At 43.8% G+C, this 68,032-nt stretch overlaps 1 protein-coding gene across 1 annotated transcript; it reads left to right on the top strand.

Annotated features, from left to right (window-relative positions):
• Positions 1 to 42,930: 42,930 nt before the first annotated feature.
• Positions 42,931 to 61,908, top strand: LOC124605848 (probable small nuclear ribonucleoprotein G). The gene is made up of 4 exons (XM_047137782.1): positions 42,931 to 43,099; positions 43,390 to 43,412; positions 43,528 to 43,652; positions 61,224 to 61,908. The coding sequence occupies exons 1-4, from the start codon at positions 43,068 to 43,070 to the stop codon at positions 61,272 to 61,274; spliced, it is 231 nt and encodes a 76-aa protein (XP_046993738.1). The 5' UTR covers positions 42,931 to 43,067; the 3' UTR covers positions 61,275 to 61,908.
• Positions 61,909 to 68,032: the final 6,124 nt, after the last annotated feature.

Raw genomic sequence — 68,032 nt, 5'->3', positions numbered from 1 at the left:
GGTAGCAAATTAAGAAATGGAACTGGAATAAGTCAAGACCCACAGTTTTTCGATAATCTTAAAGTTACCGCAATGAAACGACTGACTGAAACAGAGGAAATACGAATGGATATCTTTCAGAGAAAAAGTGGTGAATGCAGCAGAGTATGTGAATGGGAAAAAGGTACAGTAGAAATCGGTAGATAAAACATGATATATTAAATTTAATTGACAAGAGGGAATCATATAAAAATGCAGCAAATAAAGTAGGCCATGGGAAATAGAAATGTCTGAACATGACGTTGACAGAAAGTCCAAAATCGCAACGCGATTTTGCACTTGGAAAACATGGGAGAATGAAAATGAAAAAGAAGAAAGAAAATTTTGCTCAAAGGAGAAGCAACCGTCAAGAGCTCATTTGGCAAGCCAGAACTAAGCAAATAAGAGAAGGCTAGAAAGTGGAAGCAATATGTAGCAATGAGAGGGGGAGGGCTTATACAAACATAAGCACAATGTTAGATTCTTGTGAAATGTCTGAACATGCAAGGCAATGCTGATCCTACCAATTAGCTAAGTAGACAGACTGAAGAACTGCAAAACTGTGTTTATAGCTTTTGCATGTTTAGAGAAAGGTTTTGACAATCTTAATTAAAACATTCTTTGAAGCTCTGGGGATGTCATCGATAAAACACAGGGACACAAGATTATCTACAACTTGTACAGAAACCAAACTACATTTCTAAGACTTCAGTGACTTGAAAGGGAAGCAGTAATTGAGAATGCAGAAAGAGAAAGGAGATAAAATGAAGACTGTCGATAGCAAGGAAAGCGTTCTGAAAAAGAAAATTTGTTCACATCGAATATAAATTCTAATGGTTGGGTACTATTTTACAAAGGTATTTGTGTGGTGTGTGGCCTTGTATGTAAGTGAAACGTGGGCGATGAACAGTTCTGACAAGAAGACAATGGACGCTTTCAAAACGTGGTGATAAATAAGAATGCTTAAGATTAGATACGAGGATCGTGTAACTAAAGAACAGGTACGGAATTAAATAGAGGATGAAGAGGAAATTACGGCACAACTTGACTACAAGAGGGGGTAGTTAACAGGACATATTATGAGGCGATAGAGAATCGTCAGTTTGATAATGGAGGCTAAATGGTAGAGTGAGACCAAGGCTTACCAACGGTAAACAGATCAGAATGGATGTAGAATGCAGTATTTATGTAGCAATGAAGAGGGCTGCAGAGGATAGACTACTGTGGAACACTGTATCAACACACAGACGAATTGTATTTCTTCTTAATGCAGTCCAACAGCAAATAACATCACTTTTCATTAGGTAGGTCAGTTGCGTATTTATTGCCAAAATATTTGTTTAATTTAGCCTCTGACACACGTATTTGTGATGTATTTGTGTATAAATCTCTATTAGTCTCTGCAAACAGCCTTATGTTAGGGAAGAGTTACAACTTGAATGCAGTTTTCTTATGGTGACTGTCAGCAAATGATGAAGTTTAATTACTATTATGGCCACTCTGCCATATGTAGCATTTTCCATAAGACATGTATTCCTTCATGAAACAACAACCAATGACTGGTTACGTATTATCCATGGCTTTCGAATGCACTGGCAGTTCTCAAACTGTGTAGAAGTCATCAGTGGCAAATGTATTGTAATGCACTTTTATATATGTTGCCATACGTTTTTTTGTGCAGTGGAGGCTTTTCTGCTGACTTCAGATATCATGTGACCATTCTCAGGCATATTAAAGGATGCACGAACGTCGTATGAAACTATTTTTAATCACCGTTTTTGTCGGGGGAAAGCAGGCTAAACAAAAAATAAATAAAGTATTTTGGCAACCAAAAATGGAATCGGTAATTCGATTATAATGCCTAAAGTGGTCACTGTGAAAGCAATTATTATGACTGGTTCTTCATAACTACTTGCAAGACTGTGATCAGTGAAACTTTAGGGATACTGAAAATGATTCACATAATATTGTACACTCCTGGAAATTGAAATAAGAACACCGTGAATTCATTGTCCCAGGAAGGGGAAACTTTATTGACACATTCCTGGGGTCAGACACATCACATGATCACACTGACAGAACCACAGGCACATAGACACAGGCAACAGAGCATGCACAATGTCGGCACTAGTACAGTGTAAATCCACCTTTCGCAGCAATGCAGGCTGCTATTCTCCCATGGAGACGATCGTAGAAATGCTGGATGTAGTCCTGTGGAACGGCTTGCCATGCCATTTCCACCTGGCGCCTCAGTTGGACCAGCGTTCGTGCTGGACGTGCAGACCGCGTGAGACGACGCTTCATCCAGTCCCAAACATGCTCAATGGGGGACAGATCCGGAGATCTTGCTGGCCAGGGTAGTTGACTTACACCTTCTAGAGCACGTTGGGAGGGACGGGATACATGCGGACGTGCATTGTCCTGTTGGAACAGCAAGTTCCCTTGCCGGTCTAGGAATGGTAGAACGATGGGTTCGATGACGGTTTGGATGTACCGTGCACTATTCAGTGTCCCCTCGACGATCACCAGTGGCGTACGGCCAGTGTAGGAGATCGCTCCCCACACCATGATGCCGGGTGTTGGCCCTGTGTGCCTCGGTCGTATGCAGTCCTGATTGTGGCGCTCACCTGCACGGCGCCAAACACGCATACGACCATCATTGGCACCAAGGCAGAAGCGACTCTCATCGCTGAAGACGACACGTATCCATTCGTCCCTCCATTCACGCCTGTCGCGACACCACTGGAGGCGGGCTGCACGATGTTGGGGCGTGAGCGGAAGACGGCCTAACGGTGTGCGGGACCGCAGCCCAGCTTCATGGAGACGGTTGCGAATGGTCCTCGCCGATACCCCAGGAGCAACAGTGTCCCTAATTTGCTGGGAAGTGGCGGTGCGGTCCCCTACGGCACTGCGTAGGATCCTACGGTCTTGGCGTGCATCCGTGCGTCGCTGCGGTCCGGTCCCAGGTCGACGGGCACGTGCACCTTCCGCCGACCACTGGCGACAACATCGATGTACTGTGGAGACCTCACGCCCCACGTGTTGAGCAATTCGGCGGTACGTCCACCCGGCCTCCCGCATGCCCACTATACGCCCTCGCTCAAAGTCCGTCAACTGCACATACGGTTCACGTCCACGCTGTCGCGGCATGCTACCAGTGTTAAAGACTGCGATGGAGCTCCGTATGCCACGGCAAACTGGCTGACACTGACGGCGGCGGTGCACAAATGCTGCGCAGCTAGCGCCATTCGACGGCCAACACCGCGGTTCCTGGTGTGTCCGCTGTGCCGTGCGTGTGATCATTGCTTGTACAGCCCTCTCGCAGTGTCCGGAGCAAGCATGGTGGGTCTGACACACCTGTGTCAATGTGTTCTTTTTTCCATTTCCAGGAGTGTATTTGGTGCTTTATGCCAAGGTGTTCGACACAAAGATTCGATCATGGGTGTAAAATCTTTCCGTAAAAGTAATTGACTTATCAAAGACTATACATCTGACTGTAAAGACTGTTTTAGCGATGCTGGAGGGAGTAATTGGCAATCAAGTGCTATTACATGTAATTATAAAGTATTCTAAACGTTCAACCTCCAGCATGTGACCAGGTGAGGGGAAACGCAGATGTCCGCCGAAAACTCGATTAACTGTAAGTAATCAGTTATTCATGTAAAAAATATGTGAACTGTTTTATAATCTGCAAGTATCACATATCAAAACAAAACTGAATCATTCCAGATTTCACCGAAGATGCCTTAAAGTAAAAGGCGAAACGCGTCTTGAACAAATAAAACGTTTGTTACTTACCAAAGGAAATAATCAATAGCTGTAGATACTTAGCAAATTACATCTTATGACATACCAACAAATTAGTTTCGGTTTAACTTCTCATTCCACATGCTATTAAAAGCCCTTTAAAAAAATTCATCTATCCATTTTGAAAAAAACTGTAGTTACTTTCATATTTCAGTAGATAAATAGATTTTGGATATTTGTCATACGACGAAATACATGACTTTTTACAAGTTATCGTTCGCAAAAAAACACGTTTCGATTTCTTGAACCGTTTACGAAATTTGCGGTTGATACAAACACGTGGTTTACGACGAGGAGGATGAAGTATTGGTCGCATCGCGAGCTACCCGCGTGCGGTCGCCGCACAGCCCGTCCGCCAACATATCATTCAGTATCTCGAGAACGGTGATAGCTATCGTTCTGCTCTCAGCTTTAAAAGCAATTTCGATATGTTGCTTGACTTTCATACGCAATAATGTATTACCTAAAATGTACTGTACGCAAAGTCCACGCAATGCGTTTTTACCTCTGCAGACTCATTAAAATTTCGTCTAATGGTTTAGGTAAATGCGATCAGCAAGTAACCACGAAGAGTAACGAAAAGAAATTCGGTCCTTCATCGAGAGAATATATCAGGCTGTAACATGCACAAAAATCAAATTTTTGTACCGAATAGTTTCCTTGAAATCGGATGATAAGTATTTCATAGCTGCCGCCACGTCCGCGCCAGTGGTTCGGCGAAAGTTCGTTGTGGCCTGGGGTTCCGTACCTGACGTCACACTCAGCGCGTTCTGTGATTGGCGGCGCGGACCTGGAGCGCGGCAGCGGAAGCTGTTCGACATGGTCAAACCGCGACGCAGAGCCCGCCGCGCCGCGCCACGGACGGCGTTTCCTTAGCAACCACGCCGCTGCCGCGCGGTTTTTACGCGCGGGAGTCCTAGTGGGAACCGGATGTGACGGCGTCAGCGCGCAATGGAAGCAGACCACCAGCAGACAGCAGACGACGCGAGGGTGGAGCCGGTGCATAAGAACCACACAAAGAGGATGGCGCTATCAGGACAGCGCGGGGATCACAGCGAAGAGGCAGTACGTCGGAGAAGTCGTCGAAAGCTAAGAAACCGAATTCTATACCAACTGTTAAACAGCGTTTTAACTTTAGAAAAGAGAATGGGTGAGCAGGATAAAAGTAGCATAGCAGATGATGTGATGATAATGTTTGGTTTGTGGGGCGCTCAACTGCGCAGTTATCAACGCCCGTACAAATTCCCAAACTTTGCTCAGTCCAATCTCGCCGTTTTCATGAATGATGATGAAATGATGAGGACAACACAAACACCCAGTCATCTCGAGGCAGGTAAAAATCCATGACCCCGCCGGGAAGTAGCATAGCAGGGAAAGCTAAGGGTGATACTGAGGAGGTTGATAAAATGGGTCATATAATAAGGGAATTAGACAGTGCAGAGGTGTTTAGCCCAGACCTGCATTCAATGAGGATTTTACTGGAGTTGATAGCCAAGTAGAGACCGAACAGACAAAAGATGTGTCACTAAACTTGAGTGATTCAATCTCTGAAGGGGTTGAGGCTACTCAAGTCAGATCAGAATCAGTAGTAGACCAGATGATTTCGGCAGTACCAGGGGGAGAGAAAAATGTATTCTTGCTGTCACTTCTTACAACCTTGATACAATTTCGGGAAGAAATCAGTAAAGATATTAAACAAGGTAATGAACAAGTAAGCTCCAGTATTGCATTGGAAGTGTCGAATTGGCGTGAAGAGGTGAAGAAAGACATCGTTGAGTAGTTCACCCAGTGTACATTGCAATTGGAGCAGCAGTAGACATTAAACTACAGCAAGTGGTATATAAAGTGGGTACTGAGCTGGACCAAGTAAAGCAGGAATGTGTTAAAGGGAACAAGGAGGGTTTAGATAAAGTAACCAAAGCATTGAATGAGCATGCTACTGCATATCACAACTTCACAATGGAGATGCAACTTAAACAGAGGGATTTTGAAACGAAAATAAATAATGATGCAGGTAATATAAGTGGTAAAATAAAATATGAACAATATGCTAGTTTTAAATTGCATGTTAAGGAGAGAATTCAGACGTCGGCCGCTAGTCGAGCAACGTGTGACTCGTTTAAGAAACATCAAGAGGTTCATAATCAGCAGATGGACGCTAGAATGTTGCAAAATGAGCAAGCAAATGCTAAACTGACCACAAGGGCAGGCCAGGGTTCGTCAAGCAATTCAGCAGAAGCAGCGTTTATTCAGTGTCGTAAGTTTAATACCTTTGAAACCCTTAATCCTAAGGTATTCCTCAAGGAATTTCATGGGGTAATGCTAGAGTACTGGGCGGAACGAGAGTGAATTTCGTATGTAGTGGGGCACTTAAGGGGTGATGCCTTTCAGTGGGCTAACGAGGTGGCTATGGACTGCAAAGATTTCACAGATTTTAAGGAAAGGCTTTTAGAAGAATATTGGTCTGGAGAAATTCAGCAACAATTGTTAGTGGATTTTTGGGGAGGCAGGAAGTACCAAGCAGAGTATGGCACTATGAAACAGTTTTGTGATTGGTGGTGGCGCCGCATAAAGCATGTAGGTGGAGGTATGGCTGTCGAGTTGTTTGCCGCTGGCATAGAGCGGATGTTGACTTTTTATGTTAGGAAGGAACTGGTAGCAGCACCACGGGACAACAACGAAAAATATGTGAGTTTCTTAGAGAGACTCGAGCGTTTAAATTTGCGCGACGGTAATCAGCCGCAGCGGCCTGTGATGCGAGAAGATGTACAGCCGGTATGATTTGTTAGGAGAGGTGTTCGTGGCCAGAATGCGAGAAACAGGCGTAGGGAAGAGAGAAGAGAGAGTTTAAACTAAATAGCGTCTCAGTGATGGGCCGACTGCAGGCAACTCACATGAAGGGGCCATATCGAAACAGGTGATCACGTCCGAGACGGCGGGAGGAGAAAGTGAAAGGCACGTGCAAGGGAGCCGTAACAGATTGCCTTGACGTTCGTCAAGGTGCACTCGAGGGGAAAGAGTCAGCTGGTGCTGGCAGGACACAGGTGACAGCGGATGCGCGCGCAGCGCATATTGAAGGAGAGAACAGGGAAGAACGGTAGTAGAGGTTTCCGCGAACAGGGAAGGCAATCGGCAGAGCCATAAGCGCGCCTGAGATAATGAAAACACCGCGTTAAGTGCAGGAGGCGGGCGAACTTATGGAATAGCTCGATTGTTTGAAGAGATGGCACTCAGACCTGAGGGCAAGAAAAATAGTAACATCTCGTTTATCAAAGAGTGTGGGAACTATCCAAGAGTAAATGTGGAATCTGGCAGTACAGCAAGGAATGTTAATGTTGCAATAGCGGAACCATTAGAGGAAGGTGCCAGCAGTGAAGAGCGAGAGAGCGACGTTGTTTTTGATGAGTTCATGTTTGATGGAGATAAGCAACATGGACAACCCTTAAGGCTAAACGACGGAGAAGTTGATCTCCTCGAATCTCGCGCTTAATGGGCAGAAGTTGAGCGTATGTGCGAACTATCGCTTCGCGCCAGGTTGCTTGAAGGTTCTTTGGGTTGGAAGGTAGGTAAATTTCAATCTGGAAATGATAGAGTTTTTCCAGAATTTGGACGACGAGAGATCACTGCCGATTTGTTAGCAGAGGAGGAATCCATTCCCATGGTCGCAGATAGTGAGCCTTTTGTCGAGGTGCAGGCTGGAGGAGTGGTAAGTCATGTGTTAGTAGCAAGCGGATAGGAAGTTTCCGGAATTTCGGAAGGGTATTTTGCGAGATTGCCAGAAAGAGAAGATATGGCAATGTGGCCAGCGTCCCCAGTGAAAATATTTGATGCTACTGGAAAGTTATCAAAGGCTATTCGACCGGAAGTAGTGGCGCCAGTGCAGTTAGTGGGAGTAATGATAGAACATTCCTTTCTTCTCTCTCCTGGGTTGAATGTAGAGTTACTAGTGGGCGTGGATTTCCTGAATGCGTTTAAAGGTGAACTAAAATTTGAAAAACTGGGAGTTGAGATTCCAAGTGGTAGGTAAAAAACTAGTAGTCCTATTTGTTAAGAGATAGGAAATATTTAATAGTTCTAAGGAGGCACAGTACATAGGAGAGGGAGGTGTTGCAGCAGAGGTGAAATTAGTAAAGGTACATAGCTTGAGTCGGGGGAAGGATGTGGTGGAGACGACTCAAGAGAAAATACGAGAGAGGGTGTCAGAGTTAGGGAGTTCGTCTGAAACACAGAAAAGGGAACTGACTGAAATTTTAAAACGGAATTGTGGAGTCTTTTCTGATTCACCAGGTGAGGTACAGAATTTCGAATATTAAGTCACATGAGGTCTATGCCCGCCAAGATTTATGTAACACAGTTTGCCCAAAGAAAAGCAGTGCAAGAAGAGATAGACCACATGTTGTCATGGGGGGGGGGGGGGGGGGGTAACTGAAAGAGCAAGTAGTGAATATATAAATCTGTTGTTTGTAGTACCCAAGAAGGATGGAAGTGTGCGACTGTCTTGGATGCGAGGAGACTGAGTGCAATTGTGGAACGAGAGACCGATAGGCCGATATCGATAGACGAACTTTTCCAGAAGTTCCATAGAGTAAAGTTTTTTTCATTCATGATACTGGAATATAAGGTTAGCACAACAATCTACGAAATCTACAGCATTCCCGCATAAAGGAATCTGTAATCAATTTTGCGTCTTGCCGTTTCGTCTTAACATTTCTGTGTGTGTCTTCGTAAGAGCCATGTACCAGGTGTTGGGACATGAGCTAATGGTTGGGACATGAGCTAATGGACCAGCTTATTGTGTATGTCGACGATATATTAATAGCCACAGAGACGTGGGAGCAGCATTGTGCATTATTGGAAAAAGTACTGATGGCCATGCAGAAAGGGCTATGATACTTAAGTTTAATAAGACAGATTAGCTGAAGGAAAAGGTTAAATTTCTGGAGCATATCATGTATCAAACAGGAATACAACCAGATGGGGGAAACTTAGGGCCATTGAAGAGTTTCCTCAGCCAAAGAATAAGAAAGATTTGATGGCTATGTACAGACTGTTTGGGTTCTATCGGCGTTTTGTGTCATCACAAGCATTTAATAACCCAGCATTGAATCAGCAATTGAAAAACAAGATGCCCTGGAAGTGGTCAGAGGAATGTGAGGTGGGTTTTCAGGAAATGAAGAAGCAACTATTAAGTAGCAAAATTCTGTATCATCCAGATGTCAGTAGACCTTTCTATCTGTCTTCTGATGCTTGTGGCTGTGGTATTCGAGTAGAAATATTTCAGGAGGGAGAACCCCGCCATCAATCCATCGCATTCGCTAGCATATCGTTTACGTCAGCTGAAAGGAACTACTGTGTTGCAGAACAGGAGGCCCTGGCTATATTGTATAGCTTTCAAAAGTTTGAGGGTTATTTGTTGGGTCATCACACAATGGTGCTTACTGGCCATCGGTCGTTAAGCTTTATGAACAGATGTCGTTGGCGTAATACTAGACTGGGATGTTGGGCTATGTATCTACAGCAGTTTGATATGGCAATTAGATACATTAAAGGATTATCCAGAACGCCGGTAGGGAGAACAGAGCTTGAGAAAAAGGGAAACTTGGATGGTCTGAGGGTGTTGATAATGAGAGGATCGAAGCACGAGGCCGTAATTAGGTGAGTGTATAAAGATATAAGAAGACAACAGAATCAGGACGAACATTTAAGATACGTTAAGCAAATTTTAGGATCAAAGCAACATTGCAAAGTGAAAATATTTTATAAAACTCATCAGGGGATGTTGTTTCCGAGGAGGAGAGAGGATCAGGAGGAGTAGGAACTCTGCTTTCCACGGCAATATGTGGATGAATTAATAGACCTAGTGCACGAAAGCTATGGCTATTACGGGGCACGAAAGTGCATTGAAGAGTTACAGGAAGTGGTAATATTTGAGAACATGTGGCGAAGGGTGCAGAGACGAGCCCAGGCTGGTGATCAGGGTCAGAAGGAGAGAGCAGTTAAGGTCGGAACACACACGTCCGGGCCGTGCGTCGGACGAGTGACGAGTTCCTGTAGGGGCCACACATGACCGGGGCACGTCCGTGTTTCTGTTGTTCCTTGCAGTGACTCGGACGTGGTGATCTGTGTTTCTGTTATGTGAAAGCTGTAAAACATGTTCACTAATTTTCGTAATAGTGAATTAGGACTTATAGCACTTGCTTTAGACGAAGAGGAAAAACAGCGAAGGCAAACAAGAAGAAGAAAATTATAGATCCACAGTGCCTGGAAAACAAGACCAGTACAGGGAGAGTTTCGAACATTATTTTCTCATCTCATAGATGATGAGACTAAGTTTCATGAATATTTTAGGGTGACCCATTACACCTTCTGTGGACTTTTAAAGAAACTAGAACCACGACACTTTCTGGAGAGTATCAGTTTAACCCAAAAAAAGACAGGCTGTTTTTTAAGGTAGGTTAAAGAAAAGTACACAGAATACAAATAAATAAGAAGTTTTAAAGACAGCATTTTTATTTTATTACTTTAGTAATTGAAAGATAAATACATAAGTTAGTAAATAATACAGTTAAATTTCTACTACCCTAAGAAAAACAAATGAGGACTATTCAGTGAATTAGTTTCTGAAGCTGATGAGGATGTAGGGGAACTTGGAGAATGATGGCTTTGGTTATTTATATACGAATTGTGGGAATCCCTTTGCAGATCCAAAAGCTGCTGTGTAGGTTCTGTTGACTCGTTTTCCACAGGTGAAGGATATGGTGTTGAAACAGATTTTGCTGAGGAATTGGAGGATGATGGAGTGAATTGATGGACTGATACGTCATTCATGAGTTGCTTCAGTTCAAAGTCTTGTACAATTGAAAAAATCCTACTTTTAGCTTGATGTAAAAGTATCGGATGCAACGATTTTAGGGCTGGTGCTGTACCAGCCAAAACAGCATCAACTGAGTTTTGTATTTCTCTCTGTTTTTCAGCTTTTCTTCTGCCAAAATGTAATCCATGAGCTGGCTTGATGCAGATTCTTGTGGTTTAACCTCACGCTAAAATTTTCGTTTCAGTGGTGGTTTCATAAACGTGTTCTTATTTGAAGTGACGGACGAATGAGGTGAGGACGTCTGGGAATGCCGAGTGCACTCTATCAAATTCTCTGTTTCACTACCCTGGGTTTTAATGATTGATTCTTCATCTGCAATGTCTTCTTGTGTAGAGTCTTTTTCGTTTTCAACAGGAGACTGCTCCTCTTGGGAATCTGTATTTGATTTTTGTTTATGCTCATTATTGTCTTGCGTGTAAGGAACATTGGAAACTGTTTCTCGTTCTACCATGTAAGGTAGCACGAACTTTAAGAGATCTTCATACTTATATTTATGAAGATGAACAGCAGGTTGTCCTGAAACAGTTTACCTTTTCTGCAGGGTCTTGCTTAGTTGGTCACGAACAGATGCCTTTTTTTTTTTTTTTTTTTTTTTTTGGCATTCCTCTATTCCACCTGTAGCAAATATATTTTTAATCGCGTATTTATATTACAAGGTTTAAAATGCTGCAAATATTTTATAGATTATACAGTCTTTCTCATCTTATACAGTTCAATTTTTTCAGGTTCCTTGCTACAGGAGATTCCTTTAAAACTATTTCCTTCAGCTACAGGTTGGGAAAATCCACAGTTGGAGCTATCGTCCATGACACCTCTAGAACAATTATCGATTTATTGTTACAAGAGGTGATGCCTGTGCCGAATGAAGAAAAATGGAATGCTATAGCTGAGGAGTTTTGGACAAAATGGCAGTTTCCAAACTGCATTGGATCTTTAGATGGAAACTATGTAACAATACAGGCTCCAAACAACTCAGGAAGTCTCTATTGGAAATACAAAAAAAAAAAAAAAACAACAACAACATATTCCATTGTGCTTCTTGCTCTGGTTGACCCATGTTATAATTTTATTGCAATAGACGTGGGAGCGTACGGAAAAAACTCTGATGGAGGCATTCTAGTAAATTCAAACCTAGGAAAGTCATTGGAAAACAATACGCTTAGCGTCCCATAGAGTAGGCGATGAAGCTTTTCCTCTCAAAACATACTTTATGCGACCATATCCTGGCAGGAACTTAACAAATGACAAGGCTATATTTTATTATCGTTTGAGTTGGGCAAGAAGAATATTCGAAAATGCATTCGGTATATTGCAACAGAAATTTCGAATATTTAGAAGAATCCTTAGAATGATTGTGATGGCTGGGTGTAAATGTACAACTTTATTCGAAAAATGGAAGGTTATAGGGTGCCCGAACAGTGGATGGATCAAAAGGAAACTGCTGAGGGATCTGGAAGATCATCAAATCTTTGAAACCTACCTCGAATTCATGGGAGATCAACAGATACTGCATTTGCTTACGAGAACAACTCGAAAAATTCCTGAATTCTCCACAAGGGACTGTGGAATGGAAAGAACATGTCACCTTGACGATATAACGATGACATAAACTAAACATCTGTTTGTAAAATAAAAAGTAAATAAATATCTTTCGGATATTGAAATAAAAAGTAAATAAATATCTTTCGGGTATTAAAATAAAAAGTAAATAGATATCTTTCGGGTATTAAAACTGGTATAGTTTTTATCTTACCTTTGGTTTGTAAATCTGTTGCAATTGTCTTCCAAACTACACTCCTGGAAATTGAAATAAGAACACCGTGAATTCATTGTCCCAGGAAGGGGAAACTTTATTGACACATTCCTGGGGTCAGATACATCACATGATCACACTGACAGAACCACAGGCACATAGACACAGGCAGCAGAGCATGCACAATGTCGGCACTAGTACAGTGTATATCCACCTTTCGCAGCAATGCAGGCAGCTATTCTCCCATGGAGACGATCGTAGAGATGCTGGATGTAGTCCTGTGGAACGGCTTGCCATGCCATTTCCACCTGACGCCTCAGTTGGACCAGCGTTCGTGCTGGACGTGCAGACTGCGTGCGACGACGCTTCATCCAGTCCCAAACATGCTCAATGGGGGACAGATCCGGAGATCTTGCTGGCCAGGGTAGTTGACTTACACCTTCTAGAGCACGTTGGGTGGCACGGGATACATGCGGACGTGCATTGTCCTGTTGGACCAGCAAGTTTCCTTGCCGGTCTAGGAATGGTAGAACGATGGGTTCGATGACGGTTTGGATGTACCGTGCACTACTCAATGTCCCCTCGACGATCACCAGTGGTGTACGGCCAGTGTAGGAGAGCGCTCCCCACACCATGATGCCGGGTGTTGGCCCTGTGTGCCTCGGTCGTATGCAGTCCTGATTGTGGCGCTCACCTGCACGGCGCCAAACACGCATACGACCATCATCGGCACCAAGGCAGAAGCGACTCTCATCGCTGAAGACGACACGTCTCCATTCGTCCCTCCATTCACGCCTGTCGCGACACCACTGGAGGCGGGCTGCACGATGTTGGGGCGCGAGCGGAAAACGGCCTAACGGTGTGCGGGACCGTAGCCCAGCTTCATGGAGACGGTTGCGAATGGTCCTCGCCGATACCCCAGGAGCAACAGTGTCCCTAATTTGCTGGGAAGTGGCGGTGCGGTCCCCTACGGCACTGCGTAGGATCCTACGGTCTTGGCCTGCATCCGTGCGTCGCTGCGGTCCGGTCCCAGGTCGACGGGCACGTGCACCTTCCGCCGACCACTGGCGACAACATCGATGTACTGTGGAGACCTCACGCCCCACGTGTTGAGCAATTCGGCGGTACGTCCACCCGGCCTCCCGCATGCCCACTATACGCCCTCGCTCAAAGTCCGTCAACTGCACATACGGTTCACGCCCACGCTGTCGCGGCATCCTACCAGTGTTAAAGACTGCGATGGAGCTCCGTATGCCACGGCAAACTGGCTGACACTGACGGCGGCGGTGCACAAATGCTGCGCAGCTAGCGCCATTCGACGGCCAACACCGCGGTTCCTGGTGTGTCCGCTGTGCCGTGCGTGTGATCATTGCTTGTACAGCCCTCTCGCAGTGTCCGGAGCAAGTATGGTGGGTCTGACACACCGGTGTCAATGTGTTCTTTTTTCCATTTCCAGGGGTGTATGTCTTTGTACTCGATATTCCTGTAGTTTTCACTTCCCTGACCATAAAGAACAGTAAACTTACGAACTTCTTCTATTAGTCGTTCCACATCCATGTTTTGTACACACAACAGTCTTGCGCAGTTGCACAACTCACAAGACAATTCTACGGTCAGGCCGTGTCCGTCACGTGAAAAATTAAACACGGCAAACGCCGCCCGGCCCGGCCCCGGCCCGTTGACGTTCCCCGTGCATGACCCGGTCAAGTGGGGCCCGCCACGCTACATTTGTTTTAATGACGTATTTCGTTGTCCGGGTGACGGCCGATACTCGGACGTGTCTCGGCGTGGACACGGTCCGGACATGTGTGTCCCGACCTTTATGGTTCCTAGTCAAGGTTTGCGACAGAATGTTCAAGTAAAAGGACCTCGAGAATTACTTGCAGTGGGCTTGTTTGGATCTCTCCCAGTATCCAGGGGTGGTTGTACCTACATTTTTGTAGTATTAGATGTGTTTGCGAAACATGTGAAGTTATACCCATTCCGGAGGGCGAATGCCAGGATATTGACTGAAAAGCTGGAGAAAGACTATTTTGTGCAGGTGGGGAAGCCAGCTGCTTTATTTCAGACAATGGTCCTCAGTTTACAGCCCACAAGTTTACAGGAATGTTGGAGCGACATGGACTGAGGCATGTAAAAATTTCGCCATACTTTCCTCAAGGGAATTCCAGTGAGCAGGTAATGAAGGAGTTGAACCGGTTACATAGGACTTAAGTGTCACAGGAGAAACACAACTTGGGCAAACTTTATTGTAAATTTTGAATAGATAATCAATAATGTATGGCATGAGGCAACAGGTTTAGCGCCATGTGAAATAATGCTTGGGCATAAACCAGCGAATATTATTGGGGGTGAAGCAGTTTTTACGGTGAGCAGAGTTCTAACTAAAGATGAAATAGAAAAGTTGGCCAGAGAAAGAATGCGTCAACGGGCAGCTGAAAAAAAGAAAAGACATGGTGCTAGGGCTCAGGCAACTGTGTTTAAACCAGGGGATATGGTATTAGCTAAGACCAAAGAGCGATCGAAAAAGGTGTCCCAAGAGATGAAGAAATTTCTGCTAGTGTATCATGGCCCATTTTTAGTGGCCTATCGGCTCGTCTATCTTGGTTCCAAACGAGTTTCTGGACTAAGGAATGTAATAGAATTGAAGAGGTATGTGAGTGGAGCGAGTGGTAATTAAGTGTAGGGAGAGACTTCACAGTTTGTGACTGTGTGCACCTCAGCAGTCGGAAGCAATTCTTCCTTTCTGTGCTTCAGTCTCTCCTACTAATCATTTGTCTATCAAAAATTCTTCACGGGGGTGTAAAAGGAGGGAGGACAATAGTCCGAGTGGAGAGAAGTAGTTGTGGAAACGCAAAGTAACAGAATTACGTGCGGTAAAGGGGTATTTAAAGTTCAAGAAAGTGTTTAATTTATTAGGAGGAAGGAATATGGAGTCTAGTACTATATGCGAGGCACTTCTGAAATATCAGACGAATTGAAAGTAGAGAGCAAAGATGAGGAATAATGATCAGAGCCCATGGAAAGCATTAACTCTTAAGGAAGCCTTACGTTTAAGTTTTTCTGTAGCTGTAGTTAAGGGAGCAAGATGCTAAGATGTAGTTATAAGATGTGAGAGGAGAGTACTGTAAGATGTGTGGAATGGACTGAGCAGCCATGAGCCATGAGCGCCAGATATACATTAGAATAGTCTTATACATATATTAGGTATATTAAAGTGATTCCAAAATTTAAGAGCACAAGAGAGTAGCGGATAGTGCGGTTCTGATAGACATACAAAAGTAATATGTCAGTGTGCATGTTGTGAATAAAGGGGTATTATATAAGATAAAGTAACAAATATAAGCAAACAGATAAAAAAGAGTAAGAGGTGGCATGAATGATGCTGAGGCCTCAGATCAGTAGGTTTGTAAGTTCACAGTTGGTGTGATAGACAACCAAATACAGTAATCAGAACCTGGAGTCGTGAAATGACGGTAATCCTAGTGCAAAGTTACTGTCTGTGTAGTATCTAATAAGAAAGTTATTGGTGTCTAGTGTTTAAGTGACAATAGCATTAAGTGGGATGGAAATTGATGTGTTGGGAGGAGAAATGAGAATCAGTAGTATTAAGCTTCATCATCGAAAAGGCAGATTGAAGGTGTACCTAATGAGAAAGAAAGAAGTGCAAGATTGAAATTGGTTAATCATAAAGGCATAATTTAAAGCACTACAGAGGTGACATATCTATGTGTATTGTTTATGAAAAAAACAAGCTTATTTTACACAAACAATGGAGGCTGAGTGAAACATGGCAATGTGCTGTGCACAAATGACCACACTTCAGATAAGCAATAGTTTTAAGCCTTTTTTAATTAAGCGAGTGCCGATTAGAAAACAGTGGGATGGCAGATGGCTGGATGGCCAGAGCGGATATAGTGTGCTGAAGGGTTATGATAAGAGCCGAGTTGGGCGCTGTAGGCCAGCACGGTGACTTGCGGGCACCCCTTGGTAATGGAGAAGGTGGACAGGTCCGACCAGAGGCTGCTGAAGAGTAAAAAAGTAGCTCGTTTGTAAAAACTTTAAATTAGAGCAGAGGGCCAGAGTAAAATTTGTTGAAGAGTGAAAATCAAAAGTGTATTTGCGCAGAAAGCAACAGGGAAAGTATAAAGTAAAATGTGTTATGTCTTAAGGGCAGAAATGGTGGCTGAGGTCACAAGCGGTTTAGTGGGGAGAAGGAGCGAACAGCTCGCCATTGTGAGGACTAGCGGTTAGGCCAGGGAGCAGTACGGATGGGAGGCAGTTGTGCTCCCGCAAGATTACCAACTAAGCTTTGCTAATCTGCTTAAGACTGTGGCAAAGTAACATTCACGTTGGTGGTGAAGTTATGTTGATTGTGAAGGGACGTTTATCTAAATATGTGACAATTCGTGAGGTATAGACGTCAATAGTTAACTGAGCGAAGCTTAGTGCTTGCAACAACACGACAGTCATTGAGCACGGTAAGTCAGCTGCTGTGGCCGCTCCTGCTGTTGCAAGATTCTGTTTTTGTTTTCTGATAATGATCATAATGGCTAATTGGTTATGATCATCCTTATTTTTATGTGGGATATCAAGTGTAAGTAAAGACTGAATTCCGTGGAATCAAGATCCTGGCCTTGTGCACTAAAAGATCCGCATGGCAGCTGAGTGATTTATATTAATACGATCACAATTGGGATTAGCCTGATTGAGACAAAATGCAATAGGTATCTGACAGTGGTCTTAAACCCACTTAGAGGGGCATATCCATCTGACCGCTATCTGCCTGGATTCTGGCATGCAAACTATGATTTTGCAACTTGTTTGTAATAATTGTGTCAGAGGATTTTGATGCTAATATAACTGCTTTGATCAGAGGTGCGTTGCATTGTTTAGTAGCACCAGAACTCCTCTGCAAACACTTATTACTACAGGGTTATTACAAATGATTGAAGCGATTTCACAGCTCTGCAATAACTTTATTATTTGAGATATCTTCACAATGCTTTGCACACACATACAAAAACTCAAAAAGTTTTTTTAGGCATTCGCAAATGTTCGATATGTGCCCCTTTAGTGATTCGGCAGATATCAAGCCGATAATCAAGTTCCTCCCACACTCGGCGCAGCATGTCCACATCAATGAGTTCGAAAGCATCGTTGATGCGAGCTCGCAGTTCTGGTACGTTTCTTGGTAGAGGAGGTTTAAACACTGAATCTTTCACATAGCCCCACAGAAAGAAATCGCATGGGGTTAAGTCGGGAGAGCGTGGAGGCCATGACATGAATTGTTGATCATGATCTCCACCACGACCGATCCATCGGTTTTCCAATCTCCTGTTTAAGAAATGCCGAACATCATGATGGAAGTGCGGTGGAGCACTATCCTGTTGAAAGATGAAGTCGGCGCTGTCGGTCTCCAGTTGTGGCATGAGCCAATTTTCCAGTATGTCCAGATACACGTGTCCTATAACGTTTTTTTCGCAGAAGAAAAAGGGGCCGTAAACTTTAAACCGTAAGATTGCACAAAACACGTTAACTTTTGGTGAATTGCGAATTTGCTGCACGAATGCGTGAGGATTCTCTACCGCGCAGATTCGCACATTGTGTCTGTTCACTTCACCATTAAGAAAAAATGTTGCTTCATCACTGAAAACAAGTTTCGCACTGAACGCATCCTCTTCCATGAGCTGTTGCAACCGCGCCGAAAATTCAAAGCGTTTGACTTTGTCATCGGGTGTCAGGGCTTGTAGCAATTGTAAACGGTAAGGCTTCTGCTTTAGCCTTTTCCGTAAGATTTTCCAAACCGTCGGCTGTGGTACGTTTAGCTGCCTGCTTGCTTTATTCGTCGACTTCCGCGGGCTACGCGTGAAACTTTCCCGCACGCGTTCAACCGTTTCTTCGCTCACTGCAGGCCGACCCGTTGATTTCCCCTTACAGAGGCATCCAGAAGCTTTAAACTGCGCATACCATCACCGAATTGAGTTAGCAGTTGGTGGATTTTTGTTGAACTTCGTCCTGAAGTGTCGTTGCACTGTTATGACTGACTGATGTGAGTGCATTTCAAGCACGACATACGCTTTCTCGGCTCCTGTCGCCATTTTGTCTCACTGCGCTCTCGGCTTCAGCCGAACAAAACTTTATGAGTTTTTCTACGTATCTGCAGTGTGTCGTGACCATATGTCAATGAATGGAGCTACAGTGAATTTATGAAATCGCTTCAATCATTTGTAATAGCCCTGTACATATTTAGGAAATCCAGAATCCACGGGGTGCCGAATAACGTACGAGCAGCTGAACTTGAAATATGGCATCCCGGCTGAGACACAGTTGAAATATGGCTTCCCGGCTAAGACACAAGTTGAAAATATGATCACTATTTTTTATTTACTTAAATTTGCCATATTTCGTGACAGTACCTTTTCCGTTAGACGTTTGCAAGGTGATATTAGTCTTGGCTTCAGTTGTCTAAGTATGATTCCACAATGCATCTATGTCAGCTGCAGAAGTGACGTGGTTCAACGTGTTTCTCTCATTTTGGTGTTTCAAATACAGTTTCTTCAAATGTAGTTTCTTCTTTTTAGTTAATACAAAAATAATAGTAACATAATTCAAAATTATTTATGACTGCGACCTTCACATTGTTCTTCCGTCAACACACACCAAGAGTTAGCTGCCGACTGACTATAGTCAAAGACGACTCCATCGTCAAAGATATTTTACACAATTCACAAGTTTCCATTTGTAATCAGTCTCCTTGCTATTCTTCGATACATTTTCTAATAGTAATCAAAATGCTTTTACTCTCAAAAACAGAAGTAAATTAACATATAATAAGACAAATTATAATAAATTCTGACAAAAATATAAGAAAACATTTACAATTCGGTATCGACAAATACGGTAAATAAAATAACATCTCCCAGATCCATTACAAACTGCAGGTATGGGCAGGTAAGATTACAGGTCGAGGATGTGCAGAGGTTGACTACGCTGCCACCATGCAGGTAAGTCACTCAGAGGACCTGCCACGCACCCCTGTAAATCTACCGTTTACTGTACCAGACAGTCCAAGGGGTTCAGTAAGTCATAAGTTAGGATTTGTCATTCCGCAGAGGGGATGTTACAAAGTAGTACATCGGCCTAGGGAATGTTACATACTGAAGACTGGTTCTGCACCATGTATAAAGTTTCATTACCAAATTAAGTAAAGGAATAGTTACATTTACAGCAGTAGTGGCCTCATAGAACCATGACTAAGAATATAAAGAAGCAGATCTATTCAGATAAGAACCTTACTTACAGATGCAACAATAGGTGACTAAACAGCAGCCAGTATTTCACATAAAAACTTAGATACTGCACTTATAGGAATGCAGCAAGCATACTGCAGTGCTTTTAAGAACATCTCCACTTCACAGGCACCTAAGAGCTAATTGTGATGTAAAGTAAGCTAGCGTAACATCTCAAACATGTGTACAGCAAATTTGTTTACAGCATGCACATTCACATAAATTTATCCAAAAGAGATTAAGACTCTAAAATGGCCCTTTTCGATATAGCAAGTTAGTCTGAGAAGGTGTCATACCCCAGAACTAAACTTGCCAGGCAATACACAAAATGTATGTGAAACAATTGATAGCTTCAACTCGACATTTTCTGAAGTTAGATGACTTTAATACCTGAAAGTTAACCTCACTTCATTAGTATTATATATGGAAAGTGCTTATTTTGGTATTATCAATATCAGTATGCATAAATCAAGCATCTGTTGTTACATCCCCAGATGATTAATTCACTGTATTCAATGAGATAGCAAATAAAGTTCAAAAATTTACAAATATTATTTTGCTGATATATCAATAATATTAATCCTAAGAAGGTTGAGGTGAATGTTTGGGTTGGTTACACCAAACAACACCATTTTAACAGTAGTTCATTTATTCACCTCTTTACACAAGCAAGGCTTACAAAGAACTGACATGGCGGAACTGCACAAAGATAATCTTAGCTTAGTTCAAAGGTGATACTCAGATCGATGCTGGTGTCGACCTCATCGGCGCCACATAGCCCCCCCCCCCACAGTAAGGAGTACTCTTGAGAGGCCAGGGGGGGATGACTATGGCGTCGGCAGGGGTGGTCCACGGGATCCAGACCACGATCAGCTCGACAGCATCATCGGGGAGCTGTGTGGGTAGATGTTGTGAAGGAAGGTTCGGCCACCGAACCTGGAAGTCGTTGAAGCGAGCCGGGCGTCATACTGGGCGTGATGGTCGTGCCTCGATAGGTAGGCCGGTGGTTTGTGGGTGGAACGGAGCGACGACGACAATGTGTCCGGTGGGTGTGGTGAACACAAAGCATGTCCAGGTCGAGATCGGGCGAGAGGGGAACACATTTCACCAGGTGGCAGGGAATGGCGGAGGTTGTGTCATGAGCACTGGATGAAGGGAAACATACAACGAACAGTGTATCATCGCGTAGTATTATTGAGATGTTGTGGATTGTGTCTGGGGGGGACAGGCACAAACACTCCAAGCGAGGGCACGTTCAAAATGGGGGGCATGAGAAACCTCGACAGGGCGAGGCAGGCGACAGTAGAGAGGTCAAAGGGACCGGCGAAGGGCCTGGCGGCGAGGGCGTGATCGTAGGTAAGCTCGACCAGGGAAGCATGTGGTCACTCGACGGAGTGCGTGAGACCGGAGTAGAGCGCGAGGTCGGAGGAGAGCTCAACGATTAGAGCTGGAAGTCACTCGACCGAGTGTGTGAGTCCGACGTGGAGGGAGTGGTCGGAGCGTCGTGAGCCACGACCGTGAGTGGCATGGTCGTGACCTGAAGGGGGGTAGAAGAAGGCTCGACATGAGCAGGCTTAAGCCTGTTGAGAGAGACTGTAACAGCTGGATCTTTCATCTGGATGTCATAGGTGTTGGCTGAGCGCCGGAGAACATGGAACGGGCCGGTATATGGAGGTTGGAGGGGAGAACGGACAATGTCATCTCGGAGCATGACGTACTCGCAATAGTCCAGAGATTTCGGGACGTGAACCTTACGGCGGGAATGGCTAGCGGGCAGAGGGATATGGAGGTTAATGAAGTGGCGTCTGACATGGTCCACAAAGGAAGGTAAGTCGGACTGACGGAGAGAAGCAGAAGGGCTCACAAGTTCGCCAGGCAGAACAATGTTCTGGCCGTATACGAACTCAGCTATTGTGCCTTTGAAGTCTTCCTTATAGATCGCACAAATGCCGAGTAGCACAAGGGGAAGGGCCTCCGTCCATAGAGAGTCGTGGCATCGAAGAGCCGCCTTGAAAGTGCGGTGCCAGCGCGCGACTAGCCCGTTACTTTGCGGGTGATATGCTGTGGTATGGACGCGCTGGATGCCGCAAATGTTACAAATCTCGTTGAACAGGGCTGACTCAAATTGTCTGCCCTGGTCAGTCGTGATGATAGCTGGACATCTGAATCACGATACCCATGACTCGACGAAAGCTCGAGCAACAGTTTCTGCCATAATATTTGGGAGGGGGACAGCCTCGACCCAACGAGTTGTTCGGTTGATACACGAGTGTACATAACGAAAGCCGTTTGAGGGGGGAAGAGGGCCGACAATGTCAATATGAATATGCTGGAAACACCCAGGAGGGATCGAAAAGGCGCTGTGGGGGGGGGGGGGTGAAGTATGCATGTGTACTTTGCAGCATTGGCAAGTGAAGCAGGAGCGTGCCCATTGCTGGCAGTCCTTGTTGACATTTCTCCACACAAAGCACTCTGCTACGAGGTGGGCGGACGCACTAACACCGGGGTGGGCTAAATTATCCAATGCGTTGAAGACAGCTCGACGGAGCATGGTTGGGATGAGGGGGCTTAACATGCCCGTACTGTCGTCGCACCAGATCCCACCAAAAATGCCAGGGAAGGTGGTGCGAATGAAGTGTAGTGAAGAGGTAGAGTCTGAAATCGGGTTTTGTGTTTCCTCGTCAGCGGGTTGGAGGTTAGGAAGTTCAGACAGATCTAACAGCGAATGGACGGTGTCAACTCATGAAAGGAAATCAGGAACTATATTGTCAGCACCCTTTATGTGTCTGAGATCGATGGTGAACCGAGATATGAAGTCCATGTATCTGAAGCGGAGGCAGGTCAGCTGGCGGGTTTGTAATTTCCGCAGCCAGGGGTTTGTGGTCCGTTAAAACATACAAAGGGCGTCCCTTAACATTAGTCTTAATATGCTTGATCGCTTTGTAGACTGCAAGCGACTTCCTGCCAAACGCGGAATATTTCCGTTGTCCATTGGTGAGCTTGCGTGAGAAGAACTGCAAAGGTGAAGTCTGGCCATCGATTGTCTGGCTAAGGACAGTACCGATGGCAGTATCACTCGCGTCTGTGGTGATGAAAAGCTGTGCATTGGGATGAGGACGCATGATGGTGCAGGCCTCGGCAAGAAGATTTTTGAGGGCAGTAAAAGAGTCAGTCATAGCAGGGTCCATGGAACGGGCCGAGATCCAGAAGTGTTGGTGCTTGCCAAGGTGTCTGTCAGTGGAGCATGAATCTCCACAGCCCGAGGTAGATGTCGGCGATAATAATTAACTGTCCCCAGAAAGCGCCGGAGCTCTTTGAATGACAAAGGTCTGGGTAGGTTTAGTATTGTTTGTACTTTCTCAGGGGGCAGTGAAAGGCCATCGGCAGAGACCTGAAAGCCAAGAAAAGTGACAGCGGGTTGATGTAGCTGCAATTTGTCCTGGTTGATCTCGATGCCTGCTGCCACGAGAGTGTTCATAACAATTTGCACATGTCGAATGTTGTCCTTCATGGAGGAGCTGAAGACAAGAATGTCATTAAGATATACAAAGCAGAATTTTAGGTCGAATAGCACTTCGTTGATGAAGCGTTGCCAGGTCTGGGTTGCATTTTTCGGACCAAAAGGCATGAATCGAAACTGAAAGTACCTGATAGGCTGGTGATTGCTGTCTTCTTGATGTCTTCAGGTGCCATAGGGATCTGGTGGTAGGCCCATTTGCAATCAATGACAGAGAATGTGGTCGCACCTGCGAGGGAGATGCTAAAGTCGGCAATGTTGGGTATGGGGTAGGTGCCCATAATTGTCCGTGCGTTTAGTCGACGGTAGTCTCCACATATGCACCAGGACCCATCTTTGTTGGGTGTCATATGTATGGGTGTAGACCAGCTACTGGCAGAGGGTTCAATGACGCCGGAGCTTAGTAGTTCAGAAATCTGATTTTTAAGGTCGGAGAGGCGCTCAGGACAAAGTCATAGTGGTTTACTGGAGATCAGGGAACCTGGCGTGAGACGATGCTTGTGAACCGTGCCGTTGGTGACGACAGAAATGTTGCCGGCGGCGCAGGAGGCGGTTTGTTTACAATGTGCGGCAGGTGGGGCAGGCGAGGCGTGGTCGTCGTGTTCGGAGCCACTCGGCGGATCCGACGGCAGCCGAGGTGGCAAAGTGTCCCAGGAGTCAACGTGACAAGATGGCCGCCGGCCCAAAGCAGTGGCACCATGGTCAGGTGAGCTCAGTAGAGCTCTTGAGCCGTTAGAGAGCCCATTGTCCGAACGCACGGCCTGTGGCAGCACGGTCGCAGGCGAAACACTTGGCGTGAGTGCACTGTTTGTGTTGTCATTAGCGGTCGTACGGCGGCGTGCAGGAGCCGAAGTTGCATAGTTTGAAGTGCTGTCTGCGAGGGGCCAGGTAATAGCCATCAGTTCGGGAACGCATGACGCTCGTCGTGCATGCAGAGTGGTGTTCGGCCAAGTGTCAAACGCTGCTGTGTTAGGAGGGTGTGACCCTGTGGAGCTGTCAGTACATGTTATGGCAGTCTTGATAGCGCAGTTGCGAGGGGTAGTGGGAGGTAAACACACAGAGGCTCGATTGCTGAGACTGCAAGTAGATTTGGCACACTTACTGACCTTACTTTGTCCTTGCTGGAGTGTCTGTAATGGCTTTGTTGCATTGGAGTGCTGGAGCTTAGTTTCGTGGAGCCAGAGGGAGAGTTCGAAGTTTTCCTCGCATAGGCGAGCGACGTTTTCAAGCTCGACAAGGCACTTGTGAATTGTTTCTTGTAACGTCGTCGACAGAGATGAGCATGTACGGATGAGATGAGCCTGGACCGATGTGTCATGGGGAGGTTTGCTCGACAGAGCACAGGGGAGGTGAGTCTTGTACGGATGATGAAACATGGTGTTTCACATTAGGTCCGGTGAAAGTTTTTGGTGTCGCAAGAAGTCAATGCTTAATATAGGTCCTTCAATTTCGCACCCTAGAAAAGTGCACTCGAGTTTGCAGTTTGTGGAGAGTGAGACAACGTGGGATGTTGAACCCGAGCATTGTAGTCTAGTTGAATTCACGGTTTACAGTGAAGTATGATGAGGGCGGATGTTCGACGATGCTAAGGACGTCGGCAGCAGCGAAACATCGGCGCCTGTGTCCACTAGGAAAAGGTATCCGAACGAAATGTCTTTAATGTAAAGTCGTCCACAATTATTCTGTCGCTCCTGGTCAGAATGGAGCACTGGGGGGGTGCCTGTCATGTTGTGAGCAGGAGGCGGCACCCGGACCTACCTGCGATTGGCGTTTGGGAAGTAGCAGGGTGGTCTGCAGTTCTGTGCCACCTCACCAAACCGTGTGTGGAAGTAACAGTATGGGTAGTGCGGTTGCATTTCCTGCAGAACGTTCGTTGCCAGTGGTGGTGGCCACGGGTTGGTGGCCACAGCAGGTACAGTTGCAGGAGGGGATGTGACAATGGTTGGAGCCGTTGACGTCCCAGTAGCTTGTTTACTGCTTCCCAGAGCGAGCAGAACGATCAGCACAGTGCGGCCCCAGCCACGTCCGGCTGCAGGACAATGAGCCTGAACCTGAGACTTGTAAGGTAGGCAGTTGCTGGTGAAACAGAGCAGTGATGCATCGTGTAGGATTGTCAGCAATTATCATTCTTTGCTCAACATGTTTGGGAGACCTCTGAGCCAGAGCAAAGCGAATGTGAGGAGAGCTGTGTCAGAGAGTAGATTGGCGCTGACCAGGGCACATAGCCGTCTCCAGAGCTGGGAAGGTTTGTTCAAATGGTTCAAATGGCTCTGAACACTATGGGACTTAACATCTATGGGCATCAGTCCCGTAGAACTTAGAACTACTTAAACCTAACTAACCTAAGGACATCACTCACATCCATGCCCGAGGCAGGATTCGAACCTGCGACCGTAGTAGTCGCGCGGCTCCGGACTGAGTGCCTAGAACCGCTAGACCACCACGGCTGGCGGAAGATTTGTTGTTGCCTAGTTGCTCGACATGGAGCACTTGACGTATTGCTGCCTCAGTTGAGCGTGCAAGCCGATGTAGAACTGTCTTTTTGGCTAGTGTGTACCGGGTGGATGAGTCTGGGGCGTCGACCAGGTCAGCAATCAAATCCTCCTGGTCGTGCAGGTGAGTGATGAGCCACAGAAACATGGTTGATTCGTCGAGTTTCTAATGGTTGAACACTTTGTCCACAATTTTTAATCAGGTTGTAACTCTGTCGGGATTAAATGGCGACAGCGCCGATAAGCGTTATAGAATGTTTGGAAGAACAGGTTGAGTTGAATTCTTCGGGACACTGCCTGAAACGAGCTGTTGTTGCTGTAGTATCCCAGGAGAGTGTACCTCCAGAGGATGTGGCAACAATGGCTGTTCGGGCGGCAGCGTGAAGGTGACACGTTGTGGTTGAGCGCGATCCGTCGCGACACGGAAGGCCGATGCGGGTGAGACTTCATAATGTGTTGATTGCAGTTGCAGAAGCTCATCATGTTGCGGGTGTGTTCGGATTGACGCATCGCAGAAGACCGACGTGGATGAGGCACCAAGATGTGAAGGGAACAGTAGCGGAAGCTTGTCTGGGGCCAGTGCGGGGGCGACAGGTGAGAAAAAGTTCGAAGTTTGAGAACGCATGTTAGTTCGTGGAAAGCTCGAAGTATGATCAGAGCCGGGGCCACCTGTGTTGCAGGGAGGCTTCGGAAGTGCGGGCTGTCCAGAAGCACAGGGTGGGAAATGATGTCGAACGTGGGATGGAATGTGTCAATGTTCACTGTTCATAGTCACTCCACTCAAAATGGTGTGCGGATAAGGTGAATGTCATGGCACAAAACACTGAGGCGTAGCAGTGGGACGGAGGTGGAGGTCAGGCACAGATAACAAGTTATTGTTCCTGTTGCAGGCTGAGGTATCGAAGTAGGAATGCATGTCCTGATGCTGAACTGAGGCAGGCGCACTCCTAATCTCACTTATTGTTACAGGCTCGAAAACGTCTGGCGAAATCGGCGCAATCGTCGAGTGAGAGGCATCGTGTACATCGCCCGCAACACGATGCATGTCGATCACAAAGTCCGGCGTTAGGCGCTGGGCCGAAGTCATTGTTCGAATGCTGTGTCGATGTAATACACGCAAAAGTAACTGACGCGGAGGTCGTGGACATAGTAAAACGGCGATAACGGAAGACATTACAACTCGTGTTCTCGAATGCGGTGAGTGTTCGGGTTGGTTACACCAAACAACACCATTTTAACAGTAGTTCATTTATTCACCTCTTTACACAAGCAGGGCTTACAAAGAACTGACATGGCGGAACTGCACAAAGATAATCTTAGCTTAGTTCAAAGATGATACTCAGATCGATGCTGGTGTCGACCTCATCGGCGCCACAGGGTAAAATGTTATGTTGTTGCTAAACCATTGTAAAATTTACTACTCCATATTTTAGTCAAAAGAAGTTTTAATTTATAGTTTATGCACTACTAAATTACAGTCAGAAGGTCTCTAATGGCACATCACATACAAAATAAGTACAAAATGTCCTGTTTCACACCCTATACCGAAAATATTGAGCAAGAAGTAAAGGAAAGGAAACAAAAATTTGGAGTAGGAATTAAAGTCCAGAGAGAAGAAATAAAAACTTTAATATTTGCAGATGACACTGTAAAGGACTTGGAAGAACAGTTGTACAGAACGGCGAGTGTCTCCAAAGGAAGATATAAGATGAACATCAACAAAACCAAAATGAGGATAAGGGAATGTATTCGAATTAAATCAGGTGGTGCTGAGGGATTAGATTGGGAATTGAGACACTTAAAGTAGTAGGTGAGTTGCGCTGTTTGGATAGCAAAATAACTTATGGTTCAAATGGCTCTGAGCACCATGGGACTGAGGTCATCAGTCTCCTAGAACTTAGAACTACATAAACCTAACTAACCTAAGAACTTCACACACATCCATGCCCGAGGCAGGATTCGAACCTGCGACCATAGACTGAAGTGCCTAGAACCGCTCTGCCAACCCGGCTGGCAAAATAACTTATGATAGTCGAAATAAAGATGATGTAAAATGTAGACTGGCGATGCCAAGAAAAGCGTTTCTGAAGAAGAGAAATTTGTTAACATCAAGTATAGATTTAAGTGTCAGGAAGTCTTTTCTGGAGGTATTTGTATGGAGTGTAGCCATTCACGGACGTGAAACGTGGACGATAAATAGTGTAGATATGAAGAGAATAGAAACTTTTGAAAAGTGGTAGTACAGGAGAATGCTGCAGATTAGATGGGTAGATCATATAACTAGTGAGGAGATACTGAACAGAAGTGGGCAGAACAGGAATTTGTGACACAAATTGGCTAGAAGATGGGATCGGTCAATAGGACACATTCTGAGGGAATGAGGGATCACCAATTTAGTATTGGAGGGAAGCATGGAGGGTAAAAATCGTAGAGGGAGATCACGATATGAATACAATAAGCAGATTAGGAAGGATGTAAGTTGCAGTAGTCATTCAGAGATGAAGAGGCTTGTACAGGATAGAGTAGCATGGAGGACTCCATCAAACCATTCTTTGGGCTGAAGACCACAACAATAACCGAAAATACTGGGTAAGTTGGAACTCCAAATGGATACCAGCTGCATTTGTGAACTTTATGAGGATTTAGTAACTTAGGGTTAATTTGATCCTAAAATAAAAATCTGAAATACGAAAAATGAAATAATACTTTGGGAAAATACTGTTGACCATGAACAAAAAACCAGCAAATATGGCACTCATTAATAGTACTCAAACTGAAGAAACAAAAAGTAAATTTTAAAAATGCTTATTCAACTTCGACATCATCTTCAAGGGGCAGTCGTAATCTTTTAATTACAAAACAAAAAAAAAACAAGGTGAAAAAATGAAACTTGATAATGGTGTTAGTTCTTCTCTGCATATTCACCTATTAATTGGACACATCTTTTATCAACGATGAATTACTAGATGGAGACATAGGCTGTAGAGATCTGCATTTTGGTTGTTCTGGAGACATTTAACCACAAAAATCAACTTCTTGCCATTCTAGATGCCCATCATGCAGTGGTTCCCAGAAGTGACCTAAAAATGAGGTCTTACTCGGTGCAACTGCGAAGATCTATAGCAGTCAGAACTTTCGATGGTCCATATTGGATTTCGTTGTATTTTGTTGTTTTCGTTTAGTAACTTGCATGTTATGACAGCATGAAATTTTAGAGCAACGGCGCATTGAAGATTTATCTCAAACGTTTCGCTTTTGGTACGATTTCTTATAATTAAATGTCATGATAATTAGATCGAAATCCTTAGCTGCCGACAGGTTTTGTTGATATACATCAAAGGGGACAGCTGAAAATGTATGCCCCGACTGGGACTCGAACCCGGGATCTCCTGCTTACATGGCAGACGTTCTATCCATCTCAGCCACTGAGGGCATAGAGAATAGTGCGACTGCAGGGACTTATCCCTTGCACGCTTCCCGTGAGACCCACATTCCCAACTGTCCACAACCTACATTCGTAGTGTTCCTAATAGATATTTGCTCATTCACTCATTACTTGGTGGCTCAGATGAATGGACCATCTACCATGTAAACAGGAGAACCCGGATTCGAGACCCGGTCGGGGTACACATTTTCCACTCTCCCCATTGATGTTTATCAACAACACCTGTCGGCGGCTAAGGGTTACGATTTAATTATCATTTCATTGTAGAGAAGCTGCACGGTCATCAACGGTATCTGTTCTTTCAGGAACAGATACCATCTTCATGTAATTAATTGTCACTTAATGACACATTAGCGGTAAAATCCTTTAGGAGATCCTCATGTGAATGAAAATGTTGTTGAAAGATGGTTATGTTCTTGGTAGTGTAGGGATTAGGGACTCAAGTTATGGAGTCAAAAGAAGGAGGTGCGCATCCCGCTGAATTCCAATATTTTTATACATCTTCGCATTTCTGAGACTTTCTTATTAATGCAGTAGAAGTAAGTTTTGCAATATGCAATATTAGTTGCATATAAAAGCGCTCTCACTCTAAAGAGTGAATTTCTGCAAGGCCGGATCGGCAGTCTGATAAAAAACTAAAGATTGGATTCCTGTGAGCAAAAAGAGTAGCAATGACGTTTGTATTCTTTATTGTTACAGATTAAATTGCTGAGATTGAAATGAACTGCTGCTTCTTGCTTCTCTCACATATTTGGCTGACTGAGTCCAAATATGTCGCGATTACCGATGTTATGTTTAGGCAGGAAGCTAAGTGTACACCTTAAATTGTTACGGCTGAAGCAAGCAGCAATAACATTTATATTTTTGTTTGTCACAAATATTTGGCTGCTTAATACGGCATTGTTTCCAAGGTTTTGCTACGGCGAGAATCTAACGGCAGAGCTTAAATTTCCACTTGTTTCAATAGCAGCAATGACATTTATATTCTTGGCTGTCACAAATATTTAGCTGTTTCTTCCGTATATGTCGCTATTTTCGAAGGTCCGTTCACACAGAAGACAGTGTCACACGCAATTTACAGGCGCGACTGCTATCGAGATCCGTGGTCTCATGGAGTACACGTCATTCTGACGAAACTACCGACTATGTTGAACGTAAAACTCGCCTCTTCCAACTGTGTTTTGGCAGATTGAGCTGGGTCATTGTTGTGGAACAAAAATACTCTTTTGGAAATCTTCTGTAGAGGATTTGTCTTGACAGCCTCTCACCAGCAGATTTCGATAGTACGTTATTGTGACGGTTTGTCCCTTATGAGGATAATCCGTTAGCTCTTAACCATCGGAGTCCCAAAAAATACTTATCATCACTTAGTCGAATGATGACTGGGTCTTCGTCTTTTTTGGCGTTAGTGACTCTACATGTTTCCACTACCTGCTTTGCACCATTGTGGCCAGGTCATAATGGTACAAGCAGCACTGGTTCATCGTGATTAGGTAGCTAAACGAGTCATTTGGATTGGCCTGACGTAGGTGTAACTTTTTTTTGCTGCTACTTCTGTTCAGTGGAGTTTTATGAATGGACATGAGCAGCCTCGGAACAGAGGGGCGGTGATTTTTGTCGTGTTTGGTACCGTTGGGCCTTCATAGCCTATTTGGGAGGAATTTAGTTTATTTCTTCTTTAATTTTAGTTTAGTTCCAATCTTCATGCTAGATCTCGAAAGCCAATCCACGACTGATTTTCACTTTTTCCACTATAACCTCGATTGTGATACGCTGGTCTTCGAGAAAGTATGCCTTTACCTTTCTTGCGATTCGCAGTTCTTTACACCGCACTTCGTTCTTTGTTATTGTCGACAATTTTAGAAGCGTCTGTGCCACTGAGTCATTGATAGTGCACTGTCAACTTACACTTCCGCCTACTGAGAATCGACTGCTCCAGCGTTGCTCCCCTTCAAACGCAGAAAATGAATTATTGCATGAGATTTCACTTAATCGAAGATCCCCTAGCGGTATGCTGTGGTACTGTGGCATGAGGATTCAATGTAAAACTGATTATATGTATCTTCAAACAAGCAAAAAATCGATTGTTTAACGTATTTTTTCAAAGTGATAGTTCAGATTTAATACTATCTCACATATAACATTATATTTGTTTACAAATTGTCGTATCTGATCATATTAAAGGATTTAATCAGTTATTTTCATATCTTCTGATTTTAAAAGTTGTAGAAGTGAATACTGTCAAACCGGATTCTTAGCACCACTTATGATGTGGCCCCATCATTGAAACCTCGAAATCGATAGTGGGAAAAGATCACTTAATTGCGAAAGATCATTTAGTTGCAGTCAACTTCTTTCTGCTAACTGACTGGCATTATGACAGTTTGATAAAACGAGTTTGAAAAGCTACATTACTGGATAAAGTGTAGCTTATACCAGCATTCAACGAGATGAATGTTTGAAACCTCGCAAAACAGTCTCAAACTGAGTGGTACAAGTAATTTTTACCATGCCATTTTGTGAAAAACTGACATATTGAGATTGTTACTGTACATAAAGTATAGGTTGAGTCTGTCAAAGAAAAAGACAACAACCAGCTATTATAGATTTTTTCTGTTTTTTGAGACATCAGTCTTCTGTGCCAACCTTTTCATCTCAGAGCAACAGTTACAACCTACATCCTCAATTATTTGTTACATGTACTTCAATCTCTGTCTTCCTCTACAGTTTTTACCCTTTACTGCTACCTCTAATATGGTGCAAGTTATTCCTGGTGTCTTACCATCAGTAAAGTGTGTCTCTCTGCTTCTCCTCATAACAGATCGCAAGACAGGACGAAAATTTTTGGAGAATACTGGTTCTGATCTATGTACATTCCCATGAGGCCTATCACACAAGTGTCGACTGCCGATATTGTTGCACCTCTCTGTGGTGAACAACTCATCCATCACGATTTATGGAAAGCAACACATGGAATTAGACCTGTGATCATGTCGTGAATTTGAAACATAACAACACAGTGCGTAATAAATTATGATGCAGTAAAACCGCTAGCTTAGGCAGGGAAGTTTTCTACTGTATAGAGCCACAGAACACGTTTGAAATAAGGGGTTTTGTCACTGGATGTTTTAAATGCAGAGTCGGGCAGTACAAATGGTCAAGTGCAGCCACGATGTATGCGAATTCAAGGGATAAATCTTCAAGATTTTTAGTACATGTACAGGTGCAGCATATGGTTGTAAATGAGCACAGTACATTGTCATCAAGAAGAAATAATAGTCAAGAAGAGTACTGTGGGTCCAAGCTCGTTACGTGGAGCGACGATAAAGAAGAGCCTGTTGCTGTATATTGTCAATGAGTAATGCCTTGCATTGCACAGCAGCAACTCATCAAAGTAAGATCCGAATAGTTTTATTTTTAGATTGTATGAGGCTAGCCAGCGTAGTAGTTTTTCTTAATTGAACAACAGTGTGTCTAGCACAGCATCTCTTATAAAGTCAATGAACTTTACCTCAATCATTTACCTTGTAGGGTCCTATCCTATACCGTTATCGACTCAGAGATACCACCAATGAACGAATAGTAACATTCTGAAAGTGATGAGCATATATAATTTTGGTAACTAAGATAAAGAAATGAAATTTAGAAAACTGAAAACTATCCTAAAGTGTTTTTTAATAGCAGTAAACTTCGTTTCTTGATGGGAAAACTAGGTAAAGAATAATGACTAACAGCAAAAGAGTAAAAGCATAATTTAAATGGCTATTGCCAAAATATTATTTCAGAATAATACAGTTATGTGTTTTGAAAGCATTGCAATTCCTGCTCATGTTTGTAGTGCAAAATAACTTATTCTTCACTAAACGTTTTCCGTAATAGAAAAGAAGTATTTATGAACATTTGCATTTCTGAGATGAGTAACAGTTAGCATTGCAGTGGGTAATGCAATGCTTTCCACTATGCGAACTCTTTTGCAAACAATTAACTTCTATGTCCATATTTTCTGTGCAAATTATTCTGTACGTTTTCTGGTTAACTTTAGGTCATGATGTTAACTGTTTTTTTACGTCTTATCTCGAGTCAGTATCTTTGGTTCCATTTACACCTGATTGCCATTGTAGTTCCTAATTACAATCTATTAACAATTAATAACTATACAGTAATTTTTGCTCACACACTGAGCTGACAATCTTTCTTAATTTACAATCTAAAACTATAACAGATTCAATCATACAATAACATATTCAGTTCATTTATTCCAAATTTCACTAACCATCTCTTATTTTTACCTTTTTTGTCAAAAGTTCTTTCAATCGATATTGTACTAGAGTAACGGCATGATAACGATGCGATTATAATTGTATCTGCAGTTATCTGGGCCTTCATTATCTGTCAGAACAGATGCCTTTCCTAAACCACAGGGAATATTAGGTGCACATGTTATTTAAGAATCCTAGTTAATAGGAAGTGTAGGTCCATTAAAAGTCTACATGGTACTTTACTGTACGAGATGTGATGGAGCCAACTATTGGGACCGACTTTTTAGTGTACTATCGCCTGCTGCCAGATGTGACCAACTCATTCCTCGTGTCAGCGTAACTGCACTTTTTACCAGCGGGTGTCGCTGTAGCGCGGTGGTGCATAACACCAAGATGATCCAATCAACAGGCAGTAGATATGCTGAGCTACTGGAGCAGTTCTCACGTATCACACGTCCTCCAGGAGTCCCACAAGAGGTACATCACAGCACCATGCATCGTATTAATACTACCAAGGGCCTACTAATTTCAAGCAGACCCAGTCGCCTTTCTCCAGATTCTTACGCCATTGCAATGACCGAATTTAATTCCACGTCGAAAGGAGACATTATTTATCTGTCTAGCAGCCCTTGGTCATCTCCTCTATATTTGTTCCCAAAGAAGAGCGGCACATGGCGCCAATCTGGGAATATCATGCCCTTAATGCCGGGACAATACTAGGGTGTTACTCCAAACCGCTCTTGACAGACTATAAATGTGCACCATGTGGTGCAACGGTGTTCAGTGTGTTACAGTGTACAAAAGGCTAACTCAAGTACTTCTAGCTGAAGAAAATCTACCGAAGACGGCTATCACTATGCCTCTTCAAAAGCCAGTTCATGATGTCTGGATTAAGAAGTGCTGCCCAGACATGATAAAGATTCATATATCGGTGCTACAAGGGTTGTAATGTTATTTTGCATATCTTGACGATCTTCTCTTTTGTCTGAAACAGTAGAGGTACATGAACAGCACTTACTTGAGGTTTTCAGACACCTAGACGAATACGGTGTCGCTTTGAGAGCTACAAATTGTGTTTTTGGGCAGACAGAGATCACCTTCTTGTGCCCCTCGTATCACCAGTGGGATCGCTACCATTGCCAGAAAAGTCAAAGCCAACTTAGGTATTCCATGGCCAGAGACCGCTTTAGAACTGTGGGGATTCTTAGGAATTCTCAGCTTTTATCAGTGCAATCTGCAGACCCATACCATTAACGCTGATATTTAGCCGGATTTTGCAACATATATCGTGTTCGAACATTATGAATTACCTTGAAGAGAACGGTCTATTGACACACAGCCAACACGGATTTGTAAAACAACCTTCTTGTACAAAAAAACAGCTCTTCATTGAGTGCTATCGAAAGGGATTTCAAATTCATTCCGTATTTCTAGATTTCCAAAAGGCTTTTGATTCCCTACTCGCATGTGGCTTGCAATCAAATTATGTGCTTATGGAATATCGCCTCATCCATGTGACTGGATTCGTGATTTTTTTTTGGCAAAGGGGTCACAGTTTGTACTAACTGACGAAAATTCACCAAGGAAAACAAAAGTGATTTCTGGCGTTCCGCAAGGTAGCGTTATAGGCCCTCTGCTTTTCCTTATCTATATAAACGATTTAGGAGACAATCTGAACAGCTGTTTTAGGTTGTTTGTAGATGATGCTGTCGTTTATCGCCTAACAAAGTCATCAGAAGATCAAAATAAATTGCAAAACGTTTTAGAAAAGACATATGTATGGCACGAAAATTTGTAACTGACGTTAAATAATGAAAAGTGTGAGGTTATACACATCACTGTTAAAAGAAATATGTTAAACGTCAGTTACATGATGAATCAGTCAAATCAAAAACAAATTCACCTAATTGCCTAGAAATTACGATTATGAATAATTGTAAAGAACACAAAGAAAATGTTGTGGTGATGGGAAACCAAAGACAGTGTTTTACTGGCAGAACACTTAGAAGATGCAACAGATCTACCAAAAAAACTGCCTACTCTACATTTGTCTGTCCTATTTTGGAGTACTATCAATGGATGTGTGATCCTTACCAGATAGGAGTAACGGATTACATCAAGTAAGTTCAAAGAAGGGTAGCACATTTTTTATTGTCAAGAAAGAGAGTGTCATGTAAATGATTCGGATTTTGGGTGGACATCATTAAAGCAAAGAGTTTCTCACTGCTGCAGGATCTTCTCAGGAAATTTCAATAACCAACTTTCTCTTCCAAATGCGAAAATATTTTGTTAATGTCAGCCTACACAGGGAGAAACGATTGTTGTAGTTGTGGTCTTCAGTCCTGAGACTGGTTTGATGCAGCTCTCCATGCTACTCTATCCTGCGCAAGCTTCTTCATATCCCAGTACCTACTGCAGCCTACGTCCTTCTGAATCACCTTAGTGTATTCATCTCTTGGTCTCCCTCTACCCTCCACGCTGTCCTCCAATACTAAGGTGGTGATCCCTCGATTTCTCAGAACATGTCCTACCAACCGACCCCTTCTTCTAATCAAGTTGTGCCACAAGCTCCTCTTCTCGCCAATTCTATTCAATACCTCATCATTAGTTATGTGATCTACCCATCTAATCTTCAGCATTCTTCTGTAGCACCACATTTCAAAAGCTTCTATTCTCTTCTTGTCTAAACTATTTATCGTCCACGTTTCACTTCCATACATGGCTACACTCCATACAAATACTTTTAAGAAGCGACTTCCTGACATTTAGATCTATACTCGATATTAACAAATTGTTCTTCTTCAGAAACGCTTTCCTTGCCATTGCCAGTCTACATTTTGTATCCTCTCTACTTCGACCATCATCAGTTATTTTGCTTCCCAAATAGCAAAACTCCTTTACTACTTTAAGTGTCTCATTTCCTAATCTAATTTCCTCAGCATCACCCGACTTAATTCGACTACATTCCATTATCCTCGTTTTGCTTTTGTTGATGTTCATCTTATATCCTCCCTTCAAGACACCATCCATTCCGTTCAACTGCTCTTCCAAGTCCCTTGCTGTCTCTGACAGAATTACAATGTCATCAGAGAACCTCAAAGTTTTCATTTCTTTTCCATGGATTTTAATAGCTACTCCGCACTTTTCTTTTGTTTCCTTTATTGCTTGCTCAATATACAGATTGAATAACATCGGGGATAGGCTACAACCCTGTCTCACTCCCTTCCCAACCACTGTTTCCCTTTCATACTCCTTGACTCTTATAACTGCCATCTGCTTTATGTACAAATTGTAACCAGCCTTTCGCTCCCTGTATTTTACCCCTGCCACCTTCAGAACCTGAAAGAGAGTATTCCAATCAACATTGTCAAAAGCTTCCTCTAAGTCTACAAATGCTAGAAACGTAGGTTTTCCTCTCCTTAATCCTTCTTCTAAGATAAGTCGTAGGGTCAGTATTGCCTCACGTGTTCCAACATTTCTACGGAATCCAAATTGATCTTCCCCAAGGTCGGCTTCTACCAGTTTTTCCATTCGTCTGTAAAGAATTCGCGTTAGTATTTTGCAGCTGTGACTTATTAAACCGATAGTTCGGTAATTTTCACATCTGTCAACACCTGCTTTCTTTGGGATTGGAATTATTATATTCTTCTTGAAGTCTGAGGGTATTTCGCCTGTCTCATACATTTTGCTCACCAGACGGTAGAGTTTTGTCAGGGCTGGCTCTCCCAAGGCTGTCAGTAGTTCAAACGGAATGTTGTCTACTCCAGGGGCCTTGTTTCGACTCAGGTCTTTCAGTGCTCTGTCAAACTCCTCACGCAGTATCATATCTCCCATTTCATCTTCATCTACATCCTCTTCCATTTCCACAATATTGTCCTCAAGTACATCGCCCTTGTATAGACCCTCTATATACTCCTTCTACCTTTCTGCCTTCCCTTCTTTGCTTAGAACTGGGTTTCCATCTGAGCTCTTGATATTCATACAAGTGGTTCTCTTTTCTCCAAAGGTCTCTTTAATTTTCCTGTAGGCAGTATCTATCTGAACCCTAGTGATATAAGCCTCTACAGCCTTACATTTGTCCTCTAGCCATTCCTGCTTAGCCATTTTGCACTTCCTGTTGATATCATTTTTGAGACGTTTGTATTCCTTTTTGCCTGCTTCATTTACTGCATTTTTATATTTTCTCCTTTCATCAATTAAATTCAATATTTCTTCTGTTACCCAAGGGTTTCTACTAGCCCTCGTCTTTTTACCTACTTGGTCCTCTGCTGCCTTCACTATTTCATCCCTCAAAGCTACTCATTCTTCTTCTACTGTATTTCTTTCCTCCATTTATGTCAATTGTTCCCTTATGCTCTCCCTGAAACTCTCTACAACCTCTGGTTCTTTCAGTTTATCCAGGTCCCATCTCCTTAAATTCCCACCTTTTTGCAGTTTCTTCAGTTTTAATCTACAGTTCATAACCAATAGATTGTGGTCAGAGTCCACATCTGCCCCTGGAAATGTCTTACAATTTAAAACCTGGTTCCTAAATTTCTGTCTTACCATTATGTAATCTATCTGATACCTTTTAGTATCTCCAGGGTTCTTCCCTGTATACAACCTTCTTTCATGATTCTTAAACCAAGTGTTAGCTATGATTAAGTTATGCCCTGCACAAAATTCTACCAGGCGGCTTCCTCTTTTATTTCTTAGCCCCAATCCATATTCACCTACTATGTTTCCTTCTCTCCCTTTTCCTACTCTCGAATTCCAGTCACCTATGACTATTAAATTTTCCTCTCCCTTCACTACCTGAATAATTTCTTTTATCTCATCATACATTTCATCAATTTCTTCATCATCTGCAGAGCTAGTTGGCATATAAACTTGTACTACTGTAGTAGGCGTGGGCTTTGTGTCTATCTTGGCCACAATAATGCGTTCACTATGCTGTTTGTAGTAGCTTACCCGTACTCCTATTTTTTTTATTCATTATAAAACCTGTTCCTGCATTACCCATATTTGATTTTGTATTTATAACCATGTATTCACCTGAGCAAAAGTCTTGTTCCTCCTGCCACTGAACTTCACTAATTCCCACTATATCCAACTTTAACCTATCCATTTCCCTTTTTAAATTTTCAAACCTACCTGCCCAATTAAGGGATCTGACATTCCATGCTCCGATCCATAGAACACCAGTTTTCTTTCTCCTGATAACGACATTCTCTTGAGTAGTCCCCGCCTGGAGAATCGAATGGGGGACTATTTTACCTCCGGAATATTTTACCCAAGAGGACGGACGCCATCATCATTCAATCATACAGTAAAGCTGCATGCCCTCAGGAAAAATTACCGCTGTAGTTTCCCCTTGCTTTCAGCCGTTCGCAGTACCAGAACAGCAAGGCCATTTTGGTTAGTGTTACAATGCCAGATCAGTCAATCATCCAGACTGTTGTCCCTGCAACTACTGAAAAGGCTGCTGCCCCTCTTCAGGAACCACACGTTTGTCTGGCCTCTCAACAGATACCCCTCCATTGTGGTTGCACCTATGGTACAGCTATCTGTATCGTTGAGGCACGCAAGACTCCCCTCCAACGGTAAGGTCCATGGTAGTTATCACATTAAAATAAGGGAAATCAGAGCTCGCATGGAAAGATACAAATGTTCGTTTTTTCCACACATTATTGTGAAGATGGTTTGATGAACCATCTGCCAGGCTCTTAAGTGTGATTTGCAGAGTATTTATGTAGATGTACAGGGTTATTACAAATGATTGAAGCAATTTCACAGCTCTACAATAACTTTATTATTTGAGATATTTTCACAATGCTTTGCACACACATACAAAAACTCAAAAAGTTTTTTTAGGCATTCACAAATGTTCGATATGTGCCCCTTTAGTGATTCGGCAGACATCAAGCTGATAATCAAGTTCCTCCCACACTCAGCGCAGCATGTCCCCATCAATGAGTTCGAAAGCATCATTGATTCGAGCTCGCAGTTCTGGCACGTTTCTTGGTAGAGGAGGTTTAAACACTGAATCTTTCACATAACCCCACAGAAAGAAATCGCATGGGGTTAAATCGGGAGAGCGTGGAGGCCATGACATGAATTGTTGATCATGATCTCCACTGCGACCGATCCATGGGTTTTCCAATCTCCTGTTTCAGAAATGCTTCTGCTTTAGCCTTTTCCGTAAGATTTTCCAAACCGTCGGCTGTGGTACGTTTAGCTCCCTGCTTGCTTTATTCGTCGGCTTCCACGGGCTACGCATGAAACTTGCCCGCACGTGTTCAACCGTTTCTTCGCTCACTGCAGGCTGACCCGTTGATTTCCCCTTACAGAGGCATCCAGAAGCTTTAAACTGCGCATACCATCGCCGAATGGAGTTAGCAGTTGGTGGATCTTTGTTGAACTTCGTCCTGAAGTGTCGTTGCACTGTTATGATTGACTGATGCCAGTGCATTTCAAGCACGACATACGCTTTCTCGGCTCCTGTCGCCATTTTGTCTCACTGCGCTCTCGAGCGCTCTGGCGGTAGAAACCTGAAGTGCGGCTTCAGCCGAACAAAACTTTATGAGTTTTTCTACGTATCTGTAGAGTGTCGTGACCATATGTCAATGAATGGAGCTACAGTGAATTTATGAAATCGCTTCAATCATTTGTAATAGCCCTGTAGATGTGACTGTACCTCATTCAGTAGATCTTCAGGAGCCTCTCACCACACCAATGCGTGGTCCGAAAGTTAAAGGAAAAACATCAATACAGTGGACAGACACAACGAATGTCATTTTCGAATCAGCTAAACTAAGCATAGCAAACGCAGCACTTGTTGCACATGAGGCATTAGGAGCACATCTCATGCTTGTAGTGGATGCCAGCCGATCTGCAATCGACAGCACATTACAACATGTACTTGTTGACTGGCATCCTCTCACATGGTACTCGCATAAACTCTCCCCAGCAAAGTAAAAATGGAGCGTGTACCACCACATATTGCTGTTTACGAGTCCTTAAAATATTTTTGTGCGGAATTGGAGGTGAGGGAATTTGCAATTTATACACACCATAAACCTCCCGTCTATGCCTTTTGTCAAAGAAATGACAAGTGCCTGCCAAGATAATATAATCATTTGGAGTTCATGCACAATTTTTTACTGATGTGTGACATGTATCAGGAATTGATAGCACAGATTACCTTTCCCATGTGAACTGTATCATGGAGGCATTAAACTTCATGCAGCTAGCCATGGTACAAGAATCTGACCAGGAGCTGCAGGGACTTCTAACACACACCGCATTGAGTCTTCAGCTGAGACTTATCAACATTCTGTAGACAAATTACGAAATATTTTGCGAGGTTTCAAACGGTGGAATTAGTCCATTTGTTCCTTCTGCGTTTCGTAAACTTTCTTTTGAAAGCTTACACAACCCATGTCACCCCAGTTTCAGGGCAACAAGTAAACTAATAACTAGACGTTTTATATGGCCAGAAATACAAGAAGAGTGTCAGACTTGGGCTCGCTCACGTCCACAACGCCAGGGCAGCAAGATTTCTCGCCATATCCATACCCAAGTGTGAGATTTTCAAGACTCATCAGCACGATTTACACATGTTTTCACTGATGTGATAGCACCATAATCCTCTTCATATGGATAAAGATAACTTTTCTCAGCGAATGGCCGTTTTATTCGATCACCAGAGGCCATCTCAGTGGACAACGTTTGTGCCAAGACACAGGCTACTGCCTTTGTGTCACATTGGGTATCCTGCTTTCGTTGTCCAGTTTATGTTACAACAGACCAAGGATTTCAGTTTGAGTCTGAACTATATGTTCAGTGATCAAATCTTGCGGTGTGGTGCACCACAAAACAACAAGCTGAAACCCTGCAGATAATGAATGGTATGACTGAACGCTGGTACTGGTTCAAAACAGCAGTAATTTGTCATGAGTCAAAATGGACATCTGTGTTACAATTAGTCTTACTCGGCCTACGTAGGACTCATTGCTGGCTGAGTTAGTACATGGAGAAACTCTATGGCTACCCGTTGAATTTGTCGAACCACGTGGAATCATGATAGATATCTCAAATGAGTCAGATTTTATTACTCAAGGGGACGAATTCCACTAATCCGCCCATTTCAAACATCGCTTCATGAAACCTCACAAACCTTGGTGCATCGAGGTGCAGTCCTGTGCACATATAATACTACACAGAGATAATGTGAAACCTGCACTGACGTTTCCGTACACTGGTCCGCACCATATCCTTTGCAGAAGTGGAAGAACATTGGACATTTTCATCAACGATAAACCTAACACTGTTGCAGTCGACAGAGTGAAGCCAACTTTCGCTTTCCAAGAAACGTCACAACAAAATGCTCAATGCAACCAGTCATGGTCTACGCCCAAAGTTCAACAACCTCCACCGGGACAATCGTTGGCTCAACCACAACGCCATACTCGTTCCAGGCGGCACATACATTTTCCGGCGTGATTCCAGAACGACGCTCCGCTTCCCCCGAGGGGCTGCTGTAACGACACGCAGCAGACCACAGCGATGTCAGATGGACAGCTCATTTGCTTGACGAATTGTCGACAGGATGCACGCATTGGCCACCAGGAGCATTTTAACCGGTTTCTCCTTGCTGCAGTGCGAAGTTCTGTGACTATTAATTCCTGTGTACTAATTCTCAATTAGTTACCGAACAAACTTGACGGTTTTCGCTTTATGTTAGCTAATTATGTAACGACTTCCCTGTGCGTTAGTGTAATTGTTCTACGTATGAAGTGCACGATTGTTCTAAATAAAACGCTGTCTCAAGATACTGCATTACATTTCATATTTGTTCCCACTGAGTTAGAACACAGCATACGTATTAAGTTCGTAAGTCTAGCAACAGACTGCGACAAGCTTGACATTCAAAGCCCTCAAGTTACATAGTGATCATAAAGCCAAAATATCTCCAATTGTACTCCAAAGTTTAGAACATTGACAGGCAATCGCACTTAAAAGTGTGTGAGATTTTATTATAAATAAAAAGTTAGTACCCTAGACTTCACGAGGGAGAAAGAAACACAAAACGAAAGAAATTCCAAATTGGTTTTACTTATTCGAAAGGGATTTTCGAATGTTACTTTTACCCCATCTTTATTAGAGTATTTGAACTTCACGGATGATTTAAACCTATATTAGTACCTAGTTTTTGCTTCGATAACTTTTCTGTAAGCGCTAGAGTTTAAAAGCTACATTACTACATATCCCCCTGCACGAATTCGTTAGGCTGATGACACCCTGAAAACTATGCCTCTAGAATTACGACTGAACATGTGGAAACGCTGGCCACCGGTAGCGTTGGTGGGGTGAACCACGGCCGCCTAATACAGGCCGTGGGTGAACGAATGTCTGTACAAGTTTTCGTTGCACGTGAAAGCGCTGTGAACCTCGGGGTAGGGGCATCTCAAAGAAGTTACGGTGGTTTATCTTCCATTTTTGTTTGATTCCCGCTAGTCGCTAGTTATTTCGTACTTTCGTAGTTACTCAGGTGTGGGAAGTACAAGAGTCTGGTGTTTACAGTTTGAGTGGTTAACTAACGTTCCATTAAAGAAAGTGTTCTTGCAATATGAGTAAAGCACATCCCCCAGAACTGAAGAAGTAAGTATTTGAAACTATTTTGTTAGAAGAAGCCGGTAAGGTAATGTGGGTATGTGATCCATTGAAGTGCATTCCTTCTCAACTTGAGACTCGGTTCAAGTTGATCAGGATATGAAGTTTTTCAATAACAAATACCCCCCAAAAAAAAATGTTGGAACTCCCGTTTGTAAGAATGAAATTAACCTTCCGTAACTGTTGTGAAATTTAAGTATCGAATAGTTTGTTTCTAGAACTAAGAATGGAAAAGTTTGTCAAAAATTTTAACATTTCAATACTTTCCCTCTCACCAGGTTCATGGACAAGAAGTTGTCGTGTAAGTATTACTTGAGTATAAGAGCTGTGCAATCAAAGCCAAAAGGCGTAAAAGCTTCTTAAGTTCTTTTCCATACAGAATCATTTTTAGATCTAATGTTAGTATTCTTGTACAGTAAAACTAAATGGCGGACGCCTTGTTACGGGTATTCTACGTGGATTTGACCCGTTCATGAATTTAGTCGTTGACGAGACTATTGAAGAATGTAAGGATGGAACGAAGAACAATATTGGCATGGTGGTAAGTGCAGTTGTAATTGTATAGTTAAGTGCATGTAAATGTTAGTTTTGATTTGTGTTTAGATATGCTTTACACTCGAGTATGATCTAATGCTGTAACACCACGTTCAGTCTCGCTTAAATCTTGATAACCTGCCATTGTAACAGCAGTTACTGGTCTAAAGATTTGTGCCAGATTCTTGTTTTCTAATATATAGTAGTAGTAGTAGTAAAGGGGACAGTTGAAAATGTGTGCTCCAACTGGGACTCGAACCCAGGATCTCCTGCTTACATGGCAGATACACTATCCATTTGAGCCACCGAGGGAACAGGATAGCGCGACTCCAGGGACTTATCCCTTGCTCGCTCCCCATGAGACCCACATTCCCAACTTAATGTCTACACACTACATCCGTAGTGCAACTGCACAATACACTAATCACTCGTGGCAGACAATCTTACTGAGTCCCCTAGGGGTTAGAGTAATACATGTGCATCCATGCAGGAGGAGGAGGTCAATGGCCAGTTACCCTTAACTATATGAAGATGGTATCTGTCCTTTCGGTCATGTCCGAAGGAACAGATACCATCAGTGACCATGCAGCACCCTAGAATGAAATAATTAAATCAAGAAAAAATTACTAAACTATTATTGTACTAAATTAAGACTACAATATTCCCATCTTTTCTAGGTGAAATTATGTAAGATTGCTCCAGTAGAAAATGTTTTCAGAGATGTTCTATTGCAGATGAATGTGATGTTTCCCTGACAGCTATGTCTGAGCTTACTAAATAAGAGCAGGTGCTACTATTATAATGCAGGAGTGCTGTATCTTTGCCATTAGGTCAAGTGTACTTACGTTCTAAACATATATATTTATTAAGACTATAACTACGTAAAATGTGACGAGTTGGACCATTTCATGTGTCTGGTTTGTATGACATGACATTACAACAAGCAAAGGAACTAAGAGACCGTTTCATGGACAGATACTTAATAATATGCAAGTTTTCAATTTTTTTTTTTTTTTTTTCAAGAAAATGTGAAACAAGTGTTTTCTTTATTTCAAACCAGGAGCTAGCCAAAGTTTGCAGTTGTGTTTGTGCATGTTTTTAATCTGCAAGAACTGTTCCTGAAACTAGATTAACGTGTTAAGTTCTTGGCACTTTCACCAACTCAGATTGGAGCCAAACACTTAAGCTATGATACCAGCTTGTGTTGTTTTTGATTTCTGTCAAAGTGAAGGGTTAACGCCAGGGGTTCATATGCATGCTAATTGCTATGTTGCTTGTGTGTAAGATTCCTTCTCGTAGCTAGGTATTGTTTTGAAAGTGAATGATGATGAAAGCGATGCAACAGTTAGATTTATGCATCCACATGGGCCATCATTCTCCTTTTACTGGTCTGAAAATGATGCTTGTAACATTCCATTCTCCCACATTTTGTCAAGTAGACATCAATACAATGACAAGGTGTACTTACGGTCTGTCATGTTTCTTGTAAATTTGTGGAAGTGAAATGGTCTTTACTTAAGAGTAAAATGAATGTGCAATGAGACACATTATGGATCAGTGTTAAGTAGTTTGTGGTTGTATTGTAAAAGTGAAAATCCAGTCTACAGCTGAGGCTGTCTGCTTGCAGTTATTAGGTTCTGGTGAACGACTTGGCTGAACAATGTGTATGAAGGGCTTGGAGCTACATAGTGACAAGCCACACTTTTGACATACATGATTTTTTGTGTATATACAAAGACGGGCAATGACAACTTACAGTGCACTCTCCTGAACATATTAACATTCTGCAGTGTGTCATTATTGTTCCCTAAGCATTTCATATTATAATTTAATTTTTAAATTTATCCTATTAAGACAAATTTTAGGTCTGATGAAACTCTTCTGTTTGCCGCTGTATGTCTGTTAGAAACAGAGGTTCTGCTTGTCACCTTTTCAGTCTTCTAAATGAAGTATTACATTCTGTCATTTCTCAATCTTCAGTTTTTTTCTGAAAGATTTGTGCCGTTTGTGAAATTGTGTGTGTGTGTGTGTGTGTGTGTGTGTGTGTGTGTGTGTGTGTGGAAAAAAAGAAAAAAAACCTGTTAAATTTCGGCAGGGAACATTGAAAAATTGAGTTTTTCTTCTTAAAAATCAATTAATTAGAAAAGCAGATATGTATTTGCTTTCCAATAATTTTTACCATATACTAAACCTCAGTTTATGACGAATGTTCACTGCACATTCCATAATTTTAGAATAATTTACATGGAAACTGTGGTCAGTTAGTTTTCAAATCAGTTGCGCAGCACATTTCATTACTATGAATATAATTGAGATTATTATAAAAATTGGCCAAAGTTCATTTCATGTATCAAACAAGTATACAAAGTTTTAACATGATGCCTCTATACATGGGTGCCCTGACCTGATTTGACATGGAGAGACCCATATGCAAATCTTTCAAAGTTACCACACATTAGTAACAATGGAGTGGAAATAAGTGTGATGCTGCTGCCACTTCAGTTTCAATATCCAGTGCCTCTGTGCTAGAAGTTCTGCATTGTCTACCCGATTTCAAGCTCTGATGTCGAAAACATCACTGCACTTTCTGTGTAAGTCATTGTGGTATTACATGTGGTTCAGGGAGATTTCGTTGCAGCTTCTCTGTAGTGCTGGAGAAAATCATTTACAAAGTTTTCTATTTTTCTGCCCCCTTCTTTGATTTGTATGTTATACCTCCCTGCCTTTTCCATTTTCGCATTTTGTGATATCCCACACTACTTTGCTTTTATTTTCTGCCCAGTGTATTTATTTATTTTTCAGCAAGGAATAATCTGCCATTTTGTATGTGTCCGTGATCTAGGAACTATGTATTAGTGTTGGGCTTTTGTAATGACCTGAGAAAATTGTATCAGGGATGATTGGGCTTTTGTAATGACCTGAGAAAATTGTATCAGGGAAGATTTCCGTATACCCACAGTTATCCATCCCTTTTTCCATGGCCGCTGCTGTTGCTGTGGCTATGTTTCAAAATCTCTTGAAAAAATTAAGCATTGTGCCGAATTTATGGAATTAAATATCTCCATTGTTTTCAATAAACATTTTGTACCAGCTTTGATTTACAAGTGCCCTAACAAAAGTAAGCATTTTAGTTTTCAAAAAGATCTTTTTGTTGGCCTGCAGTTCATGGATTTTACTAATGCTGTCTGTAGCTTTATTACCTAGTAGTAATGTTCAGATAGGCCTAGAAATTAATAAAACTCTCCCTGTCGAGACTTCCCTGGTCTAAAACTTGGCCTGAATTTTTCATACACTATATTGTATGTCATTTACGACGACAGCGGAGTTTAGGTTCGTTCTGCACATCTGACGTTACAAAACAGTCAGCCAATGAACAAGCAACGACGTTGCCAGAGCTCGACTGCAGTGCAGAGCACGGACAAGTGGCTTCAGTTTTAGAAACGCTCTGTCATAAATAAAGTAATTGAACAAAAGCAATGTCTTGATAGCAGACTATCTTTTATAGAAAGTTTAGAAGAAGCATTCCTTATACCAATTGCTTCATATTCTATTAATTAATTAAACCAGACAAGCAATAAGCCTCCTAATTCAAGCGATAGCGGTGTTTGTATCATTCTCACGAACTGCTTTTTCCCAATATAGCGCAGCAGTAATTGTTTATTTCCTATTGTACTTCGACAAATGTGAGTAATTCATAGTCATACCAACAGTGTTTGTCGGTATTTTGTGTGATATTTTAGAGTGCTGCAGGAATTCTGTTGAAGGACAAGCTGTGTTAGCGTAATGGTTAAGGTGTTTGACTGCTAAGTGAAAGGTTCTCAGTTCAGACCTTGTTCGGTGCTTAGTGTTTTCTTTATTTAAAAACAATTTCAAAGTGTCTTCATGAATTTTATTCGTTTGAATGTAATTTTTTGAAATTTCTAGTGCTTTGTCTCTTCATTATAATCATAAGGTTTCGGTTTTTCTAATTTTGTCCTCCAATATTTCTTTTCATAGCAATTAAAAACAATGAAAAGGCACACATACAATATTCATGTTGTCTGTTTTGTTTGTATATCTTCTCTTCCGCAGTCGCTGTTTTACTATTCATATTGAGATATATTCTTTTGCGACAGTATTAAAAGTATTATTTAGAGCAGAATGTTGGCTCGTACGTTGCTGAGCTACTTGATTGTCTGACGCAATTCTTTGCCTCGCTGCTTTGGCAACATCATCATATTCAATGTTTTCATTGACTGATCTATGTTTTGGCAAGTATTTGCTGTCCATTGTGACAAACAGAAATTGTTTGCGCACTGCGCCTCACTGACAATATATTTTAGTTTCTATGTTTTATTATGTCCACAATTCAGTTTTGTGTACTTCGCCAACTTTGTTTTAATCAGAACGTTTTAGAAAAAAGCGAAATGACTCTGGTATAAATAAAACTTTTATTACAGTCGCGAAAGACAGAATATTTCTCAATATTACATATGACACCTATCTGGTACTTAAATGAGATATTGTTATACAGTAAATTTTATATGAAATTTAGGTATCTTGTCCACATTACATTCTCAGCATTGTGGCAACTAAAATCAACCATACGGAAAGTATAGGCTATGGACTTTTACCTATGCAAGCTCTTCAAAATTTCGTGCAATGGTTTACTACATTTAATGCTGCAGAATAACTGTGTTGAACATCGGAACAAAATTGTTATTTATGGGGGGAAGGTATCAGTCAAGAAGATGTGTAAAAATCAAAGTTTTGGACCAAATAGTTTTTGTGAAATCGAATAAGTGTGTCAAAGCAGTCGGAACACCATGTCAGCACAGGTGAGCAGTGCAGTGATGACAGTCGCGCACGCGCGGAATGCAGGAAGCACGTCTCTGTAGCAGCGAAAGGGTTAATGCGGCCGTGGTGGCTTCGCTTCACAAACTGTGCGCTCCCCCCCTAAACGTAAGTTTGCGAACTATACTATACTATGGTGCTGCTTCTCTTGGTGTGTGAATCATTTGCAACTGGCAATGCAGCAATCTCCCGTGTCCGAGCGAGCATGCTTGAGCCGCCGAGATAAAAGAATTGAACTATAGTAGTAGTGTTCACCTTTTATGCCATAAGTGTGTACTTAAGTACTTTGAAGTTCAAGTTTTAACTCCTGTGTTAATATTCATGTCTGTGTATTATTATGTTGCTTTTGAGGGCTGGAAATTTTTCTAAGGCCTAAGTAGTGGAATAATCCCCCGTCCTTCCATCCTTTACGTAGTTTCCCATGGCAACTTTGTCATTCATTCTATATGATGACAGCACTTCTGCTGTATTCCAGTGTTGCTTACCATACTCTGTGTTGCATACCACTATGCTGTTCAAAAGTGTTAAGTTTCAAGGTGGAGTACTTTATTTCTAATAGGTTGCACATTGTGACCTAGAGTAGATAATGCAAGACACCTCTGGTGTGGTACATTCTATCTTTCACTCTCTAAAATGATTGATACACTTTAAGAAAGGGAGCTTGTTGCCAGTTTATTTATTTAGTTTATGGGTTACTAAATTTTAAAGGTATGGTGATATGAATCAGTAAACTGTAGATACACTGAGGTGGTGGGCTAGCAATAAGCACATGTACAGATGGCAGTAGTACTGCATACACAAGGTATAAAACAGCAGTGCATTGGTGGAGCTGTCATTTGTGCTAATGTGATTCATGTTGGAATGTTTCTGGCATGATTATAGCCCGGCAGGAATTTAGACTTTCAAAGCGGAATGGTAGTTGTAGCTAGGTGCATGTAGCATTCAATTTCAGAAATCACTAGGGAATTTAATATTCAGAGATCCACAGTTAAGAGTGTGCTGAGAATACCAGATTTCTGGCATTACCTCACCATGGACAGCAAAGTGGCTGATGGCATTCATTTAATGACAGAGCAGCAGCTTTTGTGTAGAGTTGTCAGTGTTAATAGACAAGAAACATTTCATGAAATAACAGCTGAAATAAAAGTGGGACATACAATGAACCTATCTGTTAGGGCAGTGTGGTGAAATGTGGCAGAAATGGGTTTTGGCTGTAACAGACAGATGCGAGAGTGCCTTTGCTAACAGCAAGACACTGCCTACAGCAGCTCTCCTGGGCTCGTGACGGTATCTGTTGAACCCTATATGTGTGGAAAACAGTGGCCTGGTCAGGTGAATCCTGGTTTCAGTTTGTAAGTGTGTGGCACTGGCCCTCTACAACGGCATGGTCACAAGTTGTCAACAAGGTGCTGTGCAAGATGGTGGTGGTTCCACAATGGTGTAGGCTGTTTTTACATGAAATACTCCTGCCCCCGCCCCAGGGGGGCTCGCCACTCTTTGGCGGGTTCATGCATGGCTACCTTGGGGCCCCTCCCCCTGCGGGTCAGGGGTAAGAATAGGCCCGAGGTATTCCTGCCTGTCGTAAGAGGCGACTAAAAGGAGTTTCAACCGTTTCGGCCTTCCATGTGATGGTTCCCCTTGGGGTTTGACCTCCATTTTTCAAACTTCTACAGAAGTACGAGCCTTTTGGGGAAGGACACCTTACGTGGTGTACCACTGGTCCTAAGTGCACTAAGACCTTGGCACTCAGCATTGCACCAGCATTGTAACCATACCCACTATTCCTCAAATTGGGCCTAAACGCCCGATGGGTTGTCCAAGTTACGCCCATAGTGCATCTCCATCTGCACCAGCGATCATAATGGCCTTTCCATGGCACCAGAAATCCAGCACGGTAGCCAGCCCGTTGTGGTGGGGTCGTCATGTACCCTCTAGGTTGTAGCCCCCTGACAACACAGGGATCGTACTGCCGATACCTGAGCTGCACCCTCCCCACGTCGGCCAAGGAGTAGATGCCCGTCTCCTTGGGGCATCAGGACTCCTGGCAATGGTCATCCTGCCAGGTGGCCCTTGCTGCGGCTGGGTGGCGCCCGTGGGGAGAGCCCCTGGTCGGAGTGGGTGGTATCGGGGCGGACGTTTCGCAGATGAAACGTCAACACGTATCAGGTCGCTCTGCGGCCGAGTCTTTCAAACGGAAAGGTACTGTCTCTAGTTCTGGTTCTCCTGCCCTTTCCCCCTTGGCCACTCCCTGGGAGGAGGGACAGGCCCGCTGGCTTGGAGCGAAGTACTTCCCCCGCTATTTGGTCTGTTCTCGAACCAATGGGGGACGTTCGCCACCTCCAAGCCCATGTTCTTTGTTCAGCACATTGAGGACATCTTCGGGGAAATCGAGGCTCTCAGTAAGATGCATTCGGGGTCCGTTCTTATCAAGACCACGTCCGCCACACAGTCGGCGGCGCTCCAGGCGTGCGACCGCTTAGGGGACATCCCAGTATCCATTGTCCCACATCTGGCACTAAATAGGACACAGGGGGTTATTTTTCATCGTGACCTCCTGCTGCAATCTGATGAGGAGCTCAGGGCCAACCTGGAGCGCTGAGGCGTGCATTTCGTCCGGCGAGTCCAGCGCGGCCCCAAAGACCGTCGCATCGACACCGGGGCCTTTATCCTCGCCTTCGAGGGGGACGTTCTCCCGGAGAAGGTAAAGGTGATGTGCTACCGGTGTGACGTGCGACCTTACGTCCCGCCTCCTATGCGCTGTTTTAGGTGTTTGCGCTTTGGGCACATGTCGTCACGGTGTGAGGCTGAGCCCCTTTGTGGCGATTGTGGACGTCCTCTTCGTGAGGAACATACATGCACCCCACCACCTCGGTGCATTAATTGTCCTGGCGTCCACTCGCCTAGATCCTCAGACTGCCCCGCATATCAGAAGGAGAAAAAGATACAAGAAATCAAAACTTTGGATCGGCTCTCTTATTCTGAGGCCAGGAAGAAGTATGACCGCCTCCAACCCGTGCCATTGACCACTTCGTTTGCCTCAGTTGTGTCCACTCCTTCTGCGATATCCTCACCCTTATCCTGTCCCCCCTCCGCCTCCTCTGCCCATCAGGGGGCTCTGCCTCCGCCTCCCAAATCCCTCCCTTCCAAATCCTCCTCCCCCGTGGCCCCCACCCCCTCTGCCCCAGGGGCCACCCTTCCTCCTCCTCCTCCCCCCATGCCACCTGAGAAGCGATCCTCTTCTCAGGCGTCCATCGGGGAAACGTTCCGGACCCCAGCTTCTGAGGTCCGGCGTTCCGAAACGGACCCCGCACGTGAGGACCTTCTTCGGGTCCAGCCCACCATCCCTGTGCCTCCTCGGCCTTCCAAGAAGGCCTCCAAGAAGAAGTCTCTATCCCCCTCTCCACCCCAGCGCGTTTCGTCTGACGCTCCATCCGTGAGTCGCTGCTCCCGGCCGTCCTCAGTTTCGCCGGGACGCTCTGCTGCCAGGCGCTCAGCTGGCCTTTCGTCGGCAAATGATGCTGCCCCTCCTACACAACCAGGGACAGCGGCCGCAGCTGGCGATGACTCGATGGAACAGGATCCGCCTCCTGCCGGTTGTAGCGTTGTTCCCTCGAAACCTGGCCCTCCGCGGCCGTCGAGGTGACCAGCTCTTCCCCCGTCTCGTTCCCCCTCTTTTTTGACTAGCGATGGCCTTGTTACATTGGAACATAAGAGGTATTCGATCTAATCGGGAGGAATTACAACTGCTCCTCCGCCTGCACTGTCCGCTCATCCTTGGTCTCCAGGAAACCAAGTTGCGCCCGACTGACCGTATTGCCTTTACCCAATATACCTCGGAGCGGTATGACCTCACCCCTGTGGACTGTATCCCAGCTCATGGTGGGGTCATGTTGCTCGTTCGGGACGATGTCTATTACCATCCCATCCCATTGACCACCCCACTCCAAGCAATAGCTGTCCGCATTACTCTTTCTGCTTTTACTTTTTCAGTTTGTACCATCTACACTCCACCGTCATCTGCTGTTAGTCGGGCTGACATGATGCATCTGATCGTTCAGCTTCCCCCGCCATTTTTATTGTTTGGCGACTTCAATGCCCATCAGCCCCTTTGGGGCTCTCCTGCATCCTGTCAAAGAGGCTCACTCTTGGCGGATGTCTTCAACCATCTCAATCTTGTCTGCCTCAATACCAGCACCCCGACTTTCCTCTCAGACTCTACTCATACCTACTCCCACTTGAACCTCTCGATCTGTTCTACCACTCTTGCCCGTCGGTTCGAGTGGTATGTCCTTTTTGACACCTATTCGAGCGACCACTTCCCCTGTGTCGTTTGTCTCCTGCACCACACCCCATCCCCACGTCCTTCAAGCTGGAACATACTGAAAGCTGACTGGAGACTTTACTCCTCCCTGGTGACCTTTCCGGACCACGATTTTCTCAGTTGTGACAGTCAGGTCGAATACCTCACGGCTATTATCATCAATGCTGCCGAACATTCCATTCCTCGTACTACCTTTCCGTCCCCTGGTGGAACGAGGCTTGTAGGGACGCTATCCGTGCTCGACGACGTGCTTTACGCACCTTTCGCCGCCATCCTACGTTGGCGAATTGTATTGAATACAAACGACTCCGAGCGCAATGCCATAGAGTCATCAAAGACAGCAAAAAAGCTTGTTGGGCCTCTTTCACCAGCTCCTTTAACAGTTTTACTCCCTCTTCCGTCGTTTGGGGTAGCCTGTGCCGGCTGTCGGGCTTTAAGGCCCACTCCTCGGTACCTGGCCTGACCTCAGGTAATGAGGTCCTTGTTGATCCTGTGGCTGTCTCCAACGCCTTTGGCCGCTTTTTCGCGGAGGTTGCAAGCTCCGCCCATTACCATCCTGCCTTCCTTCCCAGGAAAGAGGCAGAAGAGGCTCGGCGACCTTCCTTCCACTCGCTGAATCTGGAAACTTATAATGCCCCCTTTACTATGCGGGAACTCGAACGTGCGCTTACACTGTCCCGGTCCTCTGCTCCGGGGCCAGATGCCATTCACGTTCAGATGCTGGCACACCTTTCTCCGTCGGGCAAAAGCTTCCTTCTTCGTACCTACAATCGCGTTTGGACCGAAGGTCAAGTCCCCATGCGTTGGCGTGACGCCGTTGTTGTTCCTATACCCAAACCCGGGAAGGATAGACACCTTCCTTCTAGTTACCGCCTCATTTCTCTTACAAGCTGTGTCTGTAAGGTGATGGAGCGCATGGTTAATGCTCGGTTAGTCTGGATTCTTGAATCTCGATGGCTACTTACTAATGTCCAATGCGGCTTTCGTCGCCGCCGCTCCGCTGTTGACCACCGTGTGACCTTGTCGACATTCATCATGAACAACTTTTTGCGAAGGCGCCAAACGGTAGCCGTGTTCTTCGATTTGGAGAAGGCTTATGATACCTGTTGGAGAGGAGGTATCCTCCGCACTATGCACAGGTGGGGCCTACGCGGTTGCCTGCCCCTTTTTATTGATTCCTTTTTAACGGATCGAAAGTTTGGGGTACGTGTGGGTTCCGTATTGTCCGACGTCTTCCTCCAGGAGAACGGAGTGCCTCAGGGCTCCGTCTTGAGCGTAGCCCTTTTTGCCATCGCGATCAATCCAATTATGGATTGCATTCCACCTAATGTCTCGGGCTCTCTCTTTGTCGATGACTTCGCGATCTACTGCAGTGCCCAGAGAACGTGCCTCCTGGAGCGCTGCCTTCAGCGTTGTCTAGACAGCCTCTACTCATGGAGCGTGGCAAATGGCTTCCGGTTCTCTGAAGAGAAGACGGTATGTATCAACTTTTGGCGATATAAAGCGTTCCTTCCGCCATCCTTACATCTCGGTCCCGTTGTTCTCCCATTCGTGGACACAACTAAGTTTCTAGGGCTCACGTTGGACAGGAAACTGTGTTGGTCTCCACATGTCTCTTATTTGGCGGCCCGTTGTACATGTTCCCTTAATGTCCTCAGAGTTCTTAGCGGTTCAACTTGGGGAGCGGATCACACTGTCCTGCTTCGCTTGTATCGGTCCATAGTCAGATTGAAGCTGGATTATGGGAGCTTCGTCTACTCGTCCGCTCGGCCATCCCTCTTACGCCGGCTCAACTCCATCCACCATCGGGGGATACGTCTTGCGACCGGAGCCTTCTACACTAGTCCTGTCGAGAGCCTTCATGCTGAAGCTGCCGAGTTACCATTGACCTACCGGCGCGACGTACTGCTGTGTCGGTATGCCTGCCGGCTGTTGTCTATGCCCGACCACCCCTCTTACAAGTCCTTCTTCGCCGATTCTCTCGACCGTCAGTACGGGTTGTATGTGTCTGCCCTGCTGCCCCCCCGGAGTCCGCTTCCGTCGCCTGCTTCGACAATTGGATTTTGCCCTCCCTACCATCTTCAGAGAGGGTGAGAGCCCGACACCACCTTGGCTCCAGGCTCCGGTTCATATTTATCTCGACCTCAGCTCACTCCCGAAGGAGGGTACTCCGGCTGCAGTGTATTGCTCACGGTTTGTCGAACTTCGTGCTCGACTTGCCGGTCACACCTTTATTTACACCGATGGCTCCAAAACTGATGATGGTGTCGGCTGTGCCTTTGTCGTCGGGGCCGCCACCTTTAAATACCGGCTCCTCGACCAATGTTCCAGCTTTACGGCCGAGCTTTTTGCTCTCCATCAGGCCGTTCAGTATGCCCGCTGCCACCACCATTCATCGTATGTACTCTGCTCTGACTCACTCAGTGCTCTTCAGAGCCTTGGAGCTCCCTATCCGGTCCATCCCTTGATTCAACAGATACAGCAGTCCCTCCATTCTTTCGCTGATAATGGTGGTTCTGTCAGCTTTCTGTGGGTTCCCGGACATGTAGTAGTACCTGGGAATGAGACTGCGGATGCTGCAGCCAAGGCTGCAGTCCTCCTACCTCGGCCAGCCTCCTATTGCGTCCCGTCATCTGACGTTCGTGGGGATGTATGTAAGAGGCTTGTGTCGTTGTGGTGGGATGCTTGGTCATCCCTCCAAGGAAACAAGCTCCGGGCAGTAAAACCGCTCCCAACTGCTTGGACAACATCCTCCCGACCATCTCGGCGCGAGGAGGTCCTTCTGACCAGGTTGCGGATTGGGCATTGCCGGTTTAGCCACCGCTACCAGCTCTCCGGTGACCCAGCCCCGCAGTGCCCTTGTGGTCAGGCATTAACAGTGCGCCATGTTTTATTGTCGTGTCCCCGTTTTAGTCAATTTCGTGTTGTCCTGTCCCTGCCATCTACTTTACCGGATGTTTTAGCTGATGACACTCGAGCAGCTGCTCGTATTCTGCGTTTTATAACTTTAACTGGCTTGTCCAAAGACATTTAACCTTTTTACTTATTTTATCTGCATCTTTGTCAGGTCCTTCTGGTGTCCCCCCCATCCCCTTGAGTTTTACCAGATTCCATGTGCTCTACCAACAGTGACTGGGCGCTAATGACCTCAGCAGTTGAGCGCCCTTAAACCCAACCAAAAAAAAAAAAAAAACAAACCTTGGGGCCCCAGCCTTTGCAGCATTTTTCCCTTCTGTGCTGCATGTCTATCCTATTGCTATTCTTTTTCTCCTCCCTTGGGGAACGTGTCTGGGATGTTATTGGGAATGTTCTGCATTGTCTGTCACTGACGTAAGGACAGTCTCGTCTTTGTTTTTCGCTCCCTTTTCCTTTCTTTGTTTCCCTTCTCTCGTTCTTCCAGTTCGGCATATGAGGTTCCTCTTTTTCTTCCTCCTCCCTGTGCACCCCTGAAGGCCGGCCCATGCGTCTGACGCGTAAAAGGTGACTGGATAATGCGTAATTCCCAGCCCCAGGTCGACAGGTAGGGATCGCACATATGCCCTGGTACAGGCCAGGCCCAAGTAGGAGTGATTGCCTGAGCTACAACCTTCCCAAATTGCCAATTGGTCTCTCTGTCAGGTGTTTGGGAGGTGTGATCTGAGGTGTGAACAATCGCCTAAGGCAGTTGCGCTCCCTTGTGGAGGGAGTCCCCAGTTGGAAGGAGCGCGCCATTGGAGACACTGGCAATTATGGGGGATTTTCTCACAATGAGTCGATCATCTTCTCAATCAACATCTACGAAGTGTAATTGTAATAAGGCTAATGATTCGAAAACCCTTCCCACTGCACCAAAGTTCCTTGTGGTCTCACGTACTGAAGATGGTCAGTCATTTGCCATGGTAAATCTGTTTATTATACAGAAAGGTGTTGATGCAGTTGCTGGCCCTGTGAAATCCTGCTCTTGTTTACAGAATGGCACTTTGTTTTTGGAGACTGATTTTGATTCTTAAGCACAACAACTGCTTGCTGCCTCAATTCTCCACAGCTATCCTGTTCGTGTTGAGGCCCATAGAACTTTGAATTCTTCCCATGGTGTAATTCACACCAGGCTGCTCGACTGTCTAAACTGAGGTTGAAATCCAATCTTACCTCTCTGATCAGGGTGTCATTGCTGTCGATTGAGTAATGAAAAAGGTAGATTCCTCCTTCGTGCCCACCCGCACTCTTTTCCTCACTCTTGATAGTGGTGCTGCCGTCCAAGGTCAAAGCAGGCTATGAAGTTATCAGTCTGGCCGTACATTTCGAACCTGATGTGCTCCTACCAGTGTCATCGTTTCAACCACACTAGAACATCTTGACACCCAGCCAAATGTGTAATCTGTGGTAGGGATGCACACGAGGGTGCAGAATTGCTTGCTCCGGCTCCCTGTTTGTTGACGATTTTGCCATCTATCGCATTTCTCCATGGACCTGTCTCACTGAGCGGTGTCTTGATCGTCTTTACTCTTGGAGCATTGACAGTGGCTTTTGCTTTTCCACTGACAAAACTGTCTGTATGAGTTTCTGGCAACACAAGTGGTTTCATCCACCACCCTTACATTTGGGTCTGTTGCCCTTCCATTCGTTGAAACTACAAAAATCTACATCTACATCCATACTCCGCAAGCCACCTGACGGTGTGTGGCGGAGGGTACCTTGAGTACCTCTATCGGTTCTCCCTTCTATTCCAGTCTCGTATTGTTCGTGGAAAGAAGGATTGTCGGTATGCCTCTGTGTGGGCTTTAATCTCTCTGATTTTATCCTCATGGTCTCTTCGCGAGATATACGTAGGAGGGAGCAATATACTGCTAGACTCCTCGGTGAAGGTATGTTCTCGAAACTTTAACAAAAGCCCGTACCGAGCTACTGAGCGTCTCTCCTGCAGAGTCTTCCACTGGAGTTTATCTGTCATCTCTGTAATGCTTTCGCGATTACTAAATGATCCTGTAGCAAAGCGTACTGCTCTCCGTTGGATCTTCTCTATATCTTCTATCAACCCTATCTGGTACGGATCCCACACTGCTGAGCAGTATTCAAGCAGTGGGCGAACAAGCGTACTGTAACCTACTTCCTTTGTTTTCGGATTGCATTTCCTTAGGATTCTTCCAATGAATCTGTCTGGCATCTGCTTTACCGATGATCAACATTATATGATCATTCCATTTTAAATCACTCCTAATGCGTACTCCCAGATAATTTATGGTATTAACTGCTTCCAGTTGCTGACCTGTTATTTTGTAGCTAAATGATAAGGGATCTATCTTTCTGTGTATTCGCAGCACATTACACTTGTCTACATTGAGATTCAATTGCCATTCCCTGCACCATGTGTCAATTCGCTGCAGATCCTCCTGCATTTCAGTACAATTTTCCATTGTTACAACCTCTCGATACACCACAGCATCATCTGCAAAAAGCCTCAGTGAACTTCCGATGTCATCCACCAGGTCATTTATGTTTATTGTGAATAGCAACAGTCCTATGACACTCCCCTCCCCTGAAATCACTCTTCGGAAGACTTCTCTCCATTGAGAATGACATGCTCCGTCCTGTTATCTAGGAACTCCTCAATCCAATCACACAATTGGTCTGATAGTCCATATGCTCTTACTTTGTTCATCAAACGACTGTGGGGAACTGTATCGAACACCTTGCGGAAGTCAAGAAACACGGCATCTACCTGTGAACCTGTGTCTATGGCCCTCTGAGTCTTGTGGACGAATAGCGCAAGCTGGGTTTTCACATGACCGTCTTTTTCGAAACCCATGCTGATTCCTACAGAGTAGATTTCTAGTCTCCAGAAAAGTCGTTATACTCTAACACAATGTGTGTTCCAAAATTCTACAACTGATCGACGTTAGAGATATAGGTCTATAGTTCTGTACATATGTTCGACGTCGCTTCTTGAAAACGGGGATGACTTGTGCCCTTTTTCCAATCCTTTGGAACGCTACGCTCTTCTAGAGACCTATGGCACACCGCTGCAAGAAGGGGGGCAAGTTCCTTCGCGTACTCTGTGTAAAATCGAACTGGTATCCTATCAGGTCCAGAGGCCTTTCCTCTTTTGAGCGATTTTAATTGTTTCTCTATCCCTCTGTCGTCTATTTCGATATCTACCATTTTGTCATCTGTGCGACAATCTAGAGAAGGAACTACAGTGCGGTCTTCCTCTGTGAAAAAACTTTGGAAAAGACATTTAGTATTTCGGCCTTTAGTCTGTCATCCTCTATTTCAGTACCATTTTGGTCACAGAGTGTCTGGATATTTTGTTTTGATCCACCTACCGCTTTGACATAAGACCAAAATTTCTTAGGATTTTCTGTCAAGTCAGTACATAGAACTTTACTTTCGAATCATTGAACGCCTCTCGCATAGCCCTCCTCACACTACATTTCACTTCGCGTAATTTTTGTTTGTCTGCAAGGCTTTGGCTATGTTAATGTTTGCTGTGAAGTTCCCTTTGCTTCCGCAGCAGTTTTCTAACTCGGTTGTTGTACCTGGGGTCATCCTCAATAGGATATTCTTTGTCCCATATATCTTACCTGGCAGCCTGCTGTACGCAGTTCCTCAATATTCTACATGTCCTCATTGGTACTTCCTGGGGTTCCGATCGAACCACCCACCTTCATTTGTACCGATCCTTTGTCCATTCGAAACTCTACTGTAGATGCTTCATTGATGTGTCTGCACGCCCATGCCTCTTCGGCCGTCTCAACACTATCCACCAATGTGGCATCCATTTGGCCATGGGCGCCTTTTTACACCAGCCCGGTTGAGTGTCTGTATGCTGAAGCTGTTGAACTACTTTTGTCCTACTGCTGTGACTCTCTCCTCAGCAGGTACGCGTGCCGTTTGTCTGCCATGCGTGGCCAACCATCATATGCCTCCTTCTTTGATGATTCCTTTGATCTTCACTATGGGGCTTGCCCTTCTTTGTTACCTCCTGGAGTCCACTTTTGACACTTCCTATGGTTTCTTAACTTCACACTACCTGCACCTTTCCTGGTGGGTGGGAACCCTTGACCACCTTGGTTTCGTAAAGTGGCAAATGTTGACCTTGGCCTCCACTCGCTTCCTAAGGACACTACTCCACCCTCGGTCTATCGCCTTCGTTTTACTACCTTCGCATGGAACTATGCGATAGTACCTTTGTATACACTGATGGCTCTTGGACTGATCGCGGGGTCATGTGTGCCTCTGTCATTAGCCCCTGTGTCTTTAGATATCGGCTTCCGGCACACTCGTCAGTATTTACAACCGAGCTCTTAGCCTTGTATCAGACCACGGAGTACATCCAGCAACACAGCCTTCTCAGTTGTGTCCTCTGCTCAGACTCAATCAGTGCCCTTCAAAGTCTACGTGTGCTGTACACCATCCATTCTGTCCCTCAGTTCAATGGGTCCAGGAAAACTGTCAATTCCTCACTCTTGGTGGAGCAGTGTGATCTTTCTGTGGGTTCCAGGTCATGTCAGTCTGCCAGGAAACAAGGCTGCTGACGCTGCTGCCAAAGCTGCAATCCTTGTACCTCAGCCCACAAGTACCTATATTCCCTCCAGTGATCTCAGTGTTGCTGTCTGTCGGGAGGTGCTGTCCATTTGGCATTGCCAATGGTCCTCCCTTCATGGGAATAAGTGACGGCTTATTAAGCTTCTCCCAGCAGCTCGGATGACCTCATCTTGGCCCTTCCGCCAGGAGGAGGTTATTTTAACTCGGCTGTGTATTGGGCACTGCCTTTTTATCCATCATCATTCGGTAAGTGGCCCTTTGTACACATTGTACTCAAGTTTTAACTGGCTGCCCTTCCTGATGGAATTTCCAGTTTTTAACCTTTTATGTCCTTTTTTGGGTTTGCTGTCTTAGTTCTCAGCCATTGTAGCAAATGACACGCGGGCTATCAACCGCAGCTTACTTTTATCTGCCAAAGCAATATGGCGAAGGCCATTTGATTTTTAGTTTTGTACCTCTATTTCTGTATGGTGTCATATTTAGCCCTTTTTCCATGGTGCCTGTTTTTAGCTGTCTTCTTTTATGTCAATTGGGACTGACTTAGTCGTTTTTAACTCCTGTCATTTTTCATGAATTTGTGCAGATGCACTACTGTTACTGCCCTTCAGTTTTTTAATACAGATTGTGCACTGCCAGAGTTGTTAAATTTTAATGCTGTCATGTACTAAGACACCACACTAAAAATATTCATTTAATAATGAGTGCAATCCACATTTAAACTCATACCTTAAAGATTGTACTTATTTCATAGCTTGGAAGGCAACAGCAGAACCACTGTCAAACATATAAGGCAAATTAACTAGTAGGAAGTGTGTGTTTGATTTTCATGTAAGTGTACTTGTATCATATATTTTACTTCAGTTTTTTTCTGTGCAACACTGTTTTAAATTATTGTTCTAGGTTATTCGTGGTAACAGTATTGTGATGTTGGAGTCGCTGGATCGAATATGAAGCTGTCTGGATTTTGGACCAGGATGATTGCATTAGTGTTCTGGTGTAAATAGTGTACCTTTCCAACAACAAATTTACATTACTCTGTGCCGTCTTATTGTTTATTATTATATTCATTTTGTGGACATGTCATTATGACAGAAGTATCAACAGGTAGTCATTAATCCTACTTGTGAAGTATTGTGTGTAAACTATGCTCTGTTCAATGTCTGTGAAAAATGTGACTGAAGTGTTTAAGTGAAATGAAAAAGCAAAATGATAAAAGTAGCAGCTGTGAATTTTTCTAAAAGTTTAAAACCTCCAATGGTGCATCAGCATTGTATTATCCTTTTTCTGTATCCCTGCACATCACAGTAGACCATTCATGATGCAATGTTTTGGTTTATATTCATTGGAATGACCTGTCATCCTTACCAAGGATGGTCTTAAATAAACCCTGAAATATTAACAGCTCATTTCTGAGTGATTAAGAAGATTAAAAATATATTAATTTCAAAAAGCAAAGTGGTGTGAAATGTTTTGACAACATATACTAAAACGAAAAAGATTGTAGCTACTAATAGAAGCACTCATTTCTAATGTTTCTTGTAAATGTAAGTGAAAAATAATGTAATTAAATTTGCAAAAACTGGTATTAATGAATTTGTGTTCACTGCCATTTGTGAGAAATGTATTTGCTGAAAAGTTTAAATTGCTTCATATGTTAATTTTTCTCAAGTGTTCCACCATCACTGTTAATGTATCCCATTTCTTCTCTCTCCCTCTCTCCCTCTCCCCCCTCTCTCCCTCTCCCCCCTCTCTCCCTCTCCCCCCTCTCTCCCTCTCCCCCCTCTCTCCCTCTCCCCCCTCTCTCCCTCTCCCCCCTCTCTCCCTCTCCCCCCTCTCTCCCTCTCCCCCCTCTCTCCCTCTCCCCCCTCTCTCCCTCTCCCCCCTCTCTCCCTCTCCCCCCTCTCTCCCTCTCCCCCCTCTCTCCCTCTCCCCCCTCTCTCCCTCTCCCCCCTCTCTCCCTCTCCCCCCTCTCTCCCTCTCCCCCCTCTCTCCCTCTCCCCCTCTACCCCCTCTACCCCCCTCTCCCCCCCCTCTCCCCCCCCCCCCCCCCCCCCCCCCCCCCCCACACACACCATTCCAACCATACTGTTCACATATTCTGCTTCCTGTCACACACTAGACCATTCATCTCTTTGCAAGTAACTTACGAGAGCAAGCAGGTGACTATGCACTTCGTGGTAGTAGTAGTAGTAGGAGGAGGAGGAAAGAGTCCTTCATGTTACTGTTGAGTGGTTGATAGAAAATAATCTCTGGGGCTCTTGCTGCTCTCAGATTTCAAGGGCTTGTGGAGTTTGTGAGGGGCTCTATACTGCTGCCTTAACTTGAGTGAAAAGGTGCTAAATTATTTTTCGAACACGGTATGCATTTTGTGTGGAGAGTTGAACAATACGTAAAGGTAACCTTGGTTTGGACGAAGTTTTTACCTTGGTGTAAATCATTTAAAATGGCAAAAGACAAAAATGAAGCCCATGCCCTTTATTAGAATATTAATTCTATTTAGTTTAAAACTGAGACATGATTCATTTCAGAGGGCGCCACAAACTTTCTTACAGAAAACTCTTGTAGTATTTCTTATAAAGATTTGTTTGTAGATGCTTTGTTACATTTCATTTAAATGCAAAATGTATTTTGGAGAATCCAGTTGTGACAATTCTTCAACAAGATTTAATTTTATATAGATTGTAGGTGGGTACTCCCCTTACTTTTTCTGTCTCAGGGGTAGGAGAATGCAACAGCACCTGCTGTTAATCACATGGTTTTGCAGGTGAGCACTGATCCCACAGCCAACCCATAATGTGCATAAGAAATTGATAAAAGCCATTAAATAAAATGGAGGGAGTAAATGGAACTGAAGCTCAAATAATGTAGTCAACACAATAACAAATGTGATTTAAAAATGGAATACTCAAATATGATGGCCTTACAAAATTGTAGTGGGCACATTTGTTAAAAATAGTGAACTATTTGGTAGAGTTTCCAATACATTCAGCTAACCTAGTTGTAAAACAAAAGCCCAAATTCTGACCATAGTACAATGAAATTTCCTCAGCTATACTGCACTCCTATTTGTAACAGTTCATCACAGTATACAACCACTCATGCCAAGCCAATGCCCTTCACCCAAGAGATAATTCAATTTTAATCCCTGTGAATTTTCTAAGTTCTGAAATGGTGAAGGCACAGGTGCACCCGTCTCCCCTAACTCTCTTGTGCTTTTCATTTCCTGCCGTTTAATCCCTTCATTCAAAATCTTAAGCTCACTGTGCCGGGCCATATTACTGCCGCATGGCAGCCAACACCAGATAAAGTTTGCAAACTCTCATATCCCTAGTTAGAATTTAATTTAACTGTAAGTGTAATACAATTAGCACCAATCTCTCCTCCAGTACTCAGCATACATCTCATTACACCACATTCTACCAGAGATTTTTTGTGGCGAAATGTCACCATGTGAGAGGCATCAGGAACACAAGATATCAACTGAAAACCTAATTACTAAACAATTAAAACTCCAATACTTAATATTACTTGCACATGTACAACATTGCACCATAAATGAAATCTGATAATGTTTCAGAAATGCTCCTTAATAGGTGTGTCCCTGATTATTTAAAAAAATAACTTATTTCACACTCCTTGTATGAAATACTTGAGTACAATCACACATACAGGCATTTGCACGTACATCTTACTGGATGCACTGTGAGAAATGGTGACTGCCAGGTACCCATTTGGTTTGCAGTGAGGCTCAGTTGTCACAGGATAAATCCAGACTGTTCCCAGAACTCATTGCAGGATAGGATAGGATATGTTCTTGCTGTCAAAATAGGGCAAAAATGTAAATTAGCAATAACTTGGCAATGTAGGATTCCCTGATGTCAGACAACAGGTACCCTCCCCAGTGGAACCACATAAACAAAATGCTGAGCTCCCTAACTGAGACTAATACTGTCACATTGGTTCACTACATTGCCACATACATTGCGCAGTTTTCTCCCTCGAGCTGATTAGTGTCCCCACAAGAAGATGCCTACAAATGTTACCCACATATCTCAGAACTCAGCTCACTTGACACAATATTTATTAAGAGCTGAATGTTCAGAATTATGTTGCAACAGCAATATAACCCACCAAAAATGCACATCAGCGACGATAAATGCAACCTCACCTCTTAACACAGGGCTTCACAACATACATGCTCGCGGAGCAAGCTGTGAGCAGCAAGGCTCGAGCACGGAGCAGCACGAGCATGCTACCCCCACTACAGCACGAGCATGCTACCCCCCACTACCGGACCAGAGCGGAGAGTAGGGAGAGTCATGTGGGGTACACAACAGTTTCCACCAGTCGTAAATCTGCGGCCACCTGCAGGGATATCACTCACGAATTATTATTGTGACAAATGAAACAAATAAAGGAGAATGTACACGTGCCACTTAATTTTATTAGCTTAGTGTATGCCTCTACCATCTGTAGACACTGAAACTAAAGAATTCCACGACAATCCTATATTTTCAACACTTTCTTCAACTCTACATAAAATATCACCTCCGGTTGTAGTGTTCTTCATGGCTACTACATCGAATCTTTACAGATATTTGCAAGCTGGCTCTGGACGTCGTCTGCCATGTGCTGTATGCGAAGCATAATGGTCATGTTAGATAATGGCACAATCCGAAACTGTTCAACTTGAGATGGACACAAATCAAATGCTCCGCTGCAACTACCAAACATTCTTTTATTAAATCGCCATCAGTGAAGGGACGCAGGGATTTTGCTAAAAGCAAAGCAATTTTGTAACCCACTCTGAGAGCTGCCTCAGTTGATTTTTCTTCGTCGTCCAGATCTTCTTCGGATAGCTTCCTTTTAAGTTTAATAACTTCCTGTGCACGATCTGGTCAATCACATTTTCCACATCTGTAGTCTTTCGCGCGGTACGACATATAATGTCGCTGCAAATTAAATTTCGTAAAAGAATTCAGTGTTTTGTGACATACTAAACATTTTGCAACACCATCTTTTTTAGTAAAGAGATAAAATTCCTCCCAATGGGGGTTGAACTGCGAAAGCATGGTTGGGGTTACACAACGGTGACTTCACATGACCCACAAGAACAGAAAACATGCTTTTCTTGTTAATTACAGTATATAAATGTTCCCCAAAATGACTTAGTAATAGCAGAAGAAAATAACATTATTCAATAAAAACATCAATTCCAACCCCTGCACCGTTCTTTAAAGTTTAGGTTAGTGTGATAGCTGGTCAAAAATCTGTGCCTAAAAGTAAATCCTTTAACAATCCTAGAACAATTAAACATCTTACTTTAAATTCCTGTTTATCACACTTATGCTTCCTGTTGTACAGGTTTACAGAAGCCAAAAGTGCTCCTGTCTTTACCTCATTCATGTTAATTTCAATGATTGGTTGTGTTTTCCACTACCTCTCTTTCTAAATACCTCTACTCTAATAAATCCTTTCCGGTCTCCTCTATACTGCTTTCTACATCAATAGTATATACTTCCTCCCAGAAGAGTCTATAGATGTCATTATCACAAAAAATTTATTCAATAATTCTTTCATTCCTACTTCACGTTTGTGTAACACTAGTACCCTGAGTGTGTGGAATTTGTGATCCCACCAACATGGGCTAAACAATCTATTCATCACCACACGACCCCAAGTCATTCACACAAAAATCACTTTCATCTTTACACCAACAACCAGAATCTATACTGTCCAAAAGCATTGACTCGCCACCCTTCACACGCATGCGTGCACACACTCAGACACAACTTCCTGAACTACAGTAGTTAATAATTCTATATTTACCTCATATACATTATTTACGGGTTCTGCGCTGTGTAGCAATCCTTCATTAAATACCATCTTCTCTCCCATCACTTGTGATTTTTGAAGCTTATGAGCTGACATTCCTTCTGCAATGCCACATAATGGAAACTCTACATCTTTTAATTTTGTCTTCAGCTAATGCGCTTTCAGCTCAGTTGCTTTCAATGGCAGAAACAGTGAACGCGCCAACATTACCTTCATTGTTATCACTACCACATGCTATATCTTTAATTTTACCAGTGCACCTGATCTGTCACATATGTCCAACCTCCAATGCAGTTATATAAGGTTGGGTACTTACTCCTTCAAACAACTCTGCATACCACCACCCGAAACATCAAACAACCAATTAATTTTATAAACATACATTAAAATCAGTCTTCCTTTTCTCTGATTTTGTGATCACGTGTTTTCTCAACTGTCCCCAGAATTGGACTGCCACCTGGAACTGGGTCCATATAGTGTACACTTGTTCTGCTTGTGCCCTCCTGTTTTCCCTAACTCTATCTACCTGCTCATAGTATCTGTCTTCACTGTATTTTCAATGCATTTTGGAACCAAAGATTTAGCACACTGTCATTTTCTGTGTATTGTTGCCTCTTATGACCATTTCGCATGCTTCCCTGGTTATTATTCCTGTTGCCACTGTACTGCTGATTGCAATTATCTCTGAAAATTCATATGGCCTGTCCTCACACTAATTCATTGATGGATCTGACTAGTCCCAAACCAATAATCAGGCACGTTACTGTTATTACCATTATTTGGACCACATGTTTTGAAATGCAGTGCATCGTCTTAACTTTCCTATAAAATCATGCATTAACTGTCAAACTATGCAATTAAATCCCACTGCAGATTCTCTGGTTGTTGTCACAACAAAACTGAACTGTCTGTCAAGACATGTAAAAACTATTTCTATTCTTAAATACAAAATTTCATCATGGAGCCCTGACCGTTTCCAAATACAAGCCCATTTAAGAATTAATTTTGCAATTGAGTCCGAGTCGTATGATTGCAAAACATAAAACAACAAAATTCTTATTGTCAAAGTTGTCAGCATTCTGATTTGTCCATGACAAAGCAGTGCTGTGCCCATGCGCCAGTTTGCATACTTTGTTAGCTGGGTTGAATGTCCCTGCACCAAAATTAAGAGTATGTGCTGATAGGAAATCAGTGTTAACCATCAAACACTTGACAACACCTTGAAAATTTGCTGCTTGACCTGATATGATGTAATAAAGCACAACTTTCAGCTCTGAAATTTGTAGTGGTTGATGTGCAGCCTTACTTTAGATTTTCATTTTGAGGCTACTTTTGCAGTTTTTAATCTCATTATGACATTCTCCTACATCTTCAGTAATTGTCTCAATGGCTAACTTCGTCCCCAGTTCCAAAGTCATATGCTGCTGCTCCATCTCCATCTTGCCATTTAGATTGTCCCACAGATTATTCATGCACGCCTCACCTGTTCCTGTTCCACCCGACTGACTTTGTGACTTCCCCAACTTCGCTCATTTCTGAATCCAATCCTCTGAATTCAATTATTCCTACAATTGTTTTGTACACTCTTCATCTGCAATGGCAACACCTTTGACAGCACAATTGTTAGTAGTGGATTGGTGGTTAACCATTCTTGTCATGTTTATGGACTGCTTGTTTCTCCAATCCACATAAACTTGGTTATTCATCACCGTCGCATTCCGTGCCTGCAAGCAACTCTGTAGCACAAGTTGCATCCATACATGTGGCTGTTATGCTTAACTATTTTGTTTCTGATGCTGTGCATTGTGATATTGTAGCTGGCTCAAAGTTGGTGGCTTCTTCCATGGCCAATAGTAGCTACTGCTGATTGGCAC

Source organism: Schistocerca americana, chromosome 3 (assembly GCF_021461395.2).
Source record: "Schistocerca americana isolate TAMUIC-IGC-003095 chromosome 3, iqSchAmer2.1, whole genome shotgun sequence".
Taxonomy (NCBI): domain Eukaryota; kingdom Metazoa; phylum Arthropoda; class Insecta; order Orthoptera; family Acrididae; genus Schistocerca; species Schistocerca americana.
Note: the sequence above shows the minus strand (reverse complement) of the source record. Positions and strands in the feature narration are given on the sequence as shown.

Excerpts from the sequence above, each read along its gene's own strand:
- LOC124605848 (XM_047137782.1), top strand. The coding sequence starts at position 43,068 with ATGAGTAAAGCACATCCCCCAGAACTGAAGAA. Across the intron at positions 43,100-43,389 it reads CATCCCCCAGAACTGAAGAA|GTTCATGGACAAGAAGTTGT; the intron begins GTAAGTATTTGA and ends CCCTCTCACCAG. Across the intron at positions 43,413-43,527 it reads CATGGACAAGAAGTTGTCGT|TAAAACTAAATGGCGGACGC; the intron begins GTAAGTATTACT and ends ATTCTTGTACAG.